Raw genomic sequence first — 72,089 nt, forward strand, 5'->3', positions numbered from 1 at the left:
GTAAAGAAGTAGATGAGGAGTATTCTATTCGTAGTGCATATCGCCTTCTACAACTTCAAAAAGGAAGGTGGTCCACAAATGACAATGACAACTTATGGAGAAAAATGTGGCAAGTCAAAGCACCCCCCAAAGTGCTCAATCTCATTTGGAGAGCTCTCTCATATTGCCTTCCCACAATGGTCATGTTGGATCAGAAACGTGTCCCAGTGATAAAAACATGCCCAGTATGCAATGGCGAGGATGAAACCATATTTCATGCCTTAGTTACATGTCCGTTCGCACACCAGTGCTGGGAAAAGGTAATTCCGGAAGTACACTAGGAATTTGGAGGAGAGTTTGAAGGTTGGCTAGAGAAAGTACTAGACAGCGTCAGTAAGGACAGGAAGGCTGTTGTATTCACGGTTTGTTGGGAAATTTGGAAGGCGCGAAATGATAAATACTGGAACAATAAGCAGGTCTCTTTAAATGGTCTATTAGCACCGGAAAAACTTTACCTTTCTCAATGGCAGGAAGCCCAATGTCGTTCTAAGGAGGCTCTAATTCATCGTGATAGTTCAAGAGATGGAGTTAATTCTTGGGCAGCACCACAGATGGTAACAATAAAGGTGAACGTCGATGCAGCTATTTTTAAAGACCCCTCAGCTTATAGTATTGGTTTGATTGCCAGGGACTCGAGTGGGCAGCTAGTTCATGCCCATTCATCTTATTACAGGGGTGAGATCAGTCCAGAAAATGCAAAAGTTTTGGCAATAAAAGAAGCTCTTAGCTGGTTAAAGCAACAACAATGGGAAGAAGTTCAGCCGGAGTCAGATTGTTTAGTCGCAGTACAAGCAATCAATAGTAAGGTCTGCATGATTTCGCCGTTTGGATCAGTGGTAGAGGAGTGTAGTAGTTTGATTAGAAATTTAAACAAAATTATTTTGTCCTTTGTTAGACGATCTGCAAACATGGCTGCTCACTTCTTAGCGAAGGAGTCGTGTTCATATCCAGGTCGAGTGATTAGTAGGAGTGATGTTCCTACTGGTCTTAAGAATGTAATGTTGAATGATTTGAAGTAATATAAATCATTTTTCCGTCAAAAAAAAGTTAATAATTTTTTTCTTTCATTATATTTTAAAAATTTCAATCAATTAGTGCAGAAGATCACTTGTCAGCATTATCTCACAAGGCCAACTCTAATAGTTTTAGACGAAAAATTGTCACTATACAAAGTTCAAGTTATCAGAAAATTAAATAAATGAGAAATATGGTTAGCATAAAATTCAAAATTTTGTTAACAAATATAAAATGTTAGAAATATACCATAATTCGTCATTAGATAATATATATTTTCTGAATAAAAGTGATTATATAGAAATTAAATATGAATATAAATTATTAAAATATAAAGTGTAGTTTGTTTTTTCATAAACCATATTTATATGTTTGTAAAAAGTATCTTGTATAAATAATAATTCTATCTTCAATAAAGAAAATACAACATAGTTATTCACTCACTGGCTCATCCCTTTCAGCATTAAATTTATAATCTATGTTATAATCTCATGACAACTTAGGAAATTTTAAATCAACTATTTAGTATTTAAAGGTCAAACTACAATAAATTCATAGTATTCGGGGCATTGAAGTAAAAGTAAAGTGAAGATTCTGACCCCTGATTTTGAAATAAAATGGTGCTCCACCTCTATTTATCTTATGGTCTATCTTACAACCACTTGAACACATTGCGAACATGCAGTTATAGACACAGATGTTCTGACGGAAGTGTTTGGATTTTGGACCTCAGGACAGTAAAGAAGCTAGTGGCTCCAGTGGAAGTATAACCTGGCCACTCTTACAACACACTGAAAAAACTGGAGCAGCATTTTTGCTTGATTTATTGTTGCGTTCCCTATCCCACATGATAGCCGCACAATGTCTGCAAACGGCATTAGGAGGTCCTAGATCTGCATAACCCTTCCACATATTGGTAGATGTTTCTTCCGGTTCTTTTTCACCTGGTTTTTAGTGAATTAAGACATGAATAGGCATGTTTGGCTCCAACAATACTACTTATACTTGTTTCTTATTTAATATTTTATTATTAAAAAGGCATCACATCAGTTAAAATTTAACATTTAAGAGAGAAAAAGAGATAATGATCCCCTAATATATGATAAATTAATAGTTAGAGGATCCTTGAAAAAATGAGGCAAGTACTTAAAAATAAGAAGTGAGAGGAGACTCTTAACTTTTTGAAGAAGGACTGAGAAAAATTCTTATAATGAACCATAAGTAGTCTATTGGACTTGTTCTAAGTTTTATAATTTGGAACACCGTTAGCATGGATTACTCCAACACATAATAACAAAGTTTGTACCTTGCTGAAAGATGTCACCCACATGATCTGATGGTTCAAGCACTTCCTCAAAGTGTTTTAATAAATCTTTTACCCCAGATTTGGATGCCCCAGATGATTGTCTAAAAGCTCTGCGGGACTCTGTTGTTTCAAGTATAAACAGGAAAGTAATTTACAAAATGAAATCCAAGAGGGGTAGTAAGTGAATAACTTACATGACCTGTATACCTGATTAATCAAGCTGTGAAATAACATATGAAGAAGAAAATGGATGTTGAGTACGGCATGTCTTCATGTTAAATGTGTGAGAACGACAGCTCATTGCGTCATGATTTTGCCTATTCCTCATTGAATCGTCGACTGTTACAATGTTTGAGGGAGTCCTAAAATCTGAAAGTTTGTGGTTTGGTGCATATTATTGTACTTTAATATGAATTTTCATTATATATATATATATATAATTTTTTTTAAAAAAACGAAGAGATACCATCTGCAGTTGCATTCAGTTGATATGGTGATTCAGGAAATTGGTGAGAACTCTTGTGCGACAACAGTATCTCGATTCCAGGACCTCTACCTCTTCGATGTCGAACTGCACATATTATCATTTATAGTCATTCTATGGTCATAACTATATGTTTACAAACCTCAAAATATTACCTGGTGCCAGTCCTTTGGAATGATCAAGCGTAGTTTGAATACTGTTTATTACATTGTTGATACCCTTGCTACGACCTCGTAACTTATAAGTTGTGGCACAAAAATTTTCTTGAGATCGTTGGGATATGTTTGTTTCAACATCAACTCCAGAGAAACACCAAACATTTTTAAAATACATGTTTTATAAGTACATTTGTTATAAAATTTTATGAGTCAGTATCGTCCATGGAAATAGGATTACCTTCACGATGTGTCATTTAGATTTTAAAGAGCATAAGAATGTACCAATGCTAATTATTATTGTCTATTAAAAGTATATTGTATTAAATTACCCGGAAAACAACATAAAAAGTAGATTATCATTTACTCAAAGTCTTAGAATATCTAAATTTAAGGTATTTTACAATTAAAAAATATTATAGGTAATCATAGGTGAAGGTTTATGACCCGTATACACAACACAAATTAGAAGTGACAAATTAAGATGCAGCAGATATTACCAATAAAAGAAATTACATAGCATTGTCAAAAAATCATCATAAACCACATGATTTGCATAGAGAAATAGAAAATTATAAGAAAATATTAAGAGGGGGGTGGAGAGAGAGAGGAGATTACAGAAAAAGATCAGAATATTATGAGGAAACTCCTTACCTCCGCCATCGACTTGGGAATCAGCAATAAACTTGAAATTATTATCATGAAACCATTCGTTGATATACATATATATATAGATTGTAGATCAATTGTAACCTATAGAAAAAAATCAAATTAGAATCGAGAAAATATTACTTATACACTTTGATGTAGTGAGCAATTTCGTAAACTAAACACACTTTGATGTAGTAAGCCATTTCACATGTACATTCGTACTTTATCAAAAATTTCGTCAGGTAATAAATTACACATAGAGGGGGGGGTGAATATGTTTTTTTATGTTTGTGTGATTTTCTTGAACAGTTTTTGGTTGAACAAAGTAAATCAAATTTTGTAGTAAAATGTGTTAATACAGAAATTAAACATGCACTAATAAAGAACACAAACATTTCAAAACTCACTTAATCTTATTTAAAATTAATAATATTTTTCTACAAAATTTCTAGGCTCTTTGTTGATAAAGTGTTTAGCTTCTATCTTGAGAGAATACAAGATTTCTGATCTAAATTTGTTACTTCTAACTAAAGGACCAGTGTTAACTTTATAATTTAGTTAACTGCTGGTTTACACAGTGTACAATAAGACATGCTATTAACTTTAGTTAAACTGTCACTTGTCATTTCCATTTTAAGAAAAGTGTATCTTATATTTCTGGCTTAGCATATCTTAGCATCCTGTATTTACTTTGATCTTCCTTTGTCAGTTGATCTTCACCTTTGATCTTACACACTATTCAAGCTGTTTTTTGTAGACTTGTCAATCCAGCTGGTTGGATTATTTGTTGATTGTAAATCTTAGATATTGAACTGGCCTGCAATTTTGTACTTTGAGATTTTACCTCGAGATCTCCATTTTGGTCTATAGAAAACTTGACATCTCGATAAGTATATTGGCTTCTCGAGATCTCTAATACTTCATAGTTAATTTGACTTGTAGAGGTCTCTGAGTTCTCTATAAGAGAATTTGGCATGTCGAGATCTCTAGTCTTCATTTCTTCATTTCGACTTATCGATATCTCTGAGTTTTCTAGTGGTTTATTGACTTGTCGATAACTCAGAGTTCTCTAGTCAAATTTGACTTGTCGATAACTCAGAGTTCTCTAGTGAATTTTAGCTTATCGATATCTCTGAGTTCTCTAGTGGAATTTGACTTATCGATAACTCAGAGTTCTCTAATGAATGTTGACTTGTCGATAACTCTGAGTTCTCTAGTGAAAAAATGACTTGTCCATATCTCCAATCTTCATGTCTTCAATTTGGCTTGTCGATATCTCTGTGAGTTCTCTATAAGCTTTTCTGACTTCTCGATAAGTCATTTTGAGTTCTCGAGTGACTTCTCTATAACACTAAATCTGTGACTTGTAGAGATCTTTGACTTAAAATATTTTTATCCAAACAGATTTATTCAACTCCAAGGTTATTCATAATTCTTCTGAGGCGTGATCTTCTTGATCTTCTTCCAGATAGAATCCTTAAGCTTGATACTGTTTAAACAAAAAAACTCTAGTATGCTCTTTTACATTTTTACAGACTTTAAATGTTACAAGTACAAATGCAAACTAGGATTACAATACAACTTACTTAGGATTGTCAATTTGACTTAGTCTTATTTAAAGTACAAGTATGTCTTGCACACCATGTACACCTATAAAAACATTTGTATCTCTATCAAAAATTTCGTCAAAACAAATATGTACACTTATACAAAATATAAAATTAACTTTGTAAATTCACTGTCAATAAAATAAACTCATTGTCATTAAAAGAAAAGGTAAAGGAACTATATATATGTTCAGTATTTAGTTTAAGCTTAACTATTGTAGGTGTTTAGTATGCAAATATCCTCATAGCTCCATCCTTTTTCAAGTCTAAATGAATGTGGTCAATAAATTTCTATCACATAATTTACAGTTTAACATGAATCTCATTGTAACGGGTATATGTTCCTCTCTCTGTGTGTGTACAGACTGTGAATTATGGAATACTATGTGCATCACAAAGACCATTAGGATTTAAAATTATTAGTAAATGCTTTCGAAAAAATGAGAAAAAAGGCATGAAAAGTTTTGCATAATTCCACTACGATTTTGATGAAAGTTTTGACAATTTTCATATACACTCTCTACACAAATAATTTAGCAGGATTATTATCTCATCAAATAGAGTCGATATATCTTATTCCACTTGTTATTCTTCCTTTTTAATACCAATCTGCAAGTGAACAACACCAAAATCAAAAAATTATCTTTTAGAATTAACATCAAACAGTTGGGGTGCACAAACTTAAGTTCTAACAAAATTGAAAATAAAATATTGAATCATGATAAGACTAAAAAGATCACCTGATTATGTATCAAGATGTTTTAAAAGATTAACGAAATCGAGATGTATCAAAATATAGTACCATAGTATATCAAAAAAATGATTAAACATATTCATGCTTTTGAGTCATTTAAATGAATAACGTGATTACCAATTGAATAGAAGCAATTATTAATAGTCTTCTATTCCGCAAACAAAATCAAACATTGATAATCATCTGCAAAAATACAATTCAATATTGTGAGTATTCATATAAAAAAATTTAAATACGTGAATAAGCAACCAAATCGCACACAATAATGAATGTAAACATGCATGTGCAAAAAAATAAAAAAGATATTGTGGATTTCTAGAGATAAATCATCGATGGACAGAGGAAAGAGATAATAAAGAATAAATCACTATAAAAAATATTTGTCAGAAGATGATATAATAAAACTATGCATGTGCATATATGTTACTGATATAATAAAGATAGAAGATAGAAGATGATTATTCCCGTAAAAATAAAAATATACAATCTAAATTTTTGAATTTTTCTGTTAACGTGAATTGTGGATCTATGATTGATTTGTACAATGGTGAAAATATTTTAATTCTAGAATTGCTATTTGTTTTAAGGAAAGTAGTAATAATTTTTGAATTTGAATTAATGATGACATGATTGGTGGATCTGTAATTGATTGGGTATAAAAATAAATCAATATTAATAATATGTTTGATCTCTTTAAAATTCAAAAGTGATTTTTTAATAATTATAAATACCATTTAAGATATGAATACTCCATGTATATTTGCATTTTTGTATAGGAATTAGTTGATTTAGGAATATGGGTCGATCGACTGGTCAAATTTTGAAAATATGGGTCAAAATAATTACAAATGTGTCATTTTTAGTACAAATTTTTAGGAGTTTTCACTAGTACTCAATTAAGATATAATAGATTTGGGTTTAGGAAATTACTTGTCTCCCTCCTAAATAATTAATTATGTAAACTTTTGTAATCCTTCATTATTAATTATAGTTTAATTATGAATTAAAGCTGTTGATTTTTTGTATTTCTTTCTCTGCAGAGATACCCATTTATCCCTTGCTTTAACCCTCCCTCCTACATCAATCTAAGGCCGGTCAGACCTCCAGTATTAGCGGACCTAATATGTATGACAGTTTTTGAGTGTCCATCTCTATAACCAGGTCTGCCTATAAGTCAGTCCCCCGAATGTTGTTAGTATTTAAGCTTGACACAGTTGATTAAGTTTTCAAAGATTGAAAGTTTATTGTTAACATATTGATAAAAACAACTATGAACATAAAAAAATAATTGCTTTTGAGCGTGTCATTGTTCTTATTATTGTTATTGTTTACGAACTGCCTTTGAGGAATAATATGAATATAATACGTAAATAATAGGTGCATATTCGTTGACGGGATATTTTAGAAAATAATTCGAATCATCTACTGTTAAACTTAAAACTCAATAAATTAATTGAATACTTTTGAAATCTAGATATATTACTTATTATTATTTCGAAATTGACAAGAAATGATCTTTATTAAATTGAGACTTAAAAAAACATTAATATATTAAATATCAATTTATGGAGATTGTTTGCATTTATAATTTTTTTTTTCCACACAAACATAAATAGCATTATTTACCTTACGGTAAAAAATAGCAATATTTAGGCATTTATACAATCGGTCGCGTAGTCGCAAATAAATCCGAACAGCAATGCCGTTTTGAGACCCTTGTTTGTATAATATAGTCGTTAATTGGAAGGATTTTAAAAACAAGTTGATATGGCCGAGTTGGTCTAAGGCGCCAGATTAAGGTTCTGGTCCGAAAGGGCGTGGGTTCAAATCCCACTGTCAACAAATTATTTTGATTGTTATTTTTTTTGAAAAGGCTGCAGCTCTATAGAAGAATCAAAGGAATCGGGGGCGTTGGCAGCTAGAAGAGTAGTGTTAATATGGTTTCTAGGTTTGGGGGAAAGGTAGTCAAAGTTAGCAAATGTTAGAATGGAAAATGAAAGCACCTGGTGTTGTACATTTATGCTAAATGTAGCGTAACAAATATTATTAACTTATGGAGCTTCCCCAAAAGGAATTTAGTATGTTTATTTCGTACAAAGTTGAAATCAACACTCTCACCTCCTTAATCTTTTAATGTTGTATCAAGCAAGCTGACCGATCACAATTTTTCACAACACCACCAGGTCCTCTTTTTTACAAAAGAAAATGAGAAACATCAGCATATATAGATTAAAGGCCTCTCTTTTCAGTTCTGGGAATGTGGTATTGCTTGCATTGCATACGGCATACGGGGGAACCCCAGGCATCAAATGCTTTGTGACTCATTGCGTGGATAAAATTACCAAACCAGTCGGTGTGGTGCTTATCATTTTTAGGCATTACTGCCAAGTATCTGAACAGAGTGGTGCATCACATTTTGTCACCACTGCCCGTATGAGTTTTTTAAACAACAAATCTTAAAACCTCATTCCAAGTTGCAGGGGACAGGAAAGCATTTCCAAGACTTACATAGTCTCTACTTTTACAAACATTCCAGCTCGCTCCTTAATCAGGTTGGTAAGCTGCACACAAGCAATTCAAAAAGTCCTCTGTTGATACAGCATGTGACTTTCTACATTCGCAAGCTCACTCATTGTTAAAATTACTCCAAAACATGGTATGATCAGGAAAAATGTTTAAACAATGCAATACAACACAATGTCCTACTACTGACAAGTGAAAGCTGCCAAGCTGTATATCTGAATACAATCATCTGAAGACACTTTGAGGCTTCAACGACCATGGACGACAAATATGGTCCTAATAGAGGACAACGCATTGTCATAACCATACACCTCATATCCTTGTCTCTTGAGTCTTGTATCCCCCCCCCTCTTGTGTCCCACCTCAATTATACTCTCTGCACTTGCTATAGAGGAGGCAATTTTTCCATATATTTCCATAGCAGTGATCATAGAGCAATGGGGATGAACTGTTGAATATTTTCCGACTTTACACTATGAGAGTACATTTGTTTTCCAAGCTTGGTGTGCTTAGCAGTTCTTAAAGGTTTGATCAGTGGTTCAAGAAAACCTTTTGACATGTTCACTTTAGACCATTGTATATCTTCCACCAAGAACAGCCAAGGACTCGATAGAGGTTGGCTTCTTCATCTAATTATAAGAACATGATATTTGTTTGGAGCCTTTTCCTTTCTCCTTATTCTGTTCCTAATCTTATATTCTTATTGCATGCTTGGGAATGTAAACGTCCCACCATTAGATTATGCTGGAAGCATTAGACCTGTTGCATCTCTTCTTAAATCTCTTGTGTGGTTGGCATGGAATGATAAAGTTTAGACAAAAACTAAACCTACTGGTTCCAGGGTTACTGTAAGCAACTACAGACTCCAATATATGTACACCATTACACAAGTACAAAATTGCACAGGGCATAAACAAAAACACACAAGCATACATTTCCATATAAGCACTTCACAGCCAATATAATGCAAAATCTTTCACATGAAAAACTATGCAAATATACATATATATATATATATATCCGGTTCTAAAACGAACCTAAAATTCTCAAATCCAAATTTAGTAACCACACAATATTTAGATTTGATGATCACATTGTCAAGTGGATCAAAATAAGTTTCAAAGCGCTTTAAGAGGGAGAGAACTAGAGCCAAGGAAATGAAAGAAGTGTGAACATCAACAGATACTGTATTCGGGAGCCGTTTTCAGGAGGCAATGGTCAAGAAGGTTGGTGCCAGGAAATAAGATAAGCACCCCGCAGGTCTACCCATTTACTAAAATAAGTTTCCCTTCCCAATCAATTTTACCCTTAACCAAACACTAACAAAAAGAAAAGTTCCAATTCCCATGAAGTGGACCAAAATGCCTTTAAAACCAAATGACCCTATATTTGAATACCTAGAGGAAAAAAGTTTTATCAGATGTATCAAATGATGTAATGGCCTGTTTGGATATAGCCCCATTTCATTTCAAATATTGAATTTGTCTCAAATTTGTTGTTTGGATATGTGAGGGATTTGGATTTGATCCAAATCCTACCTATTTAAAACTAAAGCCCATACATGAGAATTTGAAATACCAATTTTACATATGTCATTTGAAATGTAACTCAGCCCAATTATCAAACAGACTTTGGACACCATTCTCACACTCTCTCTCGCTCTGAATCGATTCTCCCTCCCTCCCTCCCTCACTCGACTCACTTTCTCATGCCCTCACTTCACTCTCGTATTTTTGCTTCATCGATCAACATGAGGTATGCTACGCGTGTGTGCGTGTGTGTATACATATAACATCTAATTGATTCAATTTATGTATATACAAATATATACAAATATCTAATAAATTCAATCTTGTCACACACACCCAAAACATTGATCAGATTTATATGTTTGATATTTGAAATTAACTAATCTTGTTGGTTTTTTTTACGATTTGAAAGAGAAATCAGCTCAAGGGTTAGAATAGTATACAGTTTTCTCTAAATTCTCACTGATTTATCTCAATTTATGCTTTATTATTGTAACTGTTGGTTTTAGTTCAACTTCTTTGCTTTTATGTTTGAACTTGTCTATATTTAGGGCTTGTTAACTTAAATGGAATTACATTAGTAATTGCATATTTTTTAATTGAAAATACAGAAATTCTCATGTCTGAACGTTTCACAAAAGCGACCAGGGGATATTGATCAAAATGATGTTGATATGAAATTTTTGTTAGCAATTGAAATCGACATATTTAAGAATATTGAGTCACGGGCCTTAATTTAATATAGGCATGCCTAGTATTTTATTATATTGTGTATGCTATGTATATTAGGCTTCTTTGATTAATTGGTGTTGAGTGGTTAGCAAGATTAGATAAGATTATTTTTTGGTTAGCTTGGGTAATTCAATTAATCTGGTAAATGTGATTGCTAGTCAGAAACTTTAAACATCATGATTCCAGTGTTAATGTAAACATTTACGGGAAAGTAGAAGTGTACGTCCTTAATCCAGTGATTGTAGAATAACGGTCATTGTAGTCTTAATACCTATGCACAATTCCAGTGAAGAGAGGATTAGAACTTGTCATGCCCATGTTTAGTGTTTAATAATAGAAATTATAGAATGTCATGGTTTGTTGCAGACTTGCAGTAATCGTGATGGATTGTTATAAAGTCCTGATGCCTAAATTATCTACTTTTATGTCCAAAGTAAATATTTTCTGGTGAAGTTTAGTTTTTTGTTGGGGCTGTAATTTGTGTCAATTGCAATTTTATAAGATTTTCTCGTAAATGTTGTGTTGGGATTTAAATTTATGTTAATTTCTTGATTGTGCTGCTTGTAATTCTGTTTTAAATTGATTTTGGTTTGTTTTGTTTTGTTTTTCGAAGCACGAGGTGGTGGAGAGAAGTAAAATTACGAGAGACTGAGATGGTGATGTTGGTGATATGGTTTTAAATTTGCGAAGGAACCAGAAGGATACAATCCTGTAAATTGCCACCTTCGCTACAACAGCCAAAAGCATTCAGCTAACCAGCAAGATTAGGTATGAGCGTAATATAACTCATTGCCATCTATCATGAATACTATAGACATAGACCCGTAACTTTGAGAAGGTGACACATTCTAGGAAAGCATCAAGAAATAACCTCAGCAAGCAGTTTTCAGAATTTATATCTGGTGTAGCAAGCACTACACAACGAGATATGCTCATACATACTAACAGTAAGGACACAGCCATGAGAGGTTCAAAATAGAAAGAAAAAAAAAGGCCAATCACCTCCTTTAACAATTACTTGTGAATCTTTTTTTCGATGTCTTACCCCATAACTTTGAGGGAATTAGAAAACCTTGACCATGCATCAAACTAAAGAAGACTTCCCAAGTCTAAGCCAAACATGGTGACCACTGTGTAGTCTAAGCCAATCAGGGTATAACAATTTTACACTATAATCTCTATGACACAGAGATAGTAATACTTCCGGATGCATATTCATCCAGAACACACAAAATTATTAACTGGAATATATAATCCAGTATTAAAATGTCAGAACCCTCCCCCCCTCCTTTCCCTGAATTTTTCTGTCTTAGTAAGAAAGGAGATAGGTGATAAAAAATTAATAACTAACTTGCCAGTATAATGATGTATATGGCCCTTCCACTAACATTAAGTGTCAGCAACATTAGAGACACAATATTAACATCCGCGCAGTAGGCTCTTACTAATAACATAAAATAGTAGCTCTTAGTATGTAGTGATAATCAGCTCTTCATATACAAATACAAAAGAAGCGCCTAAAACATTTAGGGTTCTTAAGATTATACGATAAGGTCTTGCCATGTATTCAAAAGACCGAGGCGACTGAACTCTAAAGACAAATTCAACAAATTCCATATTATATATTGATTTCCAACTGAACACAAATTTCATATTACATAGTCTACATGTACCTGATGCAGTATGTTCTTCATAACCTTCTAATAAAGATTTTTTGAGTTCTACAAAAGTATTTTTGTCCTCAAACGCAACACGTGGTTCTTAGTAGAAAGGGCAAAGGAAATCTTCAAAAGCCATAACCATTATCCACACAACAAACACCACAATACTAATTAATATACTTTCTGTGGCATATAAACATATATAACATGATAATATACCAGATATAATGCTAATTTACCCTACACAAAGATCCCTATTAATTCTTTCCCCCCGTGTTTACTTATACTCCAGTTGCACTTGCAGCCAGAAAGCACCGTCTGAAAAAAATGACAACGTTTTGGAAAATTCCACGAGCAAGTGTTGTAATAACCCCTATCCCGAAATGATTAATATCTCAATATCTAATTTACCAGATATCACACTACATGGCCCTTCGACTAGCACCATATGTTGAAGCATGCAGAATTCAGGGCTATCAGACTACACAATAACAACCCATAATAACAAACATGCAGTAAGTCCCGGCTCTCTCTCAACTGTGGTAATCAGCTTATAATGTAAAATACTGATGAAAGTGTGTAATGACTAATTAGAGACATAGTAGAGAGTTATAAAACTTATAAATAGGGACTGAGCCAGACTTCGATGTAATTTTCCAGGTTTACTGTGACTGATCTCTGACTATCCACGAATTTTAAAATTTAAACATCATCTAACTTATGCACTGTCTTTAGTGGAGGTGGTTTCCAGATATATGCTATGACAATGCTCCTGGCAAGCTTGTACTTTAGCCTAGATTTCACTTCTGAGAGTACATACTAGCATACTGAGTGCTGACACCAAGTATAAATAAAACAATTTGAAGAGGCATACTTAAAAAAAAAGCATAACCAAGTCGATATCATCAAGGGATATTTGTAAAAAAAATGCATAATCAAGTCGATATCATCTTCCTCGTCATCTTCACTATCTTCTCCACTATCATCTTCATTATCATCATCTTCCCTTTCATCTCCACTGTCATCTTCTTGAGTGTTCCAGTTGACTTGTGTGAACCCATCGATTTTGAAAAGGCTCTTTGTATACCTGAAAATTTGACCACAATAAAATGCATCCATGAAAATTCTGGCCTTTTCATTTTCGGGGATACACAAGTCGGCCTCTTTATTGTCGGAGTTATACAAATACCAGACATCATCATTTAATAGTAGAAAGTCATCACCCCGGAAGTACCCATGAACAAACTGCACAGGCTGATTTACAATAATATTGAGCCTTAGAGTCCACGATGCCTGAATGCCACCGCCACTAAGTCATGCCTCGTCATCCAACGACCACAAGTTAATCTTGCGATCATAATCACTCCTTGTAAAAATAATAGCAGCAATAGAACCATTGTATTCGGTGATGCGAGCATGAGAATCAAAATCATCGAATTCGGTGATACCTGTTAGAATTCAAACCCTCAATTGTGACAAAGTTGACAGATAGTTAGTTATGTTGGCAGCTAGGTAGTTTAATTATGGTATGGATAATATAATATGGTAGATTAAGTCAGCAGAGAGAGTACATTTCCTGGAGTGTGAAAATGTGAATAATCACCCATGCAGATATAAATACCAGGAAAAAAGGTGGCGGAGGAGAATACAATGAACAAAAGAAATTGGAGATGATGGCACATGCAAGTATACATGAGTTGTCCTGTGGAAAAAATAGATAAAATAAAAGACACTGCATGAAGTAAAGAAGGCAGCAGCTGTCCACAGAAAACAAAGGAGAGCATTCATGTATAGAAACCTAGAAATAAGGTAGCCTGAGTTGAAAATTGCAGTGGGAAAGAAATAACAGCAAGCTGGTCATAGTCTTATATGGTAGGCTAATAAATATTGTATATTATGTAAGCACTGATGTAAGGTGATGTATTTAAAGCCTATAAAAGGCTTGTTGTGCATGAAAAATATATAACACATAGAAGTGAATCAGGAGAAAAAAGAGAGCTGTAGCTCTAGAGAGATAGGAATCAAAAGGCTGAAGCCTAGTGAAAGAAAATCAAGCCGTAGCTTGAAGTTGTAAAAGTTATAAGAGTTGTAACTCTTATTTGTAATATTAATATATAAAGTGTGAGTTTGTTATATTGAAAATTTAAATTATATTGAGTGATGTTTGTGTCTTAATATTATCGAAACTTATTGATTAAAGCCCATTCACGTTTCCAACAAGTGGTATCAGAGCTACGTTTCATTCGTGGAAAAATGGTGCATATGATGAATGCCCAGGTTCCGATATTGACAGACGCAAATTACGAGGAGTGGAGTATCCAAATGAAGTCACTACTCAGTTCATACGAAATTTGGGATATTATTGAAAACGGGTATGACGATCCCACATCAGCCGCTGAAGCAGCACTTTCAGATGCTGAGAAGACGGTGTTCAAAGAATGCCGGAGTAAAAATAGCAAGGCATATTTCTGTTAGGACCTTTCTAGGCCTGCTCTTTATTTATATTATATATATAGGCTGCCAGGAGATATTGAACATAAACGGATTCTTTTATTGATAAAAGGACACACACACACAACTAGGTGATATTCGAGAGATCACCACTCTCCACACTAATACCCTTTAACCTTATTCCTTGATTCCTTGATACCTCCAACATACAGTTGGCTTCATTATTTATAATCCTAACATCAACACATAATCCCTAAATTAAAGCTAAAATATATTATTCCCACCAAATCCTCCCTTCCCTTCCAAATCTGTAACTGATGCACAAACTAATTATTCAGATTTGTAACTGATTAAATATTTATTATGTTGCCTAACATTACCCGCCGCCCAAACTCAAACCTTGTCCTCAAGGTTCAAATGAGGAAAGTCCTCCATAATGACCTCAAGTGATGTTTTCCTCATAATTCTCATTGGACTCGTACACTGCAAGCTCATCTCCATGCATCCATAGGACTTGTAATTCTTTCTTCTTGCAGCGGTGTCCTGACCCATACTTTTCATCACAACGAAAGCACAGACCCTTTTCTCTTTTTTCCTGCATTTCGGCTTCTGACAAACGCCGAAATTTTGGAGTAGATGTTGTCTTCGCATAGGGCTGAATTTTAGAGGTAGAGGACACTGTAGAGAGTTGTCGAGCCACATTCCTTGAAAAATTAGTTCCAGACAGGATGGCCTGTTCCTTTGAAAAACTGTTGCCACTTTGATAAAGTTGCATGGCCATGTTTTTATCCTCAATTTGTTGTGCCATGCGCATCATCTTGGGCAGTCCCATGGGGTCCATTAGTCTCAACTCAGCACGTATATCAGGTTGAAGTCCTTTTCTAAATACGATTTCCAAAGTTGATTCAGATAAATCACTTAGAGAGGCAGATAATACCTCAAATTGACGACGATATTCTCGTACTGTGGTAATTTGTTGCAGAGAGAATAATTGGTCTTGAAGAGCACCCTCTTGCATGAATTGAAAATATTCGATCAATTGTTTTCTAAAATCTTCCCAACTGCAAAAAGGTTGTCGACTGTCCTCATAGTAGTACCAAGATAAAGCTTCACCTTCCAAACATATTACAGCTGACCTGATCTTTTCTGTTGGTGAGAGATTATTGAGTTCGAAATAACGTTCCCCGCGAAACAGCCATCCTTCAGGGTTCACACCTTCAAACACGGGAAATTCAAGTTGTCGGGGAATTAAATTCATGGATGTTATTGATGGTGGCAATCCATCACGCGTTTGAGTCAGTGGTTCTTTGTCTTTGCCATTGCCAGAGGCTGCTGGAGTCTCTTCATCCGGCCGTTTGGTGATGATGTCCAATTTTTTAACCAAAGCAAGAATACTTTCTTCGAGATCTGGTATTTTGTCTATACCAGATTGAAATTTTTCCATGTCTATCCGTTGAAAATCTGATCTCAATTCCCTAATATCAGCTTGCATTGCTTCCAGCTTCTCCTCAATTTCTTCGACCCGATTCTCGACTCGTTTTGCGTCTGCCATTGCCCCAAGAACGGAAGTGCTCTGATACCACTGTTAGGACCTTTCCAGGCCTGCTCTTTATTTATATATTATTTATATATAGGCTTCCAGGAGATATTGAACATAAACGGATTCTTTTATTGATAAAAGGACACACGCACAACTAGGTGATATTCGAGAGATCACCACTCTCCACACTAATACCCTTTAACCTTATTCCTTGCTTCCTTGATACCTCCAACATACAGTTGGCTTCCTTATTTATAATCCTAACATCAACTCATAATCCCTAAATTAAAGCTAAAATATATTATTACCACCAAATCCTCCCTTTCAAATCTGTAACTGATGCACAAACTAATTATTCAGATTTGTAACTGATTAAATATTTATTATGTTGCCTAACAATTTCATGATTTATCGAGGTGTCGACGAATCCACCTTTGATAAAATTGCAGATATAAAAAAGGCAAAAGACGTTTGGGAGATTCTGCAGAAATCGTTCCAAGACGTGGACATAGTAAAAAAGGTGTCGCTCCAAGTTATTCGTGGCGAGTTTAAAAATATCAAAACGAAGAGTTCCGAAAATATTGCACAACAAGTTTCCCGTTTAAAAAGGGTGACTAATGAGATCAAAAGGAACGGTGAAAGCGAAGCGCCAAAGAACATTACGAGTCGAGATAATTTCAATGAAGCAAAAAGTGCAACACAAATAACTTTTGAGTCCTTGATATTTTGTCTAAACGCAAGCGGGAAAAGCAACAAAAGACGGGTACATGTGTGTCATAAAATTGCAGAACGAGTGCACTACAAGACTAAAGAAATTCTAGATGACATATTGATAATGTCATTAAAATGAGGCGTCTTTCACAAAGAGAAAAATAAACTCAAAATTTAAATTCGGGTTTGAGGGGGAGTGTTAGAATTCAAACCCTCAATTGTGACAAAGTTGACAGATAGTTAGTTATGTTGGCAGCTAGGTAATTTAATTATGGTATGCATAATATAATGTGGTAGATTAAGTCAGCAGAGAGAGAACATTTCCTGGAGTGTGAAAATGTGAATAATCACCCATGTAGCTATAAAGACCAGGAAAAAAGGTGGCGGAGGAGAACACAATGAAGAAAAGAAATTGGAGATGATGGCACATGCAAGTATACATGAGTGTCCTGTGGAAAAAATAGATAAAACAAAAGACACTGCATGAAGTAAAGAAGGCAGCAACTGTCCACAGAAAAAAAGGAGAGCATTCATGTATAAAAACCTAGAAATAAGGTAGCCTGAGTTGAAAATTGCAGTGGGAAAGAAATAATAGCAAGCTGGTCATAGTCTTATATGGTAGGCTAATAAATATAGTATATTATGTAAGCATTGATGTAAGGTGATGTATTTAAAGCCTATAAAGGCTTGTTGTGCATGAAAAATATAGAACACATAGAAGTGAATCAGGAGAAAAAAGAGAGCTGTAGCTCTAGAGAAATAAGAATCAAAAGGCTGATGCCTAGTGAAAGAAAATCAAGCCGTAGCTTGAAGTTGTAAAAGTAATAAGAGTTGTAACTTTGTAATATTAATATATAATGTGTGTGTTTGTTATATTGAAAATTTAAATTATATTGAGTGATGTTTGTGTCTTAATATTATCGAAACTTATTGATTAAAGCCCATTCACATTTCCAACAATACCCTTATTAAATGTCGGAGCAGGGAACTTATAACACAATTAAACACCTCCGCGTTCAAATCAAAGGCAATCATACAATACCTTCCAGCAGTACACAAAAATCCATTGAAACAAACATCAAAATTATCCCCTAATGGAAAATTAATGAGATTAGGCTCAACATTACGCCAAACATTTGTAGTAGCAGAATAAACCTGAGCAGCAAAAGACGGGGAAACAACCCTAACAACCTTAAAATCATTACCAATTGAATCAAAACCAAATCCTAATACCACATGGTCACTACCTTGATCACATAAATTATAGAGGGGAACACGTTTGGACAATTTAATAGCAGGATTCTAAAGGTATAAATAAGAAACATTATCTAAAGTGCAGCAAACACAAACAATTCCACAAGCAGAACCGACAAGTGTACAAGTAGGCATATAAGGAAACTCATCTGGAGAGAATGAAAAGTCTAAATGAGCAACAGTTTGACGAGAAGAGACATCGAATAGTGAAAATGAGGTATTGGATTCATCCTGGGGGTCATAACAATGGCCGACATGAAGTTGATCATCAAATGCTGCTATTGCTGTTGTTGCGAGTTGTGAATTGACAAAATTAGGGCTTGAAATGTGGGTGAGCCAGGATTTACAAACTAATTTGAAACCAAGTAAAGAATCAACGAGAAGGTGAAGGAGAATTTGATATATGATATCGTCGGTGATGTAATGAGGGATACTTAATTTCAGCTCTTTCGAAGACGCTTCATTACTCATTTTCCACTTAGGGTTTTTTCTCACACTCTCCTCGCTGCCTGGGATCAATACAAACAAAGTTTTTTCCCATTAGTTTGCTTTTTCTTGCTTTAGTTTTTTTAATAAGAAAGTTTGAATAATTGTTGGATTATTGTTTTCTAGTTGTAAATAATGTGTTGTAAATTTTGAATTACTTGATTATGAATAACTTAATAATTACACTAGTGAGAATAAAAGTTGAAGAGAGAATTATATATTTCAATATCTTTCAGTATATATGATTTCAATAACTAAAGGTCCTATTTATAGATGTTGGTTGATAAGTCTTACTAAGGAAGCTATCTAAATCTTCTTTGATAAGTAAAGTCTTCCTTAATAAACTTTACAATTCTTCCTTACTAAGTTTCTTCTCTGAGAAGTTGTGCAAGTCTTACTCGATAAGTTTCGAGAGACTTCCTCAATAAGTTTTATGAGTCTTCTTGATTAAGTTTTGACAATCATTATTATATTACTAGGGACTTTTGCCCGCGCTACGCAAGTTTGTTATCCGATAATTTTTTAAATGTAAACTTTTATATAAATGTAAGTAATTGGTATATCGTATTTTGAGATAGTGAACTCTTAATTAAATTAACGAAAAAATAAAAAATAATAAAGATGGACCAAAAAACATAATTGTCAATTTTAAAGAAAACTACAGGAACCTATTGCTTGATTAAAACCTCAAATCAATGCGAAGATTAATCGCCATTTAAAAAGAAAACTACAGGAACCTATTGCTTCATTAAAATCTAAAATCAATGTGAGGATTATCTTCGCTAATAAGATTTTCACGTTAAGCAAATGACGATTATAAGAAGTCCAATAGTGCATAATGTCAATGCCTAAATTGTACCGTGATGACAAACAGAATGTTGATGATCAAGTTGAGGATTAATAAAGTGCTACTACAATATGAAGTGGATAAATGAAAAGATAAAATATGAAGGATTAACTATCATGAATTAGTGCTTAAAGGAATGGTTGGTATAATCAAAGAGAGGCCGCTTCATCAGCAAAAGCTCAGGAAAGCTAAGTCAGTACCAAAATCAGTCCCATACTCAAACTCCATGATTTTGATAAGGATGTATCAAAAGAGTGCCTCCAACCAAAGCAGATATGGGCATTTATGATGAAGAAGATGGCATGCCTCGATTGCACAGTTTGATCCGAGAAGTCATATCGCTGCAACCATTCAAGGTCCATTTCAGATACTTGAGCTCCAAAACTGATACTGAATTTGGATTAGTGAATTGACTGGATTCAGGGTTTACTAAATCCTGTGGACATTTCAGAGTAATGAACACATACATTCTTGATCAAGTTAATATTTTTTCTCATCATTTGAGTCGGGAGAAGGCTGACATCGGGGGATATGTTAGGATTTATCAAAAAAGGGGAGACATATGGGTAGTATATTGGAACTGGTCAACAAAATTGGACAACACAACTCCAGATGTGGTAAGACATACGCATGATATGGTGGAAGTTCTTGATGATTACTCTGAGGAGCTTGGAATCAAATTTCTGTGGAACATGAGGCCTAAGATTACTAACTATATGCTAAAGAAATGGTTGCTATAAAACCTATCATGCAAATATATATGAGGAGAATTAAACCTCGACATGATTACGATTTTACAAACTATACATTGTACTAAAATATGTAGTTAGTGTTCAAAATATTCTACATTTGCAAATTTAAGGAAGAGTGGGACGACATTAAATTGTTTACGTCATGAATTCTCCTCATATAGTGGTACTAAGAAAGAATAAGGTGCTTTTAACATTGGAATACTTGTTTGTTAACTACTTCTCTTATCGGATATGATTAATAATAAGACTAATAACACATGTAAATTTAATTGCAATAAGTCAGTTGTACATTACTCCCACTATAGGCCTTAAAAATTCACAACATATGTTCAAAAATACAAAAATCCATAACATGTCCTTGCATTGTACTTTAAAACACATGCAATGTAGGAGAATATCTAACATGCTTAATCAATGAAACTACTTAGGAGAATCCTGTACATAATGAGTTAAGTAGCACAATGCTCACACTTAGTGTTCCACAAATGAGACATATTCAAACTTTTGCTATATACTTTACCCTCAACACGAAATTCAGGCTCAACAGTCTTATCGCAGAGTGAGACATAATTCCTCTCCATAAGGATAACCTTCTAACTAGTACACTGGGTCTAAATTTCGTGCATTTGGACAAAACTTATATACATGCAAAAGATAGTTTATGTCTGTAATGTAAGCATACATCTTTTCAAACAAACTAAAAACTTCTATCAACTTCGACCTCATGTCAGTTCTATTGAGCAATTCATACATCTCCCGGCAAGTCTGTCTTCTTTCAAGGCCTCTAAATATAGCTTTAAATAAAACATAGCCGAACAAAGATGGGAAATGATTACCTGATATATGAGCCAACATTTAGAGATGGTGATCAACATTTTGCCTGAGAAACAGATTCCGAACTGAGTCGTAGAACATCGCTTGATCAACATTGTTACGAACTGAAAAAGCTATGAAACCATGAAATCGATCACGTGTAACCTCGATTGGATTATGATGAAACTGATACAGTGCCTCCCAATCCATCTTGTCCAAAACTTCTTTGATTCTCAGTGAGGTTTGCCTATTTAACCAAGCCATTAATAGTCTTGCAAAACTGTTAAAGGATCTGCATGGATAATAATGTAAGAAAAGATCAAACTGATAATTTCTGATTGAAGATTTTCCATAGTTTTGGTTAGTCTTAGAAATGACAGTTGTATGAGTAGATAATGTGATAGAGTAAGAACACTGTGAAGAGGTGTCTGAGATAATGAAAAGGTTGTGTTAAATTAGTTGTAATTATACCTAATGAACTTATCATCAAAATGAATCCATGCATGTTTAACAGTTAGGCCAAATAGACTCTTCACCTTCTATGGTTTTATTTTTAACCAAAAGATCTTTAATTTAGATTTTGCACTTGATGATGTAAGAATGCTCATCATACTGTAGTGTGTGATACGTGCCATAATAATTACACTTTACTACATATCTCTAGTGCATGACATTATTATTCTTGGGAGATTTAATATATAAAATGCTTTAACTTTAATGTCCCCACAAATGTCATACCATGTTTAACAAAACATATTTGTTTAAATGTACAAACATTTAAATTTCGATTTTATAATACTTTATAGTTTTTGAAAAATCGGTAAAACTACGATGAATCTAAAATAACGTAATATTGGTTTAATATCATATATTTTAGGATGAAATATTTGTTTAATATTATATATGTTATGATAAAATATAGGTTTAATATTAGTTTATATTGGCTTTATATAGTATATAAAGCCCGTCACAAAATGATAACCCATTTCTTTTAATTAATATTAGTAATAAATTCTCCATTTAATATCAATCTAAGCAATAATATAAACAAACTAATGATAATTGATCTTTTTTAAATCTATCAATATATCAAAATTTTAAATTTAATGTACAATACATTCGATCGAAAATGATAATAATTTATCCATGGTAAATTTATTTAAAATATAGTGAAGGCCATACAAAATTGAAAGGTAAATAATGCATAAATAACTTAAATTATGTACCGTCCTTAATATATACATTAAGAATTTATTTCCTTTTTCAAATTTTAACTTTAAAAATATATATGTAAACATAAAAGTAATCGGGTGAAATTTATGATACAACAATAACATATGTTTATAACTACACATTATATATTTTAATAAAATTTTAAGGATTATATTTTAATTTAAAAATTTTATAAATAAATTGCATTGATATTGGATTTATATGCAACTTAAAAACAGTGATACTCTTGTTATCTAACTGGTTTATGGCTGGGCTACAATTGATATATCGTTGAAACATAAAAGTAACTCTAAAATCTAATTGTTTTACGATTAGGAAATATTTGATATCTTGTTGAAGCAGAGAAGAAACCGACAAACATCCTATACGCTTAAAAAGTTGATTGATTATGCAAACTACACAACACCAATAAAGTTCATCAATGGAGGTATGTCAATTTTTTACAGTCAAGGTATTAGTTCAGGTCTGTTCTTATTTATATTGAGCTTATACGACATTCTTGCAGATGATACATGATTATGTCAAGTTTATTGTACTTTATAACTACTCACAATTCTATTTTCATATTTTATTTGTAATCTTTATTATTCACAATTGTGATATAATCTTTTGTATTTTCAATGTCAATCCATGTGTACTTATACTAATAGAATTAGCCGTGCAATTTAGGTTATGAATTTAGATTCTGAAATTAGTTTTTGCCAATTGGGGTTATGAGTTTAGATTTTGAATATAATAATTGCAAAACTGGAACTTAGTCACCATAATACAAATCTAAGACATTTTTGTTTACCAAATTAAGACTTTGTTAATATTAAAAGTTTAAAACTTTAAACTCATTTGGATTCCTAAATTGTATTGACACGAATGGGTCATTTGTATTTCCGCATAGGAGCAGGACAATTCTTTGATGGTTTTGAATCACTACAAAAATCATGCTTCGGGTAAAAATAAAACCACAAATATATTATCGAGTATAATGTAGTATGCTTTTGCTTGATTGCAATGTAAAATTACATAATAACTTGCGTAATACCCTCTTATTTTTGCTTCAGAGCTGACAAATGAAGAAGTTGATATGGAGCAACTTCAAGACGTAAATATGATTAATACCTGATAACACAATTATTATACTTAATTTTAATACTTAATAGACGTATGCCTTGATGTTAAATTATGTTATATTATCTTTTTACATTTTCTTCTCAATAGATGAAAGTAGAGAGGCCAAAGACAACACGATTTATTATTTTCATTGATCCACACATGCATGACAAACATAACCTGGTAAAACAATGATATGTTTGATTGAATTGTTATAGTAAATAATCCCATTTTAGAAAATTCCATTATATTGATTCTTTCTTACAGATTCTACCAGAATCAATAAGTTCAGAAATAGGAAAGACATTCCGTGTAATGCACAAATCCGGTTACCCAACAGCTGCAACATTAAGAGCAAGTTTGATAATAAGACAAACACTATTGGTCATCTTTCACCTCTGTTTCAAGAACTAAAGAGAACTGGAGGCAGCATTATTGTTCTTTTTATATCAAGTTCTGGTAATTTTTGGGTTCATATATTATGTGATGACGGTTCAGAAGTTGATAATATTCTCCCAAAAAACCTTTTGGTGGGCAATTTCTGCAATCAAGGTATTTATGATAGTTAAGTTGGGAGTGATAAAAGGAATTTTAATATTGTTTATCCTCTTGCATAATATCATAATATGAACTCGTGCTATAATTGATTTGTGTAGATAAGAATGATGCAAGCGACCATAAATTCCTATCATTAGTTACACCTTACGCAACTTCTGATGGAGAATTTGTAAGTGTATTCACATCATACACTAAGAATTCTAAATATATACATTTATTCCATTCATTATTTTTGTATATATTTCATAGTTTGTGATATGGTTGAAATAATTTGTTATATCAATACTTTATATAGGAAATTGCATTCAATTTCCATAAGCGTTTTGAATTTAGTATACCACCAGTAGTTTCGTGTTCATTTAAGAATGGAAAGCGTTTTAGAGGATATTACTCAAGTGTGAAGGGAATGTTGTTTGGTTTGCGAAAACTTGCACATTATGCAAAATTTAACGAAGAAGACATTCTACTTTTCACATATTTGGGAAGTGGTGAGTTTACGATTAATGTTTTTGACCATGCAAAGGTAGAAAAAGAAGTTGAGGATGATGCAATTATTAGAGGTAAGATATTTATATTATATCATAAATTGAATTTAGATGATCAAATGTATTATATTTACAATAGTACATGAAATTATGAAACCTCAAATGTATACTCTGTTTTATATGCAGAGATTAATGAAGAAGATATCATCCACAATGTTGAAAATGCGTCAAACGTGAATGTTCCAGAAGAACATATTATTGTTCAAATAAATGAACCAGTGCCTAACGTTTTTCAATTCAGTAGAGTTATGAGAAGGTCCCATGTGAACAACTCTGGCCATGGAGTGGTACGACTCACTTGAATGAACGATAATTTTAATATACTAACTTAGCAATAGGAGTTATCTAACATTTCTTCTTAATGCAGTATATTCCTAAATATATTCAACCTGAGGCACATGAATGGGCTGCATGAGAGCAGATAGTTTTAAGGACGCAAAATGGAGATTCTTATTTGGGTCTCTCCATTGAAAAAGGAAAAGCAAGATGCTCTGCAGGCTGGAACAGGTTTGCAGAGGACAATCATTTGAATGAAGATCAGAGTATAGTCTTTACAATGTTGCTTAACAAAGGGAATAGGGTTTTTTTTCCAAGTTGAATGACATTAGCATCCTACAATTTCTGTTGACACATTCACATCCTTGTAAAATTATGAAATCTACCTATTTACTTCTCGCGACATAAATTATGACACTTCCCTTATTACATGCTCATAGGTTCGTATATGGATGATAATGGGGATAATAGTTGTGGTGTAACATAATATGGAATTTAATTTCAATGTCATAGTCTTTTAATTACTAATTCTTAATCTTTAATATCAATAAGTATGGATTATAACATGAATACGTTAAAAACCTTAAATTCAACTGTTGACATACTTTACACTTTTATTTTTTTTTCTTATGACAAACCATGATTATCACTCTTGAAATATAGAAATTTACTTACAAATAAAATTTTATTCTCACTTGAATAATTACGGAACTGCTGGAATAATAAACTAAATATATTTTGAAGAAAATGTAAATTAGAATGGAAAAAAAACATTCATTGTTTTCAATAAAAACTAATAACATTATTTATTAGGTATTCAAACCTCTACTATTTCTTAAATATCGCGGTCGCTTGAAGTGTCATATGTAGAATTTGGTTGTTGAAAGTTAGCACTAAAAAACACCATTCTGAATCCAATAACATCACAAAGTTTGATCAAATTAGTAACTTTAAGAGTTTTTTAAAAATGTAAAAATTTGTAGCTCTTTTGAGGTAAATTGTATACCTCTTTCTCATATTGATTACATCAGCATTCTGAAGATTAATGTAAATCCTTGAAGATTCAACAGTACCAATAACTGCTTCGCCTACCAAATAATACAAATGGATGAATTTCATGCAAAATAACCAATTTTAATAAATGATATTCAGATTATTATGAGGAATGTAACAATCTCACTATGCAACCATAGGGGGTCTCATACTTGCCAGAATTACTATAATGAGACTTTCCAAAACTTCCTTAAACAGTTCTTAAGATATGTTGTACAGAAATTCTACCTCAGCATCCAGAAGAATAATCTACAATGGATGAACTTGCCGCAGAGGAATATAACAAATTGACAACCTCATACAAATTGTTGTCCTAAGTAATATTGACCTCATTAATCTCAATACTAACGGTTACTTCTTTCTGAACAATCCCATTCAAAATATCAGGAACAAGAATATCCTCTGGACGCTGCATAACAATAAATAGGACATTCATAACATGACTACTAATGTCAATAAAATTTACACAATTTTGATAAAAATATAAATACAATACCACATCTTTCTTATTCAAGTAATGTATTGCAGCGTTCCCAGCTAGCCTCTTCACAACACGATCCATGAGGATGACAGTAGTCAATGTTGAATCCTCAGCTAAGACTATTAAGCAAAACTTAAATATTAGGATAGCAATGAGAAAAGATTGATTAATAAAAAATAAACAATGTACTATGTATAAGTGTTGCAAAGCATTACTAATCCAAACAAACCTCTTCTCAATAAATGTCTAGTTTTTCTTAAATTTTCACATCTAAACTCGTTCCCTTCTTTTTGAACATCTACTTTACATTTCTGACAACTATAGTACCACCAATTGTCTACATCTTTCAATCTTAAGAATTTTGAACGTGCAACAAACCTTCTTTTGAAATATTAGTGAAACAATAGAGATAGTAAAAAAATGTTATCATTTCAATTGTATAACGAATGAAATATGGTAAATATGAATAACAAACCTTGACATTTAAAGTAGAACAACTGTCATTCAAATCTTTCAAACTTAACCTTTTAATGGAAGGTATAATTGCAATTTCAGTTGACATCTTTTCAGGATTTCCAGGACTTTTGAAACCTTCCTCCATCAATTTTGTTTAATGACAAAATGATGTTAACGTAATAAGTGTGGAACTAATTAACCAAACTTTTTATTTTGATATAAAAAGAAAATACCTCTCTCACACGCGTTTGTGGAGGAAAACCAAAGGAAGAGCATTTCTACAACCGGCTCAATGTTCAAGTTTAGGTAGAACTTTGAAGATGGCAATGAACCAATTTGTAAAGTTTCTAAAAAATAAATTTATTCAAATAAATTGAAATATATTACGAATATATACATTGCTTTACGTTTGGATTCATAAACGTAAACTAATTAAATAACATAAAACTACAATATATTGGGAATTATAATTGAAATGATTCTATTGATACCCCTGAATATAGAGAGTTTGGTACTGTTTACAATTGCTATGATTGGGTTCTCCTCGGTCTTTATAAAATCCTCATTCACAGCTATGGCCAATTCTCCCCAAATGCTCACTTTGTGAGAAACTCTGCATTTATACGACGTCAGATAATAAATTATTTCGTTTATTAGTCTTTATATAAAGAGTATTCATTCTTATCAAACAATTAGAATTTACCTTCCATCCATAAGCATAAATCTGAAAACATCTCTTGGTCCATATTTGGTAGATATTCGATTAACTTTCTCATATTCGTCAATTACTCCTATTAAATCTACAAATGTATGATTTAGACTATTAAAAATTATCAATGTTTCTCCATATGTGGGTTTAACATAGAATAATAAAATTCGCACAACTAAGATATAATAGATAACATTTTCCTAATTTTATTCCAAGATTAACATTTTAGACATTTTTACATTTCAAATAATTACATAATAATTATGTGAAGGATATTATTTTTTAAAAAAGATATTGTTTTAATATTAACTCTATGTTTGATTTAGTTAGGTTATAGAGCTTAGATATCTTATTTAAAATAGTGCATTGGGTCCTTTGTTCAAACTCCAATCATCATAACATGATACTATTGATCATTCCAGCTTCTTTCTTCCTGTCCCTTGCTCTGGTCCTAGTTTTATACACCTGAAAATGGTATGTACTATCACTATCTACAATTCTATATATAGGAACCCAAGCCACTAAGCATATTGCTTCTCTTGTTAATAACAAAACAAGTACTGCAGAGTGGAATTGGGTGTTGTATTATTGCTGAAATATTTACATCAGATCAATGCTATTTATATATGTATCGGAGTACAGAGACTAAGATAATCCTTATCTAATGTTATGTATATTTTACATGATAAATATTACAACAATATTAATCAACTCTTATCATAACTAAACCAAGTATATCAGATGCGAGATTTCTGGATAAACTTTATCTGAATCAGTTGGATTCATTATGCCCCCCCTCAAGCGCAACCAAGTGTCAACGAGGCCAAGCTTGCTAAATTGCTTCTGGAACAAGGACTTAGACAACGACTTTGTAAGAAGATCAACCACCTGGTTCAGGGAATTAACGTGATGGACAGTAATCAGCTTACGCTGCACTTGATCTCTAACAAAATGAAAATCAAGAGCAATATGTTTCATACGACTATGAAACACGGGATTATGACATAAGTACGTTGCCCCGATATTATCACAAAAAATGCGAGGAGGAGATGAAACGGGAAGCTTAAGTTCAATCAAAAAATTCATCACCCAATTGAGTTCAGCTAGAGAGCTAGCAACAGTGCGATATTCAGCCTCTATAGATGATCGAGCTACAGTTTTTTGTTTCTTGGACGACCAACTAATAGGAGTATCACCATAATATAACACATAACCTGTTGTAGAGGTTCTGTCAAGCAAATTCCCTGCCCAATCAGATTCGGAGTAGGCATACAGAGCATTGTCAGACTTGGAGCTGATGTATAAACCAAACATGGCAGTATGTTTAAGATAACGTAGTAACCTTTTGACAGCCTGCCAATGCAATTGTTGCGGATGATGCATAAACTGTGCCAGCTTATTGACGACGAATGAAATATCTGGCCTGGTAAATGAGAGGTATTGAAGTTTTCCAAGAATGCGATGATATGCAGTAACATCAACAACAGATGCATTTGAATCAATTGTCAGCGATAAAGAAGAGCTCATAAGAGTAGTTACTACATAACATTCATGCTTATTAGAATCATGCAAGAGGTCCTGAATATACTTCATTTGGGACAAAACAAGACCGCCATTATAAGGAAATACTTCTATACCCAAAAAGTAATGTAGATTGCCGAGATCTTTAAGTGAAAAATATCGTGAAAGAGCCTAAATGATGCGAGTGATAAGAGAGTCACATCCAGTAATTACAATGTCATCAACATAAATAAGAACATATGCAATTAAATCACCATGATGCAAGATCAATAATGAATTATCTGAATGTGATTTTTTAAAACCCATCTGAAGCAAAAAGGAGGTTAACTCAATATTCCATCTGCGAGAAGCCTGCCTTAAACCATAAATGGGCTTTCGAAGTTTACAGATGTAATAAGGATGTTGTTTGCTGACAAAACCAGGGGTTGGTGCATGTATACTTCTTCTTCAAGTCTGCCTTGAAGAAAGGCATTATTCACGTCTAATTGACGGATTGACCAGCCACGTTGTACTGCAACTGACAAAACCAGGCGAATGGTTGTTGGTTTAACAACTGGACTGAAAGTATCGTAAAAATCGATACCAAGACGTTGGGTGAATCCTTTTGCTATAAGCCGAGCTTTGTAGCGTTCAACAGACCCATCAGAATTATGTTTAATTTTGAAAATCCAACAACAATCAACAATGTTCTGAGAAGAATTTTAGGGCACTAAAATCCAAGTTTGATTTCTGAGCAAAGCATCATATTCGGCAGACATTGCATCACGCCAATAGGCATATCTATGGGCTTGTTTAAAAGTTGTAGGCGTGAACATTGAGGATGAAATAGTCTGAAAACCATAGAATTTATTTGGTTTAAAAATCTGATTCTGTGCTCTTGTAACTGGTCTAGAAGTTGAGATTGCACTTTGGGGTTCAGGTGGTGTCAAATTGGATGTGGACGGAAAGGATAGATTTGAAGTCAGATTGACATCAGAAAAGCTAGATGAGGAAGTTCGGTTTGGTGAATCTTGAAGATAATCTGTAGAAAGTGACATGTTAACTTCACCATTTGGAGCAGGTGACATACAAGTGTGAGTCTTTGACAGAGGTTGTACAGGCACATTTAATGGAATGGTAGAAGCTGGGGATAATGGAGGTGATGACACATTGGATGGGCTGGGTGAAGATGTTGTTGACATGGGTACCCAACTGACAGTGGTGGAAGACAGACGAAAATGTGCAAAACGATCAGTGAATGGAAACTGATGCTCAGCAAACACAACATCACGTGAGAGATATACTTTGGATGTATGCGGATCATAACATTGGTGAGCATGATATTTGACAGAGAAACCAAGATAAACACAGAGAGTGGAATTAGGATCAAGTTTATGTGAAACATATGGTCGACGCCATGGAAAACAAAAACATCAAAATACCCGTAAATGCTTATAATCAGGTGATTTTTTGAATAACTTTTCGTATGGTGAACAATGAGGATCAACCTGAGTTGGGAGTCTATTAATAAGATATGTAGCATGTAAGCACACAAAAGACCAAAAACTAGATGGCATAGAGGCGTCATAGAGTAGTGTTTTGGCAGTTTCGACTATATGAAGGTGATGACATTCTGCCATAGCTACCCTTTGTGGGGTATATGGAGGGGAAACTAAATGCTCAATTCCCTGAGCTGCAAGATAGGTAGACATGCCTTGAAACTCACCCCCACCATCTGTATAGAGTTTGGAAATTTTTCTTTGGAAGTATCGCTCAACTAAAGACTGAAATTGTTTGAAAATGGAGAGCACCTCAGACTTATGCTTGATAGTATACATCCATATATACTTGGTGTAGTGGTCCACAAAAATCACATAATATAATTTTTGATCAATTGAGGGAACAGGAGATGGACCCCATAAATCACTATATAAAAGTTATAGAGGTCTTTGAGTTTGCAATGAATTACTGGAGAATGATAAATGATGACTTTTATTGCACGAACAGGAATTACATGATGTAAAATCTTTGGAATGACACTAATTTAAAGAAAAATCATTTATAATTGATTTCAAAATCCTAAGACTGGGATGCCCAAGCTGTTGATACCATAGTGACAACGAAACAAAAGAAACGACATAATTTACAATTGGTTGATGATTATTTGAAGAAAAAAGTGGAGACATTCATAGAGCCCGGACTTATTCGGGCCGCCCGCTAGAACTGTTCCCGTACTCAAATCCTTGACACAAAAATATGAAGGAAAAAATTCAATAGAGGTAAGATTATCAGAACAAAATTTGGATACAGATAACAAATTTTGTTGATTTTTGGAGTACACAAAGTATTAGATAAGATGAAATTGGATTTGTGTGTTTTAAGTTCTGCTATACCAGTTTTAGAAATAGGAATCATATTACCATTTCCCATCGCAATTTCATCAGGCCCGTGTATGCCTGTACTTCACTAAAATTACTAGCGTCAGCTGCTATGTGGTGCGAGGCACAAGAATCAACAATCGAAGGAGTGACAGAATGTGGAAAATGACTAGCAAAATGTGCTTTGGCTTCCATGTGGTTGTTAGACTGAGACCGACATACTTTAGCTATATGTCCTGGCGTATCACATAATTGACATCGAGGACGATTATCAAAATGATTCATAGTGTCATACCTGTTGGTATCAGGTTGTACCGGAATTTGGGGTGCATAGAGGTCAGACGCCATCCATAATTATTGTTGTTGTGAGTTTGCAAAGAAGTAGGGCGCCAAGGCGGAGTACGACGCTACTGAAACCTTGAATTATGTTGTTGGCCAGTACGTTGAGCAGCAGCTGCAGTGATATAATGTAGATGCTTCTTCGATTCAACATGTGTGAGTGTCAGTTCTTCATCAAGCAACAATCCTGTAAATTCTTCCCAAGATATTGGTGACGATCATGCACGAATGGCTGAAGCAAGGGTAATGAAATCAGGGCCAACACCACTCAATACTTTCACCACAAGTTCTTTATTTGAAAGAGGAGAACCAGCTACTGCCAGTTCATCAGCAATAGTACGAATTTGTCGTAAATATTCCGCAACAGGCTTTGCATCTTTTTCCAAGCGACTGAGGTGGTCTCTGAGACTAAAAATCCTCATCTGTGATTTATTAACAAATGCTGTATGTAATGAATCCCATGTCGCTCGTGAGGAGGACGCAATGGCAACCATAGATGCCAAGTTAGGTTCCACAGAAGCAAGAAGTGCTGTTTGAATTAGCTTGTCTTGTCGAAGCCATAGTCGATATTTTGGGTTAGGGCCGATTTTATCACCTTCTTGAATATTATTTGGTGGCGGCAAGAAAGTACCATCAAGGTGTCCCAACATATCATGACCGAAAAGGAGAAGTTCGAACTAAGCTTTCCAGGTTGTGAAATTCATACTATCTGTAAGTTTGATAGGTAATTGTGCTGTGGGATTGAACTGGGTCAGGACATTTGTATTTGTTGTCATTGTTGAGTATGTAGGTTTAATTAATGCCATGAGGTATATGATTGGGAGAATAGTTTTAATCTTAAGAATGGAAAAAAAGGTTGCAGCATCTGGTTCATTAGAACATGTACTGCTCTGATACCATAACAAAACAAGTACTGCAGAGTGGAATTGGGTGTTGTATTATTGATGAAATATTTACATCAGATCAATGCTATTTATACATGTATCGGAGTTCAGAGACTAAGATAATCCTTATCTAAAAAACAAAACAAGTACTGCAGAGTGGAATTGGGTGTTGTATTATTGATAAAATATTTACATCAGATCAATGCTATTTATACATGTATCGGAGTACAAAGACTAGGATAATCCTTATCTACTGTTATGTATATTTTACATGATAAACATTACAATAATATTAATCAACTCTTATCATAACTAAACCAAGTATATCAGATGCGAGATTTCTGGATAAGCTTTATCTGAATCAGTTGGATTCATTAGTTAAAACAGGAAGACAGGCCAGCATCTTCAAGCATCTTAGAATACTTGGAGATTTAGACTATTCAACTTGAACCAAAAACCCCCTATACTTGCAAATGCAAACACCAAAGTTTCTACTGCAAGATCTAGTGTAATATACCATCCTGTGATTCATAACTGTTTATAACCACCTACCTTAACACAGTAATGCAGCAGTCCACCAAAACTCATCGCCATCTATTATGTATCAAAATATAGCATATGCCGGTAGCTTTGACATGCTCTGAGAAACCATCAATAAAAAAACCTGCAAGCACCACTTTGGAATTATATCTGGTGTGACGAGCATAACACATAAAGAGACATGCTCATTCATAGTGACAAACACATGATGCACAACAATATCATGTAGAAGTTCAACTATGAGTCTCAAGTCAAACAGGACATGTTAGATAGTTTAGTATCCACATTACGGAAATAACAAGATAAGTTTTTAGGACTAGGCCAAACATAAGACCACAATGCAGTCTCTTAAGGATTCTCTAGATTTATAACTTATCAAAGAAGAACATAATTTTAAACTGTTTAGCAGAAGAAGCCCTGCAGGGTCGACCTAATTTACATAATATCTATGACTCCAGAAAAAACTATACATCTGTGCTTGCATTTTCAATTATTTATCCAGAAAACACAAAATAACCAACTGAAATATATTTATACGGTATTTACAAAATCCAAGAGCAAGATAGAATTTCATACCCTTGCAAGTGAATTTTGCTGTTACAGGAATGTAATTTTGATTATTATTGTATTAGAGTGACGACTGATGAGGTATACGATAATGGCCCTTTCCCTAACATCAAGTGTTGGCCCATGCAAGTCCATTTAAATGGTCTGTGAGATAGGAGACACGATTTTAGCAGCCGCACCGTTCTAATTTAGTAAGAAAATACAACAGAAAAACAACATTCCATACATTGTGCTGATTTGCCCCACATTAACCATCCCTGCCAATCATTATCTGTAACAACCCGCACTTCCGGACTATTAATTCTAAACCAAAACTAATACAAAATACACTTTTAATCCAAAAGTCTATTACAAAGATTACGATTACAAAAGCGCAGCTTAAAGCGGAAGCCCAAAGGTCAATCTACTCCCATTCTAAGTCCTCGAACACCAATGCTATCCAACTCGAACTCCTAGGCGAAACCTGAAATTTGAAGAATGAGCTATACAACCCAGCAAGAAAACAATCGATCCAACTAGTAGGCCAAACAACTTATACACATATAACAAAATACAATATTTTATACGATACGATATACGAAACACACACTTTCGAGATATATTCTTATTCTTATTCTTATTTGATACACACAATACATATAATCACATAACAACAATAATTCAAAACCTATAATCCATGCCACGACCACTACAACCCGGTGATAACGGTCCTAAATTTTCATAAAACTGTCACTACAATCCAGTGAATGCGGTCCTAAGTTCAAATTCGATATTTTCACAAACCATGGCACAAATCAAAGATCTCAAATTATCGTCTAGACATCACATATATACATCGATACATATTTTATATCACATAATAATATCAAATATATGATAACTTAGCCCAAGTTTTGATAATCAAATATAAACGCAAAACACACAATTTTGAAAACACTTGCAATATCGATCGAAAACTTACCTCAAGTACTGGTCAGATCTGAAATTAGCATTTTTGACCCTCTAAACAACGTTATCTTGAAAAACACAAAACACAAAAATTGTAGAGAACGAAAAGACCTTTCGGAAAAGTCCAGGATCACTGAATTCCGACTTATGATGAATTTTTTACGTATATTAAAAGACTGCTGATCTATGCTGAGAAGAGCCCTACGAATTTTATGAATAAAAATGAGGAAGACGAATATGGTGTATTTATAACGATACAAAACCCTATATCTTAACCTACAAGTTATCCATATTAGAATCTGATCCAAATTTTAGGCCCAATAGTCTAACCCAATTTTAAATCCTAGTCCTTATCTAATTTTAATTCTTTTTATTCTATTATTCAATTATTAATCGAATTCTAAAAAATACGGGATATTACATTACCTTTTGGCAAGGTCAACTACAAAAATTTAAATACTCAAGCACACATTTGCCTCTACTAACCCTCGACCTTCGTTCTCAGGGTAAGAAATATCCGCCAAGTTAAGCCTTGCAGATACCTCCATCCCTATCAATCTTGTCAGAGTACTTGGTAGTCGCAGACAGAAAACACCGAGTTAAATGACAATGATTTGGAAAATTCAGTGAGTGAGTGCTATAATAAATAGATGTTTTCACAAGTGAATTTTTTTGGATAGGAAATTTGTTGAATTTTACAATCTAATTTACCTCATCTCTATCAGTCCTTTTATCTGTTTGAATGTAGTGCATATTGCATTTCAATACAAATTAATATAAAACTAAAAGAGGAAGCAAAAGATGCTCCTCACTATTGATGAGAGATTAAGAGCTCCTAACAATCTAGGGAGGGTTTAGGAGGTTCTTGGAGATTATTTTTGCTTCCATTTCCTCAAATTTTAACCAAGGAGGGAGTATAGGTAGCTCTTGGAGTTGCTCTAAGGACTTGTTAACCATAAACTAGAGAGAGTTCTATATGGATTAAGACAGACTAGGAATTTATTTTCCTGGTTCAGTAACACTGATTCTTAACTATAAATAACGTTTATATCCCAGACGTAGTTCTACAGTCCGCACTGTTTCTAGTCGAGGCATTTTCCAGATATATCCCACATCGCCCCAAGTGTGCTTGGGCAATATGTAATCAGTTGTAGTGTTGAATTATTTTCAAATTTTGCTTGATGGGAGTGCTTTTTAGCGCCATAGGTGGTACAGGTAATAACACCAAGTATAATCAGTCAGACAATTGCATGGTCATGTTCAGAGAATATGCATATGATAATATATAATTTGAAAGTATTATGTTAAAGAACCAGTTGGCAGAGGGAACAATTTAAGCCAAAATGTATAGAAGTAAATTCACTTTACATTAGTATCTGAATTCCATCTTTCACATGTAAATGTAATAGTATCTATTTCCATAATTCTCAGTGAAGTGGACACTTGCACCGGTTTGCTTTCATTGCTTTAGAATCTGGACATTTGTTGCCTTAGCAGACCTCGTTCTTTTCTTTTTCCACTGTAGTTTTATTCTTATTCTTCCTCTTAAATCCACGGGCTTAAGATCAGAACGGAATGGGAGAACCTCATAGGGATGTCTAACACGTTGATCTAGCTTGGCCACATTAACACTCGAGTCTTCAAGGTTATTAAACATGTAATCACGACCCTTTATAAGTGCTACATTACTATCATATGGATTAACTGCATGAACAACACATCTGGGGTCTTTCTTTTTAAGGACTTCCATATTTATCTTTTTAATCTTCTTCCAGTCTTGATTCTTATAATCCTGCATCACCCATATCTCAAAACTTTCTAAGTCTTTGTTGGTTTAATCTTAAACTTGTTTTAAGTATGTTAAATAAAGCTGATAACAGTAGTTGTTTTATTTTGTTTTAGTCGACCATGATGCAGTAGTAGTAGCTGATTTGTAGGAGTTTGGATAAGTCAGGTGTCTGTTATGAACGTGTCCTAGTTTGTAGCTAGTTTTTCAGTTTCTGGTTTATGATGTATTTCATATATATTGAATAGTTATTAGCAATAAAACGGTAAGCCTTTTGGCAAGCAAAGATCAGAACTTTTCTCAGTTTCTATATCATATAGTTAATACATATTAAGTAGTTAATATTATTAACAAGAATCGGTATCAGCGCTTGGAATTTCTAAGTGAAGGCCTGAGGCATCCATGATGGACAACAACAAAGCTAAAGGGGGAGGATCAATAGGTTTGAGCTACCCAACACTGACAAAGAATAATTACACTTCTTGGGCACTAAAGATGAAAGTGTATCTACAAGCTCAGGGTGTCTGGATCGCAATAGAGCCCAATGATCCTAAAGCAGCGGTTGAGGAGAAGACAGATAAAGTTGCATTGGCCATGATGTATCAAGGACTGCCTGAAGACATGTTACTCTCAATAGCAGAAAAAGAAACCGCAAAACAGGTCTGGGATGCATTAAAAACCATGTGCCAAGGAGCGGAACGTGTGAAGAAGGCAAAAGTGCAAACTCTAAGAACTGAGTTTGAGTCCATGAGCATGAAGGACAATGAGCAACTAGATGATTTTTATCTGAAATTGAATGGGCTTATATCGAATATTAGAGCCCTAGGAGAATCTATGAATGAATCCTATGTGGTCAAGAAATTGCTACGTGCTGTGCCATCAAAATTCCTCCATATTGTCTCGACTATGGAGCAGTTTGGCGAATTGGAGACTATGACACTAGAAGAGGCAGTTGGGTCCTTAAAAGCCCACGAAGAAAGGTTAAAGGGAAGCGGAAAAACTGAGTCAAATGAAGGTCAACTGATGCTCACAGAAGAAGAGTGGGAAAAGCGTGAGATCAGTGAAGGAAAATTACTTCTTACACATGAAGATTTATCAAGGCGGTCAAACCGGAGAAACACAGACGGCTCATCATTCAATCTTAAGGGTCGAGGACATGACAAGAGTAATTTAAAGTGCTACAATTACTCTGCATATGGGCATTTTGCTGCGGACTGTCAAAAACCAAGACGTATCAGAGAACAAAAGGAGGAGGTAAATATGACAAGGTTGGATGATGATGAACCAGCACTATTACTGGCAAAAAGTGACAAAGAGGAACAAGAGGTGGCATACTTGAGTGAGAAGGAGGTGTTACCATCACAAATGTCGAAGGTGCAGGGTGAATCAAATATTTGGTATCTGGACAATGGTGCTAGCAGTCATATGACTGGATTCAAATTGAAATTCTCAGAGTTAAATGAGAAAATATCCGTTCAAGTCAGTTTTGGAGACGGCTCTAAAGTGAGAATTGAAGGGAAGGGATCTGTGACTTTTGTGTGCAAGAACGGTGAAACTCGTATACTCAAAGATGTTTATTATATTCCAACACTTCGGAATAATATAATCAGCATAGGGCAGTTAACAGAGGCATGAAACAGGGTCGTCATTAAAGGAGAACTTCTTTGGGTATATGATACTCACGACAAGTTACTTATGAAGGTGAAACGGTCACACAATAGACTATACAAACTCATTATTGACACTGAAGGTTCTACTGACTAAACAAGAAGAGGTATCGAAGCTCTGGCATAAGCGACTGGGACACGTCAACTATCATGCTTTGTCCTTGATGCTCAAAGATAGAATGGTAAATGGACTACCAAGATTAACATAACCAAAGGAGGTGTGCACTGACTGTTTAATGTCGAAGCAAACCAGAAAACAATTCCCTTCCAAGACAAGTTACAATGCGACCAAGGTGCTGGAATTGATTCATGGAGACCTGTGTGGTCCAATTCTTCCGGAGACGGCATCAGGCAAAAGGTATTTTTTCTTGCTAGTAGATGATTATAGCCGTTATATATGGGTCTATTTTTTGAAGAGCAAAGATGAAGCTCTGGATGTTTTCAAACAATTTTGTGCTTTGGTGGAAAGAAGTCCAGAAAAGAAAGTGAGAGTATTCCGTACTGATCGAGGTGGTGAATTTGGATAAAATGATTTCAATTTTTTCTGTGAGAGGGCTGGAATAAAGCGACACTACACTGCACCTTATGCCCCACAACAGAATGGGGTGGTGGAACGCCGTAATAGGACGGTTGTTGAGATGGCTAGAAGTTGTTTAAAATAAATGAAACTGCCATTGTTTTTATGGGGGGAAGCAGTTAGACACTCAATATACCTTCTGAACAGACTACCTACGAGGGCTTTGTCAGGCATTACTCCATATGAAGCGTGGAATGAAAAAAAACCACATGTTGGGCATATAAGAGTATTTGGCTGCATTGCACATATGAAGGTGCCCAGTCAACATACGAGAAAGTTGGACGATCGAAGTAAGCAAGCAATCAACTTGGGAAAAGAACCGGGGACAAAAGCTTATGGACTCTATGATCCAAATGACAACAACGTGTATGTTAGCAGGGATGTAACGTTTGAAGAAGAGAAGTCGTGGTCCTGGAATGAAACTGATGGTGGTGAAAACAGTCATATGGGTGCATTCGTGGTAGCAGGAGACTCAGTGGCAGAAAATGGGGAATTTCGAGGTGATGATGGTTTAAATGTTATTGAAAACAGTAACCCAGAAAATAGCAACTCACAAAGTGCATATTCTGAGAGTGCAGAAACACCAAGGACGCAGTCACCTGTGCCAAGACTGAATTATGAAGACTATGATGACAGTATCGAGCCGACAAGAGTCAGAAAACTCAGTGAAATCTATGAAGAAACAGAGGAAATGCAGTTGTAGGAGGAATTGTATTTAATGGGTATCGAAGAACCCGTGAATTTTGCACAGGCTGCCAAGGACAGTAATTGGAAGATGGCTATAGAAAGGGAGTTACAATCAATAGAAGAAAATAGAACTTGGAAGCTAACTGAACTTCCTCGAGGTCAAAAGGCTATAGGCTTAAAATGGATTTTTAAGCTAAAGAAGGATGCACAAGGCAATATCGTGAAGCATAAGGCGAGACTTGTCGCCAAAGGTTATGTGCAGGAGCGTGGAGTTGACTTCGACGAAATATTTGCACCGGTGACTGGACTTGAAACAGTTCGTTTACTTCTGGCTTTGGCGGCGAAAGAGGATTGGGAGGGGCATCATCTAGACGTAAAAACAGCATTTCTCAATGGAGAAATAAATGAGAATGTTTATGTAACTCAACCTGAAGGTTTCGTGAAGTTGGGAAAAGAAAATTTGGTATACAAACTGTCAAAAGCTTTGTATGGTCTTCGACAAGCACCACGTGCTTGGTATGCGAAGTTAAATGCTTGTCTTGAGCAGCTGGGATTTAGGAGATGTCCATCGGAACATGCTGTTTACACAAGGAAGAATGGAGGAGAAAATTTGATTGTAGCAGTCTATGTGGATGATCTTTTGGTGACAGGAAGTAGTGTAGCTATGATCAAAGACTTCAAATGCCAGATGAATCAAAATTTTGAAATGACTGACATGGGTTTGTTGAGTTACTATCTAGGGATTGATGTGGAGCAAGGAAAAGGGCATATCAGACTCAAGCAAACCGGATACGCACAAAAGATTATCGAGAAGGCAGGCTTAAAGGGTTGTAATCCAACTAAATTCCCTATGGATCCGAAAGAGTGTATTGACAAGGATGAGGGGGGCAAAGTTGTGGATGTTACACAGTACAAGAGCATGATTGGGGGTTTGAGGTACTTAGTACATACCAGACCGGACATCGCATTTTCTGTTGGGATTGCAAGTAGATATATGGAGCGTTCAACTACTGTTCATCTCAATGCCGTTAAATGAATTTTCCGATATGTTCAAGGTACTCTGCATTTTGGTTTGGAGTACAGCAAAACCAGTGGCAACAATATATTGGCTAGTTTTAGTGACAGTGATTTGGGCGGTGATCTGGATGATAGAAGAAGTACAGGAGGGATGTGTTTTTATTTGAATGAGAGTCTTGTTACGTGGGTTTCATAGAAGCAAAGATGTGTTGCATTATCTTCATGTGAAGCTGAATTTATGGCTGCTACTGCCGCATCTTACCAAGCAATTTGGCTTCGAAATGTGCTAAATCAGATAACTGCAGATTGTAGTGGTCCAGTGGTGTTGTACATTGATAACAAATCAGCAATAGACTTGGCTAAAAATCCTGTTTTCCACATGAGAAGCAAACACATTGACACGCGATATCACTTTATAGGGGAATGTGTTGACAGAGGAGAAATCATTTTGAGACACATCAGTAGCGAGAGGCAAAGAGCAGATGTTTTGACAAAAGTATTGACAACAACGAAATTTGAGAAAATGCGGGCTTTACTGGGAACTAAAGAGTTGTCTGGACAAGTTAAAGATTAAGGGGGGATATGTTGGTTTAATCTTAAACTTGTTTTAAGTATGTTAAATAAAGCTGATAACAGTAGTTGTTTTATTTTGTTTTAGTCGACCATGATGCAGTAGTAGTAGCTGATTTGTAGGAGTTTGAATAAGTCAGGTGTCTGTTATGAACGTGTCCTAGTTTGTAGCTAGTTTTTCAGTTTCTTGTTTCTGATGTATTTCATATATATTGAATAGTTATCAGCAATAAAACGGTAAGCCTTTTTACAAGAAAAGATCAGAACTTTTCTCAGTTTCTATATCATACAGTTAATACATATTAAGTAGTTAATATTATTAACAAGAGTCTTGGCATTTCAATCCGAGCTTGCCTTTGTATTTCAGTAGTTGCAGATTAATATCCCCATAATAGTTTTGTTTGTCTAGTTGTGGCAGAGTGAAGAATGAGCAAGTTTCTGTTTCATGATCAAAAGCAAAGACCTGTCGATCGGATAGGAGCCAGTGAAATCTACCACATGTTAAAACAGATTTTCTGCGTATGGCAAGTGGAATTGGAAATTCTATTGCAAGTGGCTTCCAGGACCATGTCTGAGAATCAAATATCTCACATGAATAACTGTAGAATTTGCTATAGTTAGTGTCAAGATTAAGTAAAACAAAACAAAAAAGAAGAAGATGAAACTAGATTCACGTACCGTAAAATAAAAACAGATGGAATGACATATATAATATACCTACCTGTTCCGTTTCACAGAAAAACCAAGAATTTTATAATGCAGAGGATCTGACTGCAGCACCGCCAAAGCCATAATTGTTGTGCAACCATCTAGCGGATAGGGTAGCATCTTAATTTGACTAGTTGTCGGCTTACACACAAAATAGCTCACTCTACCATGCTGATGCGGGACATTATTCTGCAATCTAGCAGAATAACACAGTAAGCCCTGATCTAAAAAATCCATTTATAAATATATTCCATTTATAATTATATTTACAAATGTATCCTATATTTAAACTTTTGTATACTTTTAGATTAACCATAGTTAATTACACAAGTGCATGTTGTTAAATGACATAAATAACCCTACAAATGACATGGAGAATATAATATTAACATTTGGTAACTAGGAGATGTATACAATCCAATAAATTTTAGGGGAATTTGTATAACTAGGGACTTTTTCCCGCGCTACGCAAACTTGTTATTCGACAATTTTTTAAACGTAAACTGCTATATAAATGAAACCAATTGGTATATCGTATTCTGAGATGGTGAACTCTTAATTATATTAACGAACATATAAATTATATTAAACATGGAAAAAAAATATAATCGTCAATTTCAAAAAAAAACTACAGGAAGCTACTAATGGATTAAAAATCTCAAATCAATGCGAGGATTTTTCAGCATTTTAAAAGAAAACTACAGGAACCTATTGTTTCATTTCAATGCGAGGATTATCTTCGTTTATAAGATTTCTGTGTTAAGCAAATGATGATTATAAGAACTCTAATAGTGAATAATGTCAATGCCTAAATTGTACAGTGATGACAAAACATAATGTTGATGATCAAGTTGAGAATTAATAAAGTGCTACTATAATATGAAGTGGACTAATGAAAAGATACAAAATGAAGGATTAACTATCATCAATTAGTGCTTAAAGGAATGGTCGGTATAATCAAAGAGAGGCCGCTTCAACAGAAAACGCTCAAGAAAGCTAAGTCGGTACCAATATCAGTCCCAGACTCAGACTTTCATGATTTTGATAAGGATATATCAGAAGAGTGCATCCAACCAAAGCAGATATGGGAATTGTATAATAAAGAAGATGACATGCCTCGATTGTACTGTTTGATCCAAAAAGTCATATCGATGCAACCATTCAAGGTCCATTTCAGCTACTTGAGCTCCAAAACTGATACTGAATTTGGATTAAAGAATTGGATGGATTCAGAGTTTACTAAAGCTTGTGGACATTTCAGAGTAATGAACACATGCATTCTTGATCAAGTTAATAATTTTTCTCATCATTTGAGTCTGGAGAAGGCTGACAGCGGGTGATATGTTAGGATTTATCGAAAAAGGGGAGACATATGGGCAGTATATTGGAACTTGTCAAAAAAATTGGACAACACAACTCCAGATGAGGTAAGAGATAAATGTGACTGTATGAGATGGTGGAATTTCTTGATGATTACTCTGAGGAGCTTGGAATCAAATTTCTGTGAAACATGAGGCCTAGGATTAATAACTATATACTAAAGGAATGGTTGTTATAAAGCCTATCATGCAAAGATATATGAGGAGAATTGAACATTGACATGATTACAATTTTACAAACTATACATTGTACTAAAATATATAGTTAGTCTTCAAAATATTCTATCTTTGCAAATTTAAGGAAGAGTGGGACGGTATTAAATTGTTTACGTCATGAATTTTCCTCATTGTTAGTGTTTGTGCCCTATAGACAACACTATGATGTTTTAGTTTAAGACATTAAGATTATTAATGTTTATGTTCTATCGATTATTCTCTTTATAATTTATTAATTCTTAATTTACTGTGATATAAATGTTAGATTAATAAATGTCCTTGGAATATGATATGCAATTCTATATCTCTAAGTACGTGACTTAGAAATGAGATTATGAGAAAAGTATCAATATTCCTAAAGGTCCCTAGTCGAGTATTATTATTAAGGGATAATAATAATGCATTAATACTGGTGTGTTTGTTGACTGATGATCACATCTCATTGATCATAGGTATAATGATACTAAAGTAAAAAATATAGGCAGATGTATATGTACATGGTGCTAGACAGACCCAATGTGAGATTCTACATGTCTGTTGTGTCATAAATAATTCGCACAGTGATAATGATGTAATGATCCTTAAACCCAAAGTCATTATATTTCTCTACGAGAATTAATATACATTGATTCCATTAAAAGTTATCCTTGACTGGGTAATGATAAAAGTGGACATTGAGTATATTATAAATCGTATGAGAAATATGAATGATCTAGATGAGATTTAACCCTCCTATTTCATGAGTGATATTATTGGCCTCTTGTGTGAGCTAGACTATAAAATGCGTGGCCACACTCAAATATTGATTTGATATGATAGTCTACTCATTGATCAAGGAAACTTGGATTAAACTATGATGAGGATGACACATTACATGCCTCTAGTTTAATCTATAATATTTGGTTGAAGGGATTATATTATACTGTACATTATTCACAAAAGGTCTAATCGATCACCGATTCAATTATTATTACTTGGGTAACAATGATGTATTACTAGATGCCGCTCATTGTTTACGATTTTAAATTAGATTTAAAATTCGTTGCCAACGTAATAATAACCTATAGGGTCACACACTAAGAATGCTTGAAGGATTATTTAATTTAAATTGGATTTAAATTATATTAAAGTAATTTGAAGTATTTATGATATTAATTAAGTATGAATTATTTAGATAGATATTGATATTTGAATTTACTAATATTAATTATGAAATTTATTTGGTAAATAATTAAGTGAGACTTAATTATAATACAAATAGGAATTTCGAATTAATAATAATTCCTAATTAGTTAAGAGTTATAATTCATTTTTCTACTCTATATATAATATCTCTTGTGTGGCTGAATTTTTGGTGTGCAAGACTTTTACTAAAACCCTAGCCACCAAGAGAGAAGATGGAGAGAGCAAGAAGAAACGGGTGTGTGCTTGTACACATCCAATCCTTGAGTTCAAGCATTCGTGTGGATACCGATAGAGCGTAGATCGTGAGAGCGGGATGCGTGGTGATTGAACAAGTTTTGGATCTTCATTAGTCAACCAACTGGTAAAGTTTCTTAAGGTAAACAATCTGATCTACGAATTAAATATATGTTTTTCGCATGGATCCTGCGGTGGGTTTCGAAAATTCTGATTTTTTATGTTTTTAATTATTGTTTCCGTTGCGTTTATGTGCTCGAAACCCATCACTAATATGGTGCTACTAAGAAAGAATAAGGTGCTTTCAACATTGGTATACTTGTTTGTTAACTACTTCTCTTATCGTATATGATTAATATTAAAACTAATAACACATGTAAATTGAAATGCAATAAAATCAGTTGTACATTGCTCCTACTATAGGCTTTGAAAATTCACAACATATGTTCAAAATGACAAAAATTCATAACATGTCCTTGCATTTACTTTTAGACACATGCAATGTAGGATAATATCTAAGATGCTTAATCAGTGAAACTACTTAGGAGAATCCTGTACAGGATGAGTTAAGTAGCACAGTGCTCATAATTAGTGTTCCACATATGAGACATATTCAAAGTTTTGTTGTATACTTCACCATCAACATAAAAGTCAGGCTCAACAATCCTATCGCAGAGGGATTGCCATAATTCTTCCCCATAAGGATGACCATCTAACTGGTACATTGGGTCTAAATTTCGTGCATTTGGGCAAAACTTATATACAGGCAAAAGATAGTCTCTGTCTGTAATGTAAGCATACATCTCTTCAAACAACCTAAAAATTTCTATCAGCTTCGACCTCATGTCAGTTCTATTGAGAAATTCAAATATTTCCTGGCAGGTCTGACTTCTTTCAAAGCTTCTAAATATAGCTTTAAAGAAAACATAGCCGAACAAAGATGGGAAATGATTACCTGATATATGAGCCAACACTGCGAGAAGGTGATCAACATTTTTCCTCAGAAATAGGTTCCGAACTGAGTTATAAAACATCGCTTGATCAGTATTGTTATGAACTAAAAAAGCTATGAAACCATGAAAACGATCACGTGTAACCTCGAATGGATTCTGATAAAACTGATACAGTGCCTCCCAATCCATCTTGTCCAACACTTCTTTGATTCTCGGTGAGGTTTGCCTATTTAGTCAAGCCATTAACAGCCTTGCAAAACTGCTAAAATCATCTTCCTGGATAATAATGTAAGAAAAGATCAAACTCATAATGTCCGATTGAAGATTTTCCATTGTTTTGGTTATTCTCAGAAATGAGAGTTGTATGAAATTGATAATATGATAGAGTAAGAACAGTGTGAAGAGGTGTCTAGATGAGATAATGAAAAGGTTGTGTTAAATTAGTTATAATTATAGTTAATGAACTTGTCATCAAACTGAATCCATGCATGTGTAACAGTGAGACCAAATAGACTCTTCATCTTCTATAGTTATGTTTTTAAGTAAAAGATCCTATATTTAGATTTTCTAGTTGATGATGTAAGAATGCTCATCATACTTTAGTGTGTAATATGTGCCATAATAAATACACTTTATTACATTAGTCTTTTGCATGACACTATTTTTCTTGGGAGATGCAATGTATAAAATGTTTTAGCTCTAATGTACCCACAAATGCTATGACGTGTTTAACAATACATGTTTGTTTAATTATACAAAAAATTAAATCTCAATATTAATTTAATTTATAACTTTAAAAAAATGGGTTTATTATATCTTACTTCAATCAATATAAAATTAAGTAATATTGGTTTAATATCATATTTGTCAGCAAAAAAATATGTTAGGAAAAAATATAAAGTCTGTCATACAACGATAACATTTTTTTTAATTAATATTAGTAACAAATTATCCCTTTAATATCATTCCAAGAAATAATATAAACAAACTAATGCTAACTGATCTTCTATATTTAAAAAAATTAATCAATATTTTATATTTAATTTAAAATACATTTGATCGAAAATGAAAATAGTTTATCCATGGTGAATTTAATTAGAATATAGTTAATGCCATACAATATTTAAAGGTAATTAATGCATTTAAAACTTAAATTTTGTACCATCCTTAGTTTATACATTAACAATTTATTTATTTTTCCAAATTTGTAACTTTAAATCTATATATAAATTCATAAATGTAATTTAGAAGTAATCGGGTGTAATTCCATATAGAACAATAACATACGTTTATAACTAAACATTATATTTTTAATTAAAATTTAAATATATATTTTAATTTTAAAATATTATAAATAGAATGCTTTGATATTGAATTTATATCAAAGCTGAAAAACGTAAAACTCTTGTTATCTAGGTGGTTTACAGTTGGGCTACAGCTGATATATCTTGAAACATAAAAGTAACTTTAAAATATAATTGTTTTACAATTAGGCAATATATAATATCAGTGTTGAAACAGAGAAGAAACCATCAAACATCCTATACGCTTACAAAGTTGATTGATTATGCAAACTACACAATACCAACAAAGTTCATCGATGGAGGTATGCCTCTTTTTTACCGAGAAGGAAGTTATTCGGTTCTGTTCTTATTTAGATTGAGCCTATAAGAGTTTCTTGTAGATGATACATGATTATGTTAAGTTTAGTTTACTTTGTAACTACTCATTCTTCCATGTCCATATTTAATTTGTACTCACATTTAACATGCACGTTTGTCATATAATCTTTCATATATTCAATGTCAATCAATGTTTCTGAAAGCATTTCTATGAATTACTTGTATTAATATAATTAGCCGTCCAATTTAGATTATGAGTATATATTTTGAAATTAGGTTTTGCAAATTGGGGTTATGGGTTTAGATTTTGAATATATTATTTGCAAAACTTGAACTTAGTCACTGTAACACAAATCTAAGCAATTTATATTTTCCAAATTAAGACTTTGTTAATATTAAGGATTTAAAACTTTAAAATCAATTGGAAAAGAGATTTCATTGACACTAATAGGTGATTTATATTTCCGCATAGGAGCAGGACAATTATTTGATGGTTTTGAAACACTACAACAATCTTGCTTCCGGTAAGAACAAAACCACAAATAGATTATCGAGTATAATGCAGTATGCTTTTGCCTGATTGCAATGCAGAATTATATAATAACTTGCTTAACGCCATTTTGTTTTTGGTTCAGAAAGGACAATTGTAGAAACTGATATGGAGCAACTTCAAGAGGTAAATAAGATTAATAACTCATAGCACAATTATTGTACCTAATTTTAATTCTTAATAGATGTATGCTTACTGTTTAATTATGTGCTAATTATCTTTTTTTACATTTAATTCTCAATAGATGGAAGTAGAGAGACCAAAGACGACACGATTTATTCTTTTCATTGATCCACACATACGTGACAAACATAAATTGGTAAAATAATGATATGTTTCATTGATTAGTTATAGTAAAAAATCTCATCTTAGAAAATTCATTTATATTGATTCTTTCTTACAGATTATACCATAATTAATAAGTTCAGAAATAGCAGGAGACATTCCGTGTAATGCACAAATAAGGCTACCCGACGGTCGCAAAATAAAGGGCAAGTTTGATAATAAGACAAACACTATTACTCATCTTTCACCTCTGTTTCAAGAACTTGTGAGAACTGGAGAGAGCATTATTGTTGTTTTATATCAAGGTTCTGGTAATTTTTGGGTTAATATATTATGTGAAGAAGGTTCAGAAGTTGATTATGTTGTCCCAAAAAAACAGTTGGTGGCAATTTCTGCAATCAAGGTATATATGATAATTAGTTCATAGTTATAAAAGGAATTTTGATATTGTTTATACACTCACATATCTATCATAATATGTACTCGTGCTATAAATGGTTTGTGTAGATAAAAAAGATGCAAGCGGCCGGAAATTTCTTTCATTAGTTACACCTTACACAATTTCTGATGGAGAATTTGTAAATTTCTTCACATGATGCACTAAGGTTCTAAATATATGCATTTATTCATTCATAATTTATGTATATATTCTATAGTTTTCAATATGATTCAAATTATTTGCTATATCAATAATTTATACAGGAAATTCCTTTCAATTTCCATACGCATTTTGAATTTAGCATACCTCCAGTAGTTTCGTTTTCATTTAAGAATGGAAAATGTTTTAGAGGATATTACTCAAGTGTGAATGTAATGTTGTTTGGTTTGTGAGAGCTTGCGCATTATGCAAAACTTAACGAAGAAGACATTCTACTTTTCACATATTTGGGTAGTGGTGAGTTTACGATTAATGTTTTTGATAATGCAAAGATAGAGAAAGAAGTCGAGGAGGTTGTAATTATTAGAGGTAAGATGTTAATTTTATATCATAAATTTAATTTAGATGATGGAATGTATTATATATACAATAGGGCATGCCTGTATGAAAACTCAAATGTATACTCTGTTTTATATGCAGAGATTAGTGACGAAGATAACATCCACAATGTTGCAAATACGGCAAACGTGAAAGTTGCAGAACAATATATTATATTTCAAATAAACGAACCAATGCCTAATGTTGTTAAATTCAGTAGAGTTATGAGAAGATCCCATGTCAACAACTCAGGTCATGGAGTGGTACAACTCTCTTGAATGAACCACTATTATTCTACTAACTTTGCAGTAGTAATTATCTAACATTACTTCGTAATGCAGTATTTTCCTAGATATATTCATCCTGAAGTACATGAATGGGCTTCTGGAGAAGAGATAGTTTTAAGGATGCAAAATGGAGATTCTCTTGTGGGACTCTAAATTAAAAAAAGGAAAAGCAAGATGCTCTGCAGGCTGGAACACGTTTGCAGAGGACAATCATTTGACGGAGGATCAGACCATAGTCTTTACAATGCTGCCTAACGAAGGGAATAGGGTGGTTTTCCAAGTTGAATGAAATTAGCAAGCTAAAATTTCTGTTTAAACATTCACATTCTTGTAAAATTATGAAATGTATCTTTTTTTTCTTTTCGCCGACTAAATTATGATATGTATCTTATTATATCTTAATAGTTTAGGATATGGATAATAATGGGGAAAATGGTTATGGTGTAACGTTATATCAAATTGTGCTTTCTATTTCATAGTCTTTTAATTACTATTGTTAATCCACAATATCAATACATATGGCTTGTTACATATATATGTACAAAACCTTAAATTGAAAAGTGTTTACATTTTTTACACTTTTAATAAGCCATTTTTCTTATGACAAAAAATGATTATCACCCTAAACATATAGAAATTAACTTACAAACAAAATTTTATTTAGACTTGTAATATGAAAACAGGAATTGAAACTAATTAAGGAACTGCCGACAAAATAAACTAAATATACTTTGAGGAAAATACAAATTATAATTGAAAGAAAAAACATTCATTGTTTTCGATAAAAAAACTAATAACATTATTTATTAGGTCTTCAAGCCTCTGCTATTTCTTCAATATCACGGTCACTAGAAGTGTCATATGTAGAATTTGGTTGTTGAAATTTAGCACCAAAAAACACCATCCTGAATCCTATAACAATAAAAAGCTGGATGAAATTAGTCATTTTAAGAGTTTATGAAACTATACATCTTCTAGCTCTTTTTTTCAGGGAAATTATATACCTCTTTCTTATATTGATTACATCAACATTCTGAAGATTAATATAAATCCTTGAAGATTCAACAGTACCAATAACTGCTTCGCCTACCAAACAATATAAATAGATGATTTTCATGCAAATCAAATAATTTTAACATATAATATTCAGATTATTCTGAGGAATGTAACATACTCACCATGCAACCAAAGGGGTCTCATACTTGTCAAAATGACTATAATTGGACTTTCCAAAACATCATTAAATAGCGGATCAAGGGATATAACATGCTTATCCCATATAGTAACTCTGATGACATTCCTGTTTATCAAAAGTAAATGAATAGCATATGAATATTCGAATTTCGATATGTAATTTTAATATTTTAATTTCTAAACATGTAAGAAACAGATTCTTAAGGCAGAACCTTCCATCAGTTATTCTAAAGCGAATAATCGTTTGGTCACCAATCTTAGAAGGAATAACTTGAGCAGGTTCAAGATCTTCAACAACTCCAATAACATCTGAATAATTGTAAGAAAATATGAAAAATTACTAATAGACCTAGGTGGAATGTAAAAAATATGATAAACTTTGATAATTGTATAAAACCTGTAAGAATATCAGAAATATCGCCAGTTCGGTATCCTTTTGCAGTTACTATCATGTCACAAATATCAACAAAGTCAAATTTATGATAACCTATTGTAGTGTCATCTCCCAATAAAGGTTTAATCACTATTTCACTATTAAACGTGATGTATATTCTGGAGGAAACAGACCTGTGCTTCCTTGTATGCTTTTTAATTAAGAAATCAGAAATCTCATACAATTTCCTTCATTTATAACTTCTTGAAATATATACCAAACATCAGAAGCAATGGTGGCTTGAACATGAAAATTCTGAAAACAACTATATTCGTCAAATTTATAGTTTCATGTCACAACATATTGCATATAAAACATTGACAATTATTGATAGATGTGTTGTACAGGAAATTTACCATAGCATCCAGAAGAATTAGATTATATCGATACAATGAGTCATCGTCAGAAGCATTTGATGGCCACATTCTAGTCACCATAATCTTTATCTTCCAGTCAGTGTGAAATCCATTGAGTGTTCTGAGCTTATCATACATAACTAAATGTGTAGTATTATCATAATTACTGATTAAGTGCAACGATGATATAATATTGGGGTTATACATAATTAGGTTATAAATCTAACTTTGTTATTATTATGATTTACTTTTTCTCCCATGCATAAATAAATTATAATCTTTCACAATCCCATAATAAAAGGCATAAATAACTGATACTAATGTTTATGATAATCTTTCTTAATTGCAAAATGTAAGATAATGTGGTAGTTATTTACAGTGATTGATGGTAATGGAAATACCTTGATTCAAGTACATCTTAATCATAATCTTAATGATAATCATAATCTTTACATGTGTAATGATTGACTGAATCCTTGACTTATGATTAATTAAAATCAATATCATATTAATTATTTGTATTTCTATATCTAGAAAGTAAATGTAAAATATTTGTGCAGTTTAATTAAAGGTAAATTTATTGTGGACACTTATATTGATTTAAATTTAAGTGTATTCAAATACTTCGGAACTCTGTTATTATATGTTCCTAAGATCATAATGATTTCCTCTAAAAAAATAATAAATAAATTTAAGTTTGATTTTCAAGTCAAATATATGTTGATGATATCTATGGTTCAATTATAAATTTCAATGCGGATGCTGCAAATAATTTATGTAAGAAAACTGTTCAACATTCAACATAACATCAATAATCAAATTCACCAGCATGACATAACATTTGGTATAATGTATGAAGGGAGGAACATTAAGACATAAATAACAATCTGTATCAAATGATAGTGAAATAATCTTGGAAAATTCAAAATAGTCTTGAACATAACACGTAAAAAAATGTGAAGAAAATGAAAGCAAAGAATTTTATTCTTGAGCAAACTCGTCAACTTTGTAGCAGCTTGGGTTCACTGGAATGTCTAAGCATTAGGCATGCTGCAGCACATAGTGTAATGATAGTTAGAAACAGATTAATGAAAACAGAAATTGATGTTCATAATCTTCTCTGATGGAAAACAATAAATTTTGTGAATAATAAGGACTTACGGTCTTTGGCTTCTTGGTTACAGACTTTGCAGAATCTGGGCTATCAAACAAATGACATGATTCGCTGCCCTAAAATAAAATTGGGATTGAAAAACAACTTAGTATGTAAAAATTTTAGTTGTTACCTATACCATGTTTACAAAACAATACTCACAACAACTTTGTCAGAGGATGGACATTTTGGAACAGGAGAATAATCTGCAATGGATGAGCTTGCGGTAGAGGAATCTAACAAATCCACAGCCTCATACAAATTGTTGTCCTCAGTGACATTGGCCTCGTTAATCTCAATACTAAAAGTTAGTTCTTTATGAACAATCTCATTAAGAATATTAGGGATAGGAATATCCTCTGCTCGTTGTATAGGAGATAAATTGGACATTCATAACTTTACAACAAATGTAAATAAAATTTACAGATTTGTGATCAAACTATAAATACAATACCACATCTTTCTTATTCAAGTAATATGTTGCGGTGTTGCCAGCTATCCTCTTCACAACACGATCCATGAGGATGACATTAGTAGTCAATGTTGAATCCTCAGCTAAGACTATTAAAAGAAACCTATATATTATGATAATAATTACAAAAGATTGTTTAATTCTACAAACAATGTACTATGTATAAGTGTTGCAATGCATTACTAATCAAAACAAACATCATCTCAGAAAATGTCCATTTTTCTTACAATTTTCACATCTAAACCTCTTCCCTTCTTTTTGAACATCTACTTTATATTTCTTACAACTATAGTACCACCAATTGTCTATATCTTCAATCTTAAGAATTTTGAACGTACAACAAACCTTCTTCTGAAATATTAGTAAAACAATGGAGTTAGTGAAAAGATGTTATCATTTCAATTGTATAAAAATTGGAAAACGGCAGTACATTGATGATAAATATGAATAACAAACCTTGACACTTAAAGTGGAACAACTGTCATTCAAATCTTTCAGACTTAACCTTTCAATGGAAGGTATAATTACATTTCATCTTTTCAGGATTTCCAGGACTTTTGAAACCTTCCTCCAACAATCTTGTTTAATGACAAATGATTGTAACATAATAAGTGTATAATTAATTTTCTAAACTTTTAATTTTGATATCAACATAAAATACCTTTCTCGCATTTCTACAACCGGTTCAATGTTCAAGTTTATATAAACCTTTGAAGATGGCAATGAACCAATTTGTATGGTTTCTAACAACAAAATTTATTCAAAAAGTTTGAAATCTATTAGGAATAAATACATTGCTTTATATTTGGATAAATAAAAGTAGACTAATTAAACAACAAAAACGTGTAATATTTCACAAGATATAATTAAAATGAATTTGAAAATTACCCCTGAATGTAGATAGTTTGGTACTGGTTACAATTGCTATGATTGATTTCTCCTCGGCCTTTATAAAAGCCTTATTCACAGCTATAGCCAATTCTCCCAAGATGCTCACTTTGTGAGAAACTCTGCATTTATAAAACATCAGATAATAAAGTTATTTTCATCTATTAGTCTTTATATAAAGAGAATTCATTCTTATCAGACAAATATAATTTATCTGTCATCTGTAAGCATAAATCTGACAACATCTCTTGGTCCATATTTGGTAGATATTCGATTAACTTTCTCATATTCGTCATACTCCTATTAAATCTACAATTGTATAACTCAAACTATTAAGAATTGTCGATGTTTCTCTATATGTGAATTTAACATAGAATTTATAAAATTCGCACAATGCTTGACATTACAAAAATTCTTGTAACACTAAAAAGTAGATAAAAATATAATCATACCGGCGGCAAACTCATTCTCGTTCTCTCATAAATGTTTCGTTTCTACCTCTAGGTCACTCAAGTCAATTAATTCAAACTTATAACGTGGTATCATACCATCATCCTCAACACGTTGAATAATAGTGGACACCAATAACCTTATACATAAATTAGTTGACACGGGCTTGAGCTTGCCAACAGTATCCCTTACGTTAAAGTTTTCAATTATGTAAACATGACCCTCAAACACATCTCTTCCAATCGCCTTCTAATTGTCAGGAAAAATATAGGCGTGTACATGAGAATTTTGTTTTTTACAATGAGAAATAAGGTTAATACGTGTAATATAAAATATACTGCATATATAGTTAATGTGCGATAAGTACATGGAAATTTAATATCAAAGCAAGAATAATAAGAATTATATACATCATCATCCAGAAGAATAAGATTGTAGCCTCTAATGGAACCGTTTTAAGGTGATATAGTCTCCCAAATTCGTGTCAATCTAACTTTTAGTCGCCATGTAGTTATGTTTTTTGGAGATTTTTGATGTGATCAAACAAAAGACTCTCCATGACTCGTGGTGAGTAGTAAAATGACTTGTGAAGATGAGTGTTATTTTGACAGATTGATTATATTATATATTTAAGGTAGAAGAATTATGTTATGTGATTGAAATTAATTTTACAAAGTTAACTTCGATTATGGAGAGTGATTGAAGTAGTCTAAAAAATAGTACATTAAAATCTCAGTGAAAGACTTATCTATTAAGAAATATTTATCCTGATTGATATGATGTTTAAAATAAAAAATACATCAACTAATAACTAAATGTAAACCAAGGATAAAAATTTAGGCATTTCAATATAATATCATAATAATGTGAAAAAATATCTTCTTCAAATCTTTTGTCATAAGTAATATATCATCGCCGCTGATAATCTATGTATTTTCTATTCTTCAAAAATGAATCCATTTTATCCTTGATATAAAATTTAATAATTGTCACTAATAAAGATAAATATTGTTTAAAATAGTAACAAACAAATCACTTTGCCTTAATTTTAGGTAATAGAGATGAAGACTCAAAGTTGTTTTGATGAGTAAATATTATACATTCGATTAACTTATAGTTATTACAAAACAACATTAATTCTGCAAAAGTGTTTACAAATAAGTTTTTGGCATGTCCAACAAAGGAAAACTATGAATCAAATGAACTGGTAATATTTTTTGCATTTGTCACTATGTAGTTTCTAAAGCTTGATATCTTTGAATCTATTTGGTAGGCTGTTCCATACGTGCTGCTGAACGAAAATGGAGAAGAAGTATATTCAAGTGTAAAAATATTCTTAACAAATGGATCTAATTTTGTGTTGGGATTTGACAAAGAAAGAAACGTGTTGTGTGGATTTAAAAGCTTGTTAACATCGGTGGAATTACATATTGGAAATTGGATGTTATTTGAACATTTTATAAAAGATTGTTTCTATCTCTACGTATTAAACCCTGGAAAATGTGAAGTTTTCAATTCGACAACTGATGAACTTGTTAATTCAATGTTGAAATATCAAGGTACGTTCCACTGCATTCTAATACGTTATTTTGGGTACCATTTTACTATGAAAATTCCACTGCATTCCAAAAGGTTGGGCATTTCTAATGTAGGATGGTGTTCAATAAAGGGTGTTGTAAAATTTGTGTCTATTGTTGATTGTTCAAGAAATTTGATAGATATCGTAAGTTTCTTCTTATATTTTATTATTACATGACTTCGATGAAAATATCATGACAATTTGTTTGTAATTTGTAGCGTCTGCCGCTTTGCTTCATGGAGATATATGCTCATAGGATTCCTTACAAAATATTTATAGTACTGAACAATGGTCAGGCATTTGAGGGACGTTTTTGTGAGAAGGATGGCAAATTGCATGGACTTTGTGGTGTTATACGCTTTATAAGCCCTGGCAAAGAAACTCGATCGATTTTCACATATGATGGCGATTACATGTTATATGTATCAGTATTTGATATAAACGGAACCGAAAAGTCACTGCTTAATACCGGAATTGAATATCCGGGTAGAGGCTACTTAAATTATATAAATTATGTGATATACACAGCCTCTTATGATACTTAATTTGGCTAATGGTACTTATTTTTATTTTCACATTTAGGATACAAAACATCTATTGAATTGGATTTCGAAATTGATATCAAACGGTGTCACACACTCAAGAAGTTCTATGGAGTCGAATGTATATCTTACTTTAAATGGATCCACAAATTATATTATGCATTATTTATTGTATGGTTTATGATACTTATATCATATGCTGTATGTTAAATTAAATCATCGGCACCTGACTGATCACTGGAGAAATGCATCACAAATAGTTATTTATCACCAAGAATCAACGTGGCATATGAAATTGAAGAAAAGGAGAAAAAGGATCATGCTTACATATGGGTGGTCAGAATTCTGCAGAGAAATGCAACTTGTGACCGGTGATTCTTGTTTTTTCTTAATGCGAGAATGTTACTTGGAATTTGATGCTGAGATCCTCAGAAAAGCTGAGGTCAATACATGAATTTGTAACTTGGGCACAATTAATTTCCTTTCGGAATTAGCAAAGTTCTAAATCTGCTTTGATGAGATTGTTCATTACACATGCATTTCGTGGATACCAGAGTTTAACATTGCAGAGTTGAAAATAAATTAGAAATATCTCTAAATCCAACCTGATTCAAAAATACTTGAATTGTAAAGCAAACTTATGTTCAGAAATAAAAAGATGTTCTTTAACAACTGTAAAGACTGTGGAAAAATGTTGATATAAAAACTACTTCAACATTTTTAGAACCACCTATAATCTTTGATGATAATTAAAACATAATAACAGTAAGATAAAACCGCAGCTACATCATATCCAGCTAATACATGTTTTTTAATACTAAATTCTGATAAGAAAATAGAGTTTACTTAATTACTTTTTCAAAATGTTCACATCTTTTTTCATGGCCTTTACATCATTCTTCATGCGCTTCACATTATTAACCAAATCAGAATGATCTATTCCAACTTTCCAAAGGAGCAGCTCAACAGTTTTTGTGAAATTTTTAATGTTGCGAGAAATGCTTCTGATTTTGGATTCAAACTTTGATGGAGTCTTCCCCATCCTCTTCTTCCAGCGTTTGTTCCTTGTTCCCTTGTAGCCCGAACTACTAAAACTCCTGCTTATTTCAACACTTTCAACTACTGGTTTCTTAATTCTACAAAAGCAACAAACAAACTTATATGACATAGTACTGTTGTAGCATGTATGTCACACCCCAACTTGAACAGCAAATTAAATATAACTATTACAACATTTTAAAAAGAAGTAACATAACCAAATCCAAGATCTTACAGTTTAGGGTTTGGAACAGCCCAACACTACCAACTATTATATCTGATTATAAATACCGACACAAACTACTATCACTTATTCTACCTGAGCTCGAACATAAGCATCTGCATCACAGGTCTTACGGGCAGTCTGCTTGAATCTAACCATAGCTGCTAGCTGAAATATCAGGGTAAGCAAGAAGTGAGCCAAATGCTCAACAAGTGCTAAACAATACGATACAAAACATAAATCGAGATATATATTAAAGAATGTCAATGGGAAGACATAATCTGAGATAACGAGAGATAAAACTTTGGGTAATGGTATCATTCCGTTTGTATCAAAACAATTTCAAAATCATATCTTAATCAAAATCATTTTATGACGCTACGGATTACAGCCGGTGATCAGCCGCGAAGTAATCTCGAACCTCACTGGGTTCTAAAACATTAATGGGAATCCCTAGGCAACTTTTAAGTCTAATATAAGTGTGAAAAGGACTCGCGTCTCAGTCCAGATCCACTATTCAAAGAAAACATTTATCCCCCTTTGGGACTGAAAACCCACATTTTATTTATTTTAAAAACTGATGCCGAATTATAACAAAATCTCTTTTTACAGTAAACATTTTTATCAAGGAATTATAGATCAACTCGAAACACGGGAAATAAGATACTGAATATCAGGGCCATGATTCACAAAACTATACTCTATTCAAGTAATTGAATGGTTTTCATATATCAAAGATTGGACAAGGGGATTTAGTGAGGCTAATGGATAATATGAAGGGTAATGCCAATTTGGGCTCAAAGCAATGGTTTCTCATCAAGGTTCAAGTGCTGGATCATCAAGAAGGTAAGCTTCATGAATACTAAGGGTGTTAAGGTATGCAAAAATGATCTTTAACTCAGGATATATCAGAATTGTCAGGATTTTAGGATAAGAAAGAGGGGTATCAATCAATGGGGAATCACTTTGATAGGTATCCGACGTTCGGGGTTCAAGGTATGGTTCTATAGGGGTTCAAGTATCAGGATGAGATATCAATATTTAGGAATCATCAGCATGTTAATCAAGAGAATCTACCAAGAGTTATAACTGCCCTTTTCTTTTATCATGGCATTCAAATTTCTTTAATAAACTATCATGGTAAGACTACATTGCAATACGTACTCGAGGGTTCATGGCATCTCTATATAATTCAAAGATAAACATAAGATACGCTTGATTTAATATATCAAATGACACGGGTAAGTTGCAACAATGTTTGAACTATTAGTAGTGAATATGAAAGACAAGTTGAATCACTTGCCTTGAGAAAGGCTGGTCTGGTCTGACTGGTAGGAGCAACTGGAGCTTCACTCGACCTTTATGGCAAGTTTTCCCTCGTCTCGAGATCCTACATAAATAATAATAATCCTCATTATAATATATTCTCACCAACTTAACCTATTTACAACCCAAAATTAAACACGGATGGCGCTTAGGCCTATATGCACTTAATTTATATTCACCTTTAAATTATAATTGCACACACATAGCCACATAATCGCATATCATATATTAATACCAAATAACACCATATACACCATAATGCAACACGAGGCTTGGATGATCTCGACTCACAACTTAAGTCACTTGGTCGCTAAACTAGACAAAGTCTTCTAATTTTTGGCTTCCTAACTCGATGTGCCTTTACTAAACTATCCAAAACCTATTGACCCTCACTTGTGCCTTTTGCTCTACTGACCTTATACTCTCTTACAACTATGGTGGTCAACCAAATACTCACTCCTAAGTGTTCTAAAACTATGTGATAAGTGAAAGTGCTCACTGGTGCAAATTTCAGAATGACAACTATGATTTCTTGAGTGCATTAGACACTCTTAAACTACAAGTTTTCCTTCAAACCTTTTATACAAAACTATCCTGACCTAAGGGCATCTCAAAAACTTGATGTGGCTCAAGGGCCTGGCTTGGGCCTTCTTGGGACTAAGCTCAAAGTCCAAGGTTCCCCTATTTTTTTCTGGGCAGAAAACGCCCTGACTTGAATTAACTTGTGACACATGGTTCTAACTCATATCCTATGAAATATGGTTGGAAAAACTTCTCTGACACTCCCTCTAACTAAGACCCAACAGGGCCTAATGAGGGCCTACCCATGACATGGTCAAATCTCCCTATTCCTAAGTTGCAACAAAACTGTCCCCTGCTGGACAGATTTTGTTATTCTACTTGTGCACCTAACCAAATGACATGCAAACCTCCAACCAACACCTAAAACCTTTTATAAACTCCCAATACTAACTTCTGGTGGCTTGGGCCTCAAAGTGCACATCCATGACATGGTCAAAACTCACTCTAAACCTCAGGGTACTAAACTGATTTTCTGCAGAAACTAAAACTCTCCTTTCTCCAAGGTTTTGACTTGACAAACTAAACTACCAACAACCCAATACCCAAACCAAGACTTAAACATGGTGATCTACTGAACTAACTCCCTTATTCTCAAAATAACTTTAGTGGAGATCATCCTTTACCTAAGGTACAATTATGGCAAAACAAAAGAACTACACTTCACAACTCACAAATCATCAAGTTTTTTTGAAATAACAAGATATACATTTTTATAAAAGATAACCATTAATTATTACCATGCATCAAGGAGCATTAATCAATATTAACACCTTATTCCTACTGAAATTAAAGCTTACTAACAAAATCTTTCCAAATAATCAAAATCTTCCAACATTCCAAAAGAAATTTAAATGCATGCATGTCTTCGAGTTTTACCAATTAAAGCAACATGTTTTCTAAATATATATTACCATGAAATTGACATGCAAGACTATAATAAGCTATATCTAGATGATCACTTAGCATACAAAGGGTTTTATCAAGACTTCACTAAGATTTTCATGTAATCATCACAAAAACACACAAAGTGGAACATGTCAACCAAAACACCATCCATTCGTCTCCTATCAAGTCATGGCCGAATGGACTAGGGTGAAAACAACAATTGCATGAGTGTAACATACTCATGTCTAGCCATTCTCAACCCTTTGCTACTATAACTCATGGTGAAAGCCTTGAATTCACAAGAATCAAGGATATTCACTTGGAGTTTTAACAACACACCACCATGCAAGGTCAACACATAAGTTTTTCTACCATAAACTCTTAAGATATACAAGGACAACATGTAGGGAGTAGGATTACTTGATAATAGGATGATTGTTTGAGTGAGAAATAAAGAAAGAAGGGGATGGGGGCTCGGTTTCTGGGAATTGCCGAGAGGGGAGGGGGAAAAACCGAGAGGGAGGGGGAGGGAGGAGATGAGAGTGAAGTGGTGGGGTGAAGTGAAGTGATGATCACTTTTTTGAGTTGTTTTTATGTCTTGATTTGACTATAATGTGAGTGGGTTTGAGAAATGACAAGGGTATCCTTCTAGCTAGAACTAAGCTAACTTGTATGCAAGGTCAAGGATGTAATTTGGCTACTAGTTCATGAGTTAGTGGGTTTGGAATTGTCCTCTTTGTCCTTGAAAAGAATGAAAGGGTGGTTTGCATGCAAGGGTTTTCTTGTAATTTGCTAAATATGACAACTAAAATTTATAAAGATTTATTTTTATAAAATAAAATACAAGTTCAAAAATTATAAAATTTATACCATAAAATAACTTGGATTTTTAGAAATTTTATAAAACTACTTTTGAATTTTATGAACAAATAACTTTTTAAAAAGATATTTATTCAAGGTTTAAAATATTCCTTATAAATCAAAAATGAAAGAAACAAATAAATTTTTGCTTTAAAAATTCATATACCACATAATAAAAATTTAAGACGCAGAATTCTCATTCACACAAGCATACAATAGTTGCATATATTGGCATTCGGCTTTATAATTACACCAAATTTTACAATTAATATTACCGAAAATGCCGGTTGTAACATCCTCTCCCCCTTAAGGGATTCTGTCCCCAGAATCTAAGAGAACAGATGAGGATACCGGAAACGCATATCAGACTCTAACTCCCAAGTTGATTCTTCGACCTTAGGGTTCCTCCAAAGCACTTTTACTAACTTTACTGGCTTATTTCTAAGGCTCTTCTCTTGCCAGTCGAGTATTTTAACCGGTTGCTCCACAAATGACAGGTCTGCCTGAATTTTTACAGGTTCATATTCTATCACATGGCTAGCGTCAGGATTATACTTCTTAAGCAACGACACATGGAACAGATTATGCACATGCTGATACTGAGGTGGTAAGGCCAACTCGTAGGCCACCTTTCCCACTTGACTCAGAATTTCAAAAGGACCTATATATCTAGGTGCTAACTTCCCTTTCTTGCCAAATCTAGACAACCCTTTTCTAGGTGATACCTTCAACAAAACAGCTTCGCCAATTTGGAATCGAACATCCTTACGCGCTGGATCCGCATACTTCCTCTGTCTATCTTGAGCAGCAAGCAACCTTTTCTGAATTAACTTGACTGAATCATGCAACTGTTGTACCAATTCCGAGCCAAGAATCCTTCCTTCTCCTACTTCATCCCAACTTGTTGGTGATCTACATTTTCGCCCGTACAAAGCTTCGTATGGTGGCATGCCGATACTGGAATGATAGCTATTGTTGTAAGAGAATTCAATCAACGGCAAGTGGTCGTCCCAACTTCCTGCAAAATCGATTGCACAACTGCGCAACATGTCTTCAATTATTTGAATTGTCCTTTCACTCTGGCCATCAGTCTGCGGGTGGTACGCCGTGCTCATATTCAACTTTGTGCCAAGACATTCCTGAAATTGCTTCCAGAATCTCGAGTTAAATCGGGGATCTCTGTCTGAAACTATCGATACAGGTACTCCATGCCTTAGTACGATTTCACGCACATACAGATGAACCAATTTGTCCAATGACGACTTCTCGTTTATTGGAAGGAAATGCGCCGACTTCGTAAGATGATCAATTATATCCCATATTGCGTCTTGCCCGGATTTCGTTCGCGGTAGTCCTACTATAAAGTCCATAGCGATATTTTCCCATTTCCATTCTGGAATCTTCAGGGGCTGAATTAATCCGCTTGGTCGTTGATGTTCTGCCTTCACCTTCTGACAAGTATAACACTTTGCAACCCATTCTGCCACGTTTCGCTTCATATTTGGCCACCAAAAGTTCTTCTTTAAGTCTCGATACATCTTGGTACTTCCCGGGTGGATTGAAAATTTCGAATTGTGGGCTTCGTGGAGGATCTCATTCTTTAATTCAGGTACATGAGGAATCCATATTCTGGAAGAAAACCTTAGTATCCCTTGCTCATCCCTTTGAGTATTAATCTCCTCTCCAGATAACTGATTCTTCTCTTTCTCCATTACTTCCATTTGACACTTCTTTATCTTTTCTACTAGTGTTGGCTGAAAGGTCATTGCACGACAAACTTCCTCAACTTTTCCGCAAGCACAAAGTTCCAGTTCAAATCTCTCGATTTTTTCAGATAACTCTTTTGATGTTATCATCAAATTCAGTCTCTCCTTCCTACTCAGAGCATCGGCCACAACATTCGCCTTTCCAGGATGGTAATTTATCGAACAGTCACAGTCCTTGATCAATTCCAGCCATCTCCTCTGCCTCATATTGAGCTCCTTCTGAGTGAAAATGTACTTTAAACTCTTGTGATCCGTGTAGATTTCACACTTCTCTTCGTAGAGGTAATGTCTCCAAATCTTAAGTGCGAACACTATGGCGGCTAGTTCCAAGTCATGCGTCGGGTACTTTAACTCATGCGGTTTCAACTATCTTGACGTATATGCGATCACTTTACTGTGTTGCATCAACATAAAACCCAAACCCAGCGTCGCTGAATATTACAAAGTTCCCTTGATCATCTGGTAGCACTAACACCGGAGCGGTTACCAATCTCTGTTTCAACTCTTGAAAGTTATCCTCACATTCTGCACTCCATTCGAACTTCTGATTCTTTCTGGTTAACTTGGTCAATGGCATGGCAATTTTCGAAAAATCCTTGACGAACCTTCTATAGTATCCTGCCAACCCTAGAAAACTTTGCACTTCTGTAGGAGTCTTTGGCCTCTCCCAACTCATAACTACCTCAATCTTTGCCGGATCCACTTTAACTCCTTCATTTCCAATGACATGCCCCAAAAATTGAACTTCCTTTAACCAAAACTCACATTTGGTAAACTTGGCATACAACTTCTCTTGACGAAGTATTTCCAATGCTATCCAGAGGTGCTGCTTATGTTCTTCTTCCGACTTGGAATAAATAAGGATGTCATCAATGAACACCACGACAAACTTGTCCAAATACTTCTTAAATACTCTATTCATCAAATCCATAAATGCGGCCGGGGCGTTGGTCAATCCAAACGGCATTACTAGGAATTCATAATGCCCCTATCTGGTCCTAAATGCGGTCTTGGGAATATCTTCTTCTTTGATTTTAATTGATGGTATCCCGATCTTAAATCGATCTTTGAAAAGCATTTTGCTCCCTTCAGCTGATCAAAAAGGTCATCAATTCTTGGTAGCGGGTAGCGGTTCTTGATTGTTACCTTATTCAACTCCCGATAATCTATGCATAGTCGCATACTCCCATCTTTCTTCTTGACAAACAGAACAGGTGCTCCCCATGGCGACGTACTTGGCCGTATCACTCCCTTATCCAACAATTCTTGTAGCTGGCTCGCCAACTCTTTCATTTCCGCTGGTGCCATCCTATATGGGGCCTTTGAAACTGGTTCCGTGCCTGGAGCAAGGTTGATCTCGAACTCGATTTGTCGATCTGGTGGTAAGCCTGGTAGTTCGTCGGGAAACACATCTGGGAACTCGTTAACTACATGGATATCTTCCATGCTGGGGCTGCCTTTTTCTGAATCCACTACATAAGCTAGGAACGACTCACAACCTTTTCTAAGTAGCTTCTTAGCCTGAACGATTGTAAGAAATAGTTGCTCTTGCCTCCTCCCCTTAACTACTACCTTCTCTCCACTCTTCGTCTTTAAATACACTTTCTTGGTCTTACAATTAATCTGAGTGCTATTTTCTCCTAACCAATCCATACCTAAAATTATGTCAAACTCTCCCAACTTGAAGAGTATCAAGTCGGCTGAAAACTTATACCCCGAAATATCAATCTCACACTTTGGACAAAATTGATTCACAGGAATCTTCTCTTGGTTCGCAATTACCACATTTACTACCTCACTCATAATCATTTTATCACATTGAAGCTTATCAACAAAAGATTCTGATATGAAAGATCTTGTTGCTCCCGAATCAATTAATACTTTAGCTTTGACATTATTGAGTAAAAGTGTACCTGCTATCACCTCCGAATTTTGAACAACATCCTTCATCTTCAGATCAAATGTCCTTGCTGTTGCTTGCGGGGTTGGTGTAGGTGGTGGAGGTAATGCCAATACCTCGGCTGGCACGCTCGCACTGGTACTTGCCACGTTCATCAGAGCTTTGACTGGTCCGGTTGCCTTGCACTCCCTTGCTATGTGTCCAGTTTTCCCACACTTGTAGCACGTAACTCCTGGCTTCGGCATCTTGCACTCATTCACCAAATGTCCCTTCTGATTGTACCTATAGCATGTCATGCTCAGCTTATTACATAATCCAGGGTGTCTTCTTCCACAGTGCTTGCATTCCGATCTCGGGAACTTATTTTCTCCAACTTACCCTTGGCTCACCTGGCTGCTTCCCTTTGATTCTTGCCTTTTACCCAAATTTCCCTTCTTTTGAAAATTTCCGCCCTTCTGGAATTCGATCCTCTTTACATTCCGATCTTGTGAACTTCCCGCTTCAGACTTTTCTCCATAAAATGGAACCTTCCTCTTCTTGTTATCCCTTTCCTTCCTTGACTACATCCCATTATTCTCAATCAGAGCAGCTTTCTGTACTACTCCCGCATAAGTATCAAGCTCAAACATAGCCACTCTATCTCTGATCCAAGGCTCCAATCCTTGTTGAAATCTCTTCTTTTTTTCCTCCTCAGTACTGGTATACTCTGTCACAAACCTTGACAACTCTGTGAACATCTTCTCATACTCCAATACAGTCATGTTCCCTTGCTTCAACTCCAAAAATTTAAGCTCCATCTGATTCTGCATGTACTTAGGGTAATACTTGTCCAGAAATAACTTCTTAAATCTCTCCCAAGAAACCTGCGGAGTGACTTCCATAGCTTTTATTGATTCCCACCAATAGATGACTTCTCTCTTCAAGAAGTAAGTAGCATACGGCGTCTTCTGATCGTCTCCTAACTGCACCAACTCAAAAGCCCTTTCCATCTCCTTGATACATGTGTTAGCTATCACTGGATCGGTAGTATCATGAAATGCAGGTGGATTCACATTCTGAAAAGCCTTGAAAGTGACAATTTGTCTAGGTGGTACTGGGGGTTCAGGAGGTTGGTGTGGTTCACGGTTATCTTGGTTTTCAATTCGCTGTTGAAGTGTTAGTTGTTGTTGAGCTATAGCATTGGTTTGCTGTTGCAAAGTTTCCAGTAGTCGAAGAATATTTGGGTCTGTGGTGGATGTGGTTGTTGGGTTCTTCTTTTTGGGAGGCATGATCCTGAAATAAGAGTTATGTCAAAACATATATGAATGATAGAGTAATTTGAGGGTATCGCATGGCATTCATGAGAGGTCAAATTTCAAATTAAGCAGATATGGTGATGCATATAAAAGCGTAAAATAACAGTTGAGAACAAATGGAACAATAGAGCATGATTATTGAAATTTTAAAGGTCACAATACATAGGATTAGGACAAAGACTGATTCTAGGAACAACAGGCTTATTTAAAGGAAACAACGAAAACAACTGGGAATTCTACGGAGTCTGATAGTACAACAACATGAAAGGTAAATGGAAAGAACTAAGGCTCCACTCCATCTGAATGGGGCTTGGTAGTCTTTTCCTCTCGAAGCGTCTTCACAATGCTCTGGAGCTCATCCGCCACCATCTAAATGACATACTGGCTGGTACGGTCCCGGTGCGCTGGCATCTCCTCAAGCTTAGTGTTGACGTACTGAACCAAGGTCTCAAGTCTCGCAGTCATCTGCTCCTTGGGCTTCCCTTCGTAGTTTCGGCTGTCTGGGTACACGTTTTTCAGTCAGTCTATCAATCGGTCATACTTTCCTTGAAGCATGTCAAACTCGCGCCTCAACTCAGCATACACCGTGAAAGCAATAGTGTCGTCTGATCCAGAGGATGACGAGGAATGCGCCCTTTGCTGACAACCAATAAGAGGAGTATTAATAATAAATTTACTTAACCTACTCTCTCACATATTATCTATAACCTACACACATATCCTATAACCTATTTGGGCTGTCCAGGGACTCTAAACCGTAGCTCTGATACCAAAACCTGTCACACCCCAACTTGAACAGCAAATTAAATATAACTATTACAATATTTTAAAAAGAAGTAACATAACCAGATCCAAGATCTTACAGTTTAGGGTTTGGAACAGCCCAACACTACCAACTATTACATCTGATTATAAATACCGAGTCCTCACACAAACTACTATCACTTATTCTACCTGAGCTCGAACATAAGCATCTGCATCACAGGTCTTACGGGCAGTCTGCTTGAATCTAACCATAGCTGCTAGCTGAAATATCAGGGTAAGCAAGAAGTGAGCCAAATGCTCAACAAGTGCTAAATAATACGATACAAAACATAAATCGAGATATATATTAAAGAATGTCAATGGGAAGACATAATATGAGATAACGAGAGATAAAACTTTGGGTAATGGCATCATTCCGTTTGTATCAAAACAATTTCAAAATCATATCTTAATCAAAATCATTTTATGACGCTACGGATTACAGCCGGTGATCAGCCGCGAAGTAATCCCGAACCTCACTGGGTTCTAAAACATTAATGGGAATCCCTAGGCAACTTTTAAGCCTAATATAAGTGTGGAAAGGACTCGCGTCTCAGTCCAGATCCACTATTCAAAGAAAACATTTATCCCCCTTTGGGACTGAAAACCCACATTTTATTTATTTCAAAAACTGATGCCGAATTATAATAAAATCTCTTTTTACAGTAAACATTTTTATCAAGGAATTATAGATCAACTCGAAACACGGGAAATAAGGTACTGAATATCAGGGCCATGATTCACAAAACTATACTCTATTCAAGTAATTGAATGGTTTTCATATATCAAAGACTGGACAAGGGGATTTAGTGAGGCTAATGGATAATATGAAGGGTAATGCCAATTTGGGCTCAAAGCAATGGTTTCTCATCAAGGTTCAAGTGCTGGATCATCAAGAAGGTAAGCTTCATGAATACTAAGGGTGTTAAGGTATGCAGAAATGATCTTTAACTCAGGATATATCAGAATTGTCAGGCTTTTAGGATAAGAAAGAGGGGTATCAATCAATGGGGAATCACTTTGATAAGTATCTGACGTTCGGGGTTCAAGGTATGGTTCTATAGGGGTTCAAGTATCAGGATGAGATATCAATATTTAGGAATCATCAGCATGTTAATCAAGAGAATCTACCAAGAGTTATAACTGCCCTTTTCTTTTATCATGGCATTCGAATTTCTTTAATAAACTATCATGATAAGACTACTTTGCAATACGTACTCGAGGGTTCATGGCATCTCTATATAATTCAAAGATAAACATAAGATACGCTTAATTTAATATATCAAATGACACAGGATAGTTGCAACAATGTTTGAACTATTAGTAGTGAATATGAAAGACAAGTTGAATCACTTGCCTTGAGAAAGGCTGGTCTGGTCTGACTGGTAGGAGCAACTGGAGCTTCACTCGACCTTTATGGCAAGTTTTCTCTCGTCTCAAGATCCTACATAAATAATAATAATCCTCATTATAATATATTCTCACCAACTTAACCTATTTACAACCCAAAATTAAACACGGATGGCGCTTAGGCCTATATGCACTTAATTTATATTCACCTTTAAATTATAATTGCACACACATAGCCACATAATCACATATCATATATTAATACCAAATAACACCATATACACCATAATGCAACACTAGGCTTGGATGATCTCGACTCACAACTTAAGTCACTTGGTCGCTAAACTAGACAAAGTCTTCTAATTTTTGGCTTCCTAACTCGATGTGCCTTTACTAAACTATCCAAAACCTATTGACCCTCACTTGTGCCTTTTTCTCTACGGACCTTATACTCTCTTACAACTATGGTGGTCAACCTAATACTCAGTCCTAAGTGTTCTAAAACTATGTGATAAGTGAAAGTGCTCACTGGTGCAAATTTCAGAATGACAACTATGGTTTCTTGAGTACATTAGACACTCTTAAACTACAAATTTTACTTCAAAACTTTTATGCAAAACTCTCCTGACATAAGGGCATCTCAAAAACTTGATGTGGTTCAAGGGCATGGCTTGGGCCTTCTTGGGCCTAAGCTCAAAGTCCAAGGTTCCCCTGTTTTTTTCTGGGCAGAAAACGCTCTGACTTGAATTAACTTGTGACACATGGTTCTAAATCATATCCTATGAAATATGGTTGGAAAAACTTCTCTGACACTCCCTCTAACTAAGGCCCAACAGGGCCTAATGAGGGCCTACCCATGACATGGTCAAATCTCCCTATTCCTAAGTTGCAACAAAACTATCCCCTGCTGGACAGATTTTGTTATTCTACTTGTGCACCTAACCAAATGACATGCAAACCTCCAACCAACACCTAAAACCTTTTATAAACTCCCAATACTAACGTCTGGTGGCTTGGGCCTCAAAGTGCACATCCATGACATGGTCAAAACTCACTCTAAACCTCAGGGTACTAAACTGATTTTCTGCAGAAACTAAAACTCTCCTTTCTCCAAGGTTTTGACTTGACACACTCAACTACCAACAACCCAATACCCAAATCAAGACTTAAACATGGTGATCGACTGAACTAACTCCCTTATTCTCAAAATAACTTTGGTGGAGATCATCCTTTACCTAAGGTACAATTATGGCAAAATAAAAGAACTACACTTCACAACTCACAAATCATCAAGTTTTTTGAAACAACAAGATATACATTTTTATAAAAGATAACCACGAATTATTACCATGCATCAAGGAGCATTAATCAATATTAACACCTTATTTATACTTAAATTAAAGCTTACTAACAAAATCTTTCCAAATGATCAAAATCTTCCAACATTCCAAGAGAAATTTACATGCATTCATGTCTTCGAGTTTTACCAATTAAAGCAACATGTTTTCTAAATATATATTAACATGAAATTGACATGCAAGCCTATAATAAGCTATATCTAGATGATCACTTAGCATGCAAAGGGTTTTATCAAGACTTCACTAAGATTTTCATGTTATCATCACAAAAACACACAAAGTGGAACATGTCAACCAAAACACCATCCATTCGGCTCCTATCAAGTCATGGCCGAATGGACTAGGGTGAAAACAACAATTGCATGAGTGTAACATACTCATGTCTAGCCATTCTCAACCCTTTGCTACTATAACTCATGGTGAAAGCCTTGAATTCACAAGAATCAAGGATATTCACTTGGAGTTTTAACAACACACCACCATGCAAGGTCAACACATAAGTTTTTCTACTCTAAACTCTTAAGATATACAAGGACAACATGTAGGGAGTAGGATTACTTGATAATAGGATGATTGTTTGAGTGAGAAATGAAGAAAGAAGGGGATGGGGGCTCGGTTTCTGGGAATTTTCGAGAGGGGAGGGGGAAAAACCGAGAGGGAGGGGGAGGGAGGAGATGAGAGTGAAGTGGTGGGGTGAAGTGATGATCACTTCTTTGAGTTGTTTTTATGTCTTGATTTGACTATAATGTGAGTGGGTTTGAGAAATGACAAGGGTATCCTTCTAGCTAAAACTAAGCTAACTTGCATGCAAGGTCAAGGAGGTAATTTGGCTACTAGTTCATGAGTTAGTGGGTTTGGAATTGTCCTCTTTGTCCTTGAAAAGAATGAAATGGTGGTTTGCATGCAAGGGTTTTCTTGTAATTTGCTAAATATGATAACTAAAATTTATAAAGATTTATTTTTATAAAATAAAATACAAGTTCAAAAATTATAAAATTTATACCATAAAATAACTTGGATTTTTAGAAATTTTATAAAACTACTTTTGAATTTTGTGAACAAATAACTTTTTAAAAAGATATTTATTCAAGGTTTAAGATATTCCTTATAAATCAAAAATGAAAGAAATAAATAAATTTTTGCTTTGAAAATTCATATACCACATAATAAAAATTTAAGACGCATAATTCTCATTCACACAAGCATACAATAGTTGCATATATTGGCATTCGGCTTTATAATTACACCAAATTTTATAATTAATATTACACGAAAATGCCGGTTGTAATAATGTATACACTATACAATGGTATGATAGCATACGCTAAAGCAGTCCTCTTCTCAATCGGTGGAAATTTATTGGTCTGTGCCATTGCAACCTCTTCAACTTCTGATTTCTTAATTCTGCAAAAAAAACAAAGCTAAGTTATTAGACATATTAATCAAATGTTATATATACATGCTATAATGGTATGTTAGCATACGCCAAAGCGGGCCTCATCTTCATAGGTGAAAAATTATTCATTGCTGCTCATATAGTTGAGTAGAGAAGTATGGTGGTAGAAGACAGATGCTTTTTAGAATATGAAATGTGGATACTAAATGATGAAACCTGTGGTAATATAACACAATCACTCCAATTTAATTCCTAGGTGCAAGAGAAATAGAAAGGCTATTATTTTACTTCAGATCTATTTGTAGTCGAGAAACATTAATTAGAGAGTTTTTAGAGTACATTGTTAAATAATGAAGAATGCAGTGTTTGAAACCTTGGGTAAACAATAAGGATTGTTTATTCTTCCTTCAATCTATTAATTTGTCCTCTTACAAAAACAATCCTTTTTATTATTTATATTTTTTTATGTTGCATACATAATGTAATTTAAATCAGATCAGAACTTCTAGAAAATAAATAACTTATTGAAGTATTAATATAAATGCAGAGTCGGAAATCCAATTCCAAAATATAGAATAAAGCAGAAAGAAAGCTAGATAATCCAAGAGTGATAGATACTCAGATATTTTGAATTTAATTGAGAAAAGCCAAATATGGAA

The 72,089-nt window shown here is 34.0% G+C and overlaps 1 protein-coding gene, 2 long non-coding RNA genes and 1 other non-coding gene across 6 annotated transcripts; 3 read left to right on the top strand and 1 right to left on the bottom strand.

The window, feature by feature from the left end:
* Window positions 1-1,574: 1,574 nt before the first annotated feature.
* LOC141702116 (uncharacterized) lies at window positions 1,575-3,137 on the bottom strand. Of its 2 annotated transcripts, XR_012567019.1 has the most exons (5): window positions 2,999-3,137; window positions 2,826-2,930; window positions 2,567-2,728; window positions 2,360-2,479; window positions 1,575-1,997 (listed from the first exon to the last, which is right to left on the bottom strand). It is a non-coding gene; the product is annotated as an uncharacterized LOC141702116 (long non-coding RNA). The 2 variants fall into 2 exon arrangements; XR_012567018.1 differs by lacking the exons at window positions 2,567-2,728; window positions 2,826-2,930; window positions 2,999-3,137 and having other exon boundaries at window positions 2,360-2,553.
* Window positions 3,138-7,771: 4,634 nt separating this feature from the next.
* TRNAL-AAG (transfer RNA leucine (anticodon AAG)) lies at window positions 7,772-7,852 on the top strand. The gene has a single exon. It is a non-coding gene; the product is annotated as a tRNA-Leu (tRNA).
* A 2,217-nt stretch (window positions 7,853-10,069) lies between these two features.
* LOC141702112 (uncharacterized) lies at window positions 10,070-18,882 on the top strand. Its single transcript, XR_012567017.1, has 3 exons — window positions 10,070-10,288; window positions 11,408-11,562; window positions 14,067-18,882. It is a non-coding gene; the product is annotated as an uncharacterized LOC141702112 (long non-coding RNA).
* A 4,427-nt stretch (window positions 18,883-23,309) lies between these two features.
* Window positions 23,310-25,419, top strand: LOC141702115 (uncharacterized). 2 transcript variants are annotated; one of them, XM_074505800.1, is made up of 5 exons: window positions 23,310-24,198; window positions 24,303-24,373; window positions 24,500-24,764; window positions 24,876-25,036; window positions 25,117-25,419. In XM_074505800.1, the coding sequence occupies exons 3-5, from the start codon at window positions 24,611-24,613 to the stop codon at window positions 25,162-25,164; spliced, it is 363 nt and encodes a 120-aa protein (XP_074361901.1). In that variant the 5' UTR covers window positions 23,310-24,198; window positions 24,303-24,373; window positions 24,500-24,610; the 3' UTR covers window positions 25,165-25,419. The 2 variants fall into 2 exon arrangements, with proteins under 2 accessions (XP_074361901.1, XP_074361900.1); XM_074505799.1 differs by having other exon boundaries at window positions 23,310-24,764.
* The last annotated feature ends 46,670 nt before the right edge of the window (window positions 25,420-72,089 follow it).

The sequence above is a fragment of the Apium graveolens genome, unplaced genomic scaffold, assembly GCF_009905375.1.
Source record: "Apium graveolens cultivar Ventura unplaced genomic scaffold, ASM990537v1 ctg4669, whole genome shotgun sequence".
NCBI lineage: Eukaryota > Viridiplantae > Streptophyta > Magnoliopsida > Apiales > Apiaceae > Apium > Apium graveolens.

Bases quoted from the DNA above. Each gene is read 5' to 3' on its own strand.
- LOC141702115 (XM_074505799.1), top strand. From the start codon at position 24,611: ATGTTGTTTGGTTTGCGAAAACTTGCACATTATGCAAAATTTAACGAA. The intron at 24,765-24,875 runs GTAAGATATTTA...TTTTATATGCAG, and splicing joins GGATGATGCAATTATTAGAG to AGATTAATGAAGAAGATATC. The intron at 25,037-25,116 runs GTACGACTCACT...TTCTTAATGCAG, and splicing joins ACAACTCTGGCCATGGAGTG to TATATTCCTAAATATATTCA.